At 31.7% G+C, this 72089-nt stretch overlaps 3 protein-coding genes across 19 annotated transcripts in view; 1 reads left to right on the forward strand and 2 right to left on the reverse strand.

Moving 5' to 3' along the window:
- Positions 1-2445, reverse strand: part of LOC100267538 (uncharacterized) — a 5262-nt gene extending 2817 nt beyond the window's left edge. Inside the window, exons 1-2 of one of the 2 annotated variants that reach the window (XM_019222853.2) lie at positions 2301-2415; positions 2146-2226 (exon numbers count right to left, since the gene is read on the reverse strand). The gene's annotated coding sequence lies outside the window, so the exon portion shown is untranslated. Of the gene's footprint in view, positions 1-2145; positions 2227-2300 lie in introns of both variants that reach the window. The other variant, XM_002269903.4, reaches the window with a different exon arrangement.
- A 3143-nt stretch (positions 2446-5588) lies between these two features.
- On the reverse strand, positions 5589-16486 carry LOC100245233 (subtilisin-like protease SBT2.5). 8 transcript variants are annotated; one of them, XM_019223084.2, is made up of 12 exons: positions 16319-16486; positions 16102-16166; positions 15025-15245; positions 14065-14209; positions 13513-13907; positions 12920-13015; positions 12755-12827; positions 11187-11472; positions 8118-8443; positions 7316-7583; positions 6636-6917; positions 5589-6363 (listed from the first exon to the last, which is right to left on the reverse strand). In XM_019223084.2, exons 2-12 carry the CDS (start codon positions 16126-16128, stop codon positions 5957-5959), a joined length of 2526 nt encoding a protein of 841 aa, XP_019078629.1. In that variant the 5' UTR covers positions 16129-16166; positions 16319-16486; the 3' UTR covers positions 5589-5956. The 8 variants fall into 8 exon arrangements, with proteins under 8 accessions (XP_019078629.1, XP_059596526.1, XP_059596527.1 ...); XM_059740543.1 differs by lacking the exon at positions 16102-16166 and adding an exon at positions 15485-15661 and having other exon boundaries at positions 16319-16472; XM_059740544.1 differs by lacking the exons at positions 16102-16166; positions 16319-16486 and adding exons at positions 15485-15661; positions 15800-16095.
- Positions 16487-53051: 36565 nt separating this feature from the next.
- On the forward strand, positions 53052-64755 carry LOC100246893 (pentatricopeptide repeat-containing protein At2g13600). Of its 9 annotated transcripts, none has more exons than XM_019223183.2 (6): positions 53064-53328; positions 53499-53700; positions 57860-59677; positions 59865-59970; positions 60824-61070; positions 61218-64755. In XM_019223183.2, exon 3 carries the CDS (start codon positions 57900-57902, stop codon positions 59661-59663), a length of 1764 nt encoding a protein of 587 aa, XP_019078728.1. In that variant the 5' UTR covers positions 53064-53328; positions 53499-53700; positions 57860-57899; the 3' UTR covers positions 59664-59677; positions 59865-59970; positions 60824-61070; positions 61218-64755. The 9 variants fall into 9 exon arrangements, with proteins under 9 accessions (XP_010656754.1, XP_019078728.1, XP_019078726.1 ...); XM_019223181.2 differs by having other exon boundaries at positions 59865-59955; XM_019223184.2 differs by having other exon boundaries at positions 57860-59640; positions 59865-59955.
- Positions 64756-72089: the final 7334 nt, after the last annotated feature.

Here is a 72089-nt window from a genome sequence, read left to right on the forward strand (position 1 = left end):
AGGCATAAAGTAAATACTCATTTTGTTCTTATTGAAGAACAACACCACACTCTTTCATGTTGTCCAAGCTAACAGTACCAAGGCTATATTGGTTTAATCAAGTTACATGACTAGCCTACATAAAAAGTCATAATACAATTTCAGAAAGTTAGGAATTTAATAAGGTGAACTAACTTCCCAGAAGTGACATTTTCCAAATTCAGATGATAACAATACTGTACTGACAAAAGGATCCCTGTGGATACAGAACCTGCACCCACCTTATTTTACCTCTCCAAAGAGGGGACACACTTGATGCCTTGCCCAATGCTTGAAAATGAAAATTTTCAGATTTACATAAAGAAATATGCAGCAACACACTTCAAAAGAACATACCGTGTAGAAGCATAAATAAATACCCTTAGCAATCAAGTAAATAACAGAGAGAACCCAGATAACAGGATGATTTAATATAAGATCATTTGAACCTTCATGCCTTCTGGGAAAAAATTTTAGGAACAGAAAAAGGAAATGTCCGAATAGCACAATTAAAGTTAGAATTCATCCAATCAAATTAAAATTATGTTGACCTAGCCAACCAAGTGAAGTCCACTATCACCCTTCTGCTATTCTCAGAGAATGTGTAAGACACAAGTGAAAGGAGCAGGCAAACAAAGAGGCCACATTCAGTTGAATGGTTTCCAGAATTCCCATCCTGCACTTGAATACTTTAACAGTTAGAGAGTGGGAAGGCCTTCCCATTCCCAATTTCCCATTTCAATCTCTTTGGAAAAGATAAGACCAAATAGAAAAAGAAAATAAAAAGAAAAAGCAAAAAAAAAAACCATTCCCTATAACAATTCTATTCACCATTTCCTCCAGTTTCTCAGCAACAAAATGCAAAATCTAGGCCAGTTTGGCAGTGGAAATAAAACCTGTTAAAACAGAAAAAATAACAACCTGAAAATATATGTTTGGAAACATGATTCTAACAACCGTTTTAAAAAACATTTCCTAGATACAGGTTAATTTAGAAAACACTAAAATATTGTTTTCCATGTTTTAAAAAATGGAGACACCTAGACAATTGAAAAAAATACAAGCACTACAGTCATCACTGTTTTCATTTTCCAAAATGAAAGAATTTTCTGAAAAAAATAAAAAATAAAAACCAATTTCTAATTTCCTCTACAAGAGGGGATGCTATTGGAAACAATACAGATCATTTCCACTTTATTGCCTCCACTTTCATGAAAAACAAACAAAATGTGTCTCTTCTCAATTACAAAACAGTAAAAAAAATTTTAAAAAATTATGAAATTTAGAAACTTTTAAATAAATAAATAATCTCTTCATTGTTTTTCACTTTGGCTCATTCAAATTTTAATTTTTTTAAAATAATAATAATAATAATAATACAAAGTTGTTATCTAATTTCCCTAGCCACCATTGTGTTAAAATCCACAAAACCATCCAAATTTTCCATTCCCATAATTGGGCTAAATATCCACAAAACGTCTGATTTCGATTTAAATCACATAATAACATTACTGTATCTTCTTCTAGTCAAGAAAATTTAATGCATATAACCACAATGATCTATCCATCAAGCAACACACTCACCAAATATAAAACCCCAAAAATTAAAACCCTAAATCAGAATACAGATGATTAATAAGAGTAAATAAGTAAAGGCTAAATGATTTCTTTGTTGACTTGGAATGCCAATGACCGACCCAGTGCCTCCATTACTCAATTATCCATCAAATGAGTAATAAAAGTAAAGGCTAAACAATTTCCTCGACCCAGTTCTCAATCACTCAATTATCTCAAGCTGTCTTAGGAGTTGCAGTGATTGTAAAATTGCGTTTGAGTTGATTATTGCGGAAATTAAATGTGATGGGAGAATTCTAGAGAGATAATGTGAAAGGTGATTAAGGTATGCTAGAGGAATAGAAGGATGTAGAAAATCTAGAAGGGGGTAAATCTTCAAAATTGAAATAGAGTTCCTCCAATTTCAACACAATCAAAGTTACCAAACAACCAAAAAAACCATGGAACAAATTAAAAAATAAAAATAAAACCCACAATTTCCTCCTCGATTTTCGGCATTATCTAAGAACCCAATGGAATAGTCTTTCAGTGTTTCATAATCCTGAATTATACCTGAAACTAAATAAAATTTCAGCTTTTTATTGTGTTCATAAAATTCATCCTCAACATCCAATCCCCAATTTACCCTGAATCCTGTAAGTACAATTATCAACCACAAAAAATGAAATGCATATAGATACATAAACGAGCAGTGCATTTAAACCTACCGGAAGAATAAGAAGATTCAGCTCCTAAATCGCCTACTTCAAAACCCTAATTCTCAAAACACCATCGGAGCGAGAGAAGAAGTTTCGCGCCCCTCCCTGTACCTTATACAAAACCTTTTAACTGTAATAGGTTCAAAAATAAAATAAAATAAAACAAAAAAAAATGATGAAGAAAATAATTTTTATGAAAATTTTGGGGGAAATAAATAAATATGATTAAAATTAATTAAAATTTTAAATATTTTAAAATTATTTAATTTTAATGTAAAAAGTCAAAAATGGAATGTATTTAAAATAACATATAAAACAATTAATTAACTTTAAATTAAATTTTTTATTACTTATTATTTATTTATTTTATCTTTTTTTCTTTGCATTTTTTTTTAATAATTTTTCTTCAAACTACACGTAGGCTTAACAATAGAAATGTGAAAATGTTTCAAAGTGGAAAAGGAAAAAAATACAGGTAATGTAAGGAAATGTAAATTATTAACATAAGCTTAAAATAAAAATTAGTAAACCTATTTTTTTCCAAAAAACAAAAAAAAAGTTTGAAATTACAAAAGATGAAAAGCTACATTACCCGAAACCTGTACTAAATGTATGAAATATTTGTACTAAATATACAAGACTTGTTGCATATTGTAAATATATTTAGATTTTTTTTTTTTATAGCACATAAATATTATTTACTCATACTTATAAATGTCAAATATATTTTTTTTTATATTTTTACATATATACAAGACATTTGTACTAAATATATAAAGTATTTGTATTAGTTATATCAGGTTGTACAAGTCTACTTATTATGGATATATTTACGTGTTTTTATGGATGTTAAAAAAAATATGAAAATGTTTTATATATTTAGTATAATTGTTTTGTATATGTGTAAATGTATAAAAAAGAATTATATTTGACATTTATATATATATATATATATATATATATATATATAATAATTGAATGTTAAATTAATGAAAAAATAAATTAAGGTAAACATGTGTTATATAGTTGTTATTTAATTAAATTTCAAAATTAAAAAATTATGAAATTTAAAATAAATAATAATAATAATACTAGAACGTTAAATTAATGAAAAATAACTTAAGATAGATAGTTGTTATTTAATTACATTTCAAAAATAAAAAATTCAAAATAAAATAATAATAATGGAAAGTTAAATTAATATAAACATGTCTTATACAAAATGAATTTCAATTCCAGCTAATTCTTCTATCGGATTTAAATTCTTAGCATGACAAGTTTAGATTGAAATGAAATTTCGATGTCAAAATAAAGTGAATTTCAATGTTGAAATGCAATACTCCATTTTGAAATGTTTTCAACTTACCCGTTCGAAATGCACCGCTCTAATTCAAGATTTGGTACTTTTTGGCACCCCTCCAACCCAAGATGGGATTCAAAAGTTGTATTTTTATTTATTTATAACTATTTTAAAGTGATTATTATGATATATGCAGTCAATAGGAGCTTGCCAATTGAAAGTGTACATGTGAGGTTAAAAGGCTCCTTTTTGGGGCAAAACATGAAAGTTAGGGTTAGGTCAAAGGGGAAATAATTAGTGAAATCAAATTTAATATTAGATTGAATGAAAGGTTAAGGAAATGATACTAGGATCCAAATACGTTTTAAGGTTAATTTGACTTAAGAGATGGTATAATCACATAATTCTTTATACTAAGGATTTTTTACGGTTCTTGATCTATAGTTATCTAAGGTATTGTCATTGTTATATACCTTAAGGAAAATCTACATATAGTAAGCTTAAAAAATTCTAGACCTAAATTTAGATTTTATATCAATCCGTTCATCTATTAGGTAAATCAAAATGTAATAAAATATTAAAAGTTAGGATATGATACAACTCTAAGATATGAAACTCAGGTTAAACTCGTCAAATCATGTGTTTTGATTACTTTGTGATTAAATAAATTTTAAACCCTTGTTTCGCCTAAAGCCCTAACCTTGGAGCTAGATTATGAAACCTCCAAATCCTGATTATTTGAATAAAAAAAATTATTTAATTCTTGCATTTTGATGTCAAGTTATTCATTAGATTCAATTCATTCTCACCATATTTTTCTTAGTTTAAAGAACTTGGTAAAAGCAAATCCTTTAACCTAGTTTGACAAAATATATAGGTCAATTCCTAAAGACAATTCCCAAAGCACGCTAAAAGTCGTAGTAACTCTTTCTTTCTTTTTTTTTTTTCTTTTTTTTAGTCAGAATTGGTACAAGTCTACAAAAGGAAGACAAGAGTAAACAGAAATGTTGAAAATTAGGTTATAGTTTGAAACATCGTTTCGACGATGGAAAACATTTTCACCAATAATCATACTCAAATCCATAGTATACTTCTCCATTGCAGTGTCTCTTAATTTGGGTTTAATATAGTTCGAACAAATTACAAGTTAATGTTTTATGTATACGATTACTTGTTTCCATGTACAAGTTAAATTTAGGTTGATTTATGGATTACAAGTTCAACATTGATTACTAGTGTATATAAGTTGATTGTTTTCGCATCAAGGTTAAATTTAAATTGATTTGAACAAATTAGAGGTTGAATGTTAATTGTTCGAGTATAAAGCATGTTATTTTATATATAGCGGATTGTGTTTTATGTTGAATAAAACTCATCCAATTTTTATACCAAACTCGTCTTTTGAAAAGATATTCTATTTTTACTTTGAACTCTTTGAACCAATAGTTTTATTTTTACACTAAACTCAGAATCCAGAAAGATGAGTTCTACCCAAATTTCAGAAGACCAATTCCATTCTTACACTGAACTACAGTAGTTTTTGAATAATTTTGGGTACAACAATATTTTTTTAAAAATTAAAATTGCTCAACTTATGCAGAAAGCCCTGTTTTGGAGGCAGCCGTGACCCTTTCTAGAGTGGCTGCAATGCTAACTTCTTTCCCATAGAACACAGAGATGTAGAAAGATCCGTTTGGAAGGGAGAAGCCCCTTTGAGGAGGAGACATCTCTTCATCAGTATAGAATTTCCAATGCAAAAACATAGAGACAAAAGTGCTGACTATTCTTGAATACGAAAGAGTAGCTAACCACTTCAATTGAGTTATAGTTAGACGAGAATCCATATACCTGGATTTCAGAATTCAATTTTCTCAGCATCCAAACAGAACCCAAAAGGAAAAATGTAAAGGAAAAGCACAAGATTATGCAATGTTTTACATCAAAGAGTTTTAAGTCATACAAATTCATGATTTTTTATTTGGAAGGGAAAGATTAGATAGATGGAAAGAGTCAGAAAAATCTGATTAGTTATTAAAAGAAGAGTCAAAAGTATACAAGATGCAGATGACGACATGCACCACCATCAACTACAACCCATGTAACAGAGATTACTTCATACAATGTAATAAAGAGGAATATGAAGCATTCCCTCTGAAATTATACAACAAATTAGGAAAACTTACAACTGGAAGAAACTAACACTTCTCCCTTATATCACTTCTTTATCTTTACACCTCTTCCATATATAATTATACTTAATATAGAGCTCAAGACAAATATATCTATCTTCATATCTCTTATTACCACGTATTACAAAGAATATGAAAACCATAACATTTAATTTTAGGGGCTAGACCAAACCAAACTATCGATCATAAGCCATAGCTACCACAGGGATTCGTACCTTGTGTCCTCTGCTTCCTTTCAACAAAACTTCTCCAAAACTGTAGGTTCCAGTCACTGATCGAGCGGTCAGTGTCACTGAGAACTTCCTTGATGCACCGGGTTTCAGAGTCATTGCTGGGGGGTTGGCTTCAACGGCAATTGCAGGTGCCATTCTGGTTGAGATCACATAGGTTTCTAGACCAGCAACATTTGTGACTGTGCGAGTGACAGTTTGAGTTCCCACAAGGTGGGAGATTGTGATTGATGGGGTGTTGAGATTTGATGGGCGGCCCATGGTGTAATTGCATGGTAAGCTTGTGTAGTTCTTTATCTCATGAGCATCAATTCCTGGTGTTGTGCACAAGAACCCTATGTAGTCCTCATAAGCTACAAAAAAGAGGGAATGAGTGTCAATGATTTGAGATTGTGCTCAATGATGCTCCAGTATAATCCAAAAATGTCTTAAAATATATATTTCCAATATATCTTCTCCGCACTTCATATCTGTTCTAAAAATGTTCTCGATTAGGTTGGTTCCTCATTAAGTTACTTCAATAATTCTTTTTGTCCATGTTTACATTTTCATTTCCTATGTCTTAGCTTTTGAAAACAGAAAGAGAAAGGACAAATACCATAAAATAAGAAGGAATAAGACAAACCTGCATCAAAGATAAGTCCAGGATCCAGAGCCGCTCTAGGAGTAACATGGCCACTCCCATAATCAAAAGGTGTAGCAGTGACAAGTGTGACAGTTTCTGATCCAGAATACTGCTGTGCTCGAAGAGGGTTTTCAGCTCTGTCGAGCGTTGTTGATGTCGTCATTAAAGCTGATTTGATGGCAGCAGGGCTCCAATGAGGGTGTTTCTGCTTTACAAGGGCAGCTATTCCAGCTATATGTGGTGCAGCCATGCTAGTTCCAGAGATCATTGCAAACCCTTCTCCTGCTCGAAGAAAAAACAAAGATGTTTAAAAGGCATTCATTAGCATGTTAAAAGTACAGTAACTATAGCATGTTATCCTGCTGGCATGGTTTTCAAATTCTTAATGCTCTGTGGTGTCCGAGAAGATGGACAAAAAAAGTGTAAAATGTATTTAACAACATTTCTCCCAGCATCAAATTGAGCATAAAATTGCATAACATTAGTTCTCCTTTCCAAAGTTTAAGATGCAGTAGTGGTAGTTCAAAACCCCTGAATATCTATAACTGACAGACTTTTTTTTCATAAAGATTAATTCCACTCTGGATTGACTGACTTAATGCGCATATAAAGATTAAGCCTTGGCTAAGACATCTAAAGAAGTAGGGAGAAATAGATGAATTGAAACTACTGATATTTACCAACATAATTGGCCTCATCTGTTCCATTTGGAGACCAGGCAGCCCAAATGAGAGAACCTGGAGCTAGAATATCTGGTTTGAGAAGATCCGCATCTTGGAAGTTGAAATCTCTTATATTGGGTCCCCGAGCAGAAAATAATGCCACCTGAGGTGCTGATTTGTGGAGTATAGGCATCAATCCATCCCCAATGCTACCTGTAGCTTTAAAGCTCTTCACTCGTCCAGTCCAATCTCTTGAAGTGGATGTATTATAGTACTCTATAAGATCCTGAAGTAAAAGCAATGCCCAAGCACACAGAACAGAGATGATAGAATCAGGTACCATACAGAAAAACAAATTATAAGCAGGGAGGGGGAAAAAAATAACAATGAGGAGACCAAAAAGCAGGTTACACCAGTACCAAAACTAATCAACAACCTAAAATGCTTGTGGGTGGTAGTAGTTAAAGAGTAAATCCCCCTATAAAACCCAAGGTATACCAAAAGTGAGTTTTAGACAAGGAAGCATAAATGCACTTTTCAGTTTCTTTTAAATTTCCTGTTCCAATCCAATCCACTTTGACACCTAATAAATTCATGGGCCTGCATCACACAAGTCATGTTCAATTATATGCAGCCCCAGGTCCACTACATCGTGAAGACCACTGAAATAACAGCTTAAACAAAGTCCCAACATATACTGATATCCAGGTCAGAATTCAGCAACTGATAGCGGGATGTTCCAGATGGTGCCAGTCACACTGGACCACTATCTACCTACTGGAAATATATATCATTAAAGAAGAAGAATTAAGATATTTACCATTGATTTGCTGACTTCTGTGATGAGAATCCCAGGAATACTGACAGGAACAGGATCAAACTTTGTTCCTGGAGAAACATTTTCCACAGCAAGAACAAACCCAATTGCACCAAGACTCTTGGCCGTTTCTGACACCTTCTTGATTGATGCTGTACCAACAACAAAATTGAAGGAATAGCCACAAAGAAGAATGTTCCCTTCAACCAAGTTTTTGTTTAGAACTTCTGGTCTTTGGCAGTCTGAAGGACTGTACTTCACAACCGAAGAATCCAGCAGCACATCATTTGCAGCAACCAGGGTGAATGTTCGATTGAAATGTGTAGAAGCTGCAGTAAGCCATGAGAGATACCTCAGCTCCAGGAAGGCAGACATATCACTTGAGAACTAGCAGGTATTCTATGAGACAACTAATTGGAAGGTCCATGAGAACTAAAGGCACAGTGGTTGAGCATGAAAAGACTCAGCAAAAGGTCCATAAGAACTAAGAGTTTTGTAAGCCTATTAAACACAAGGCTCAGTGGTTGAGCTTGAAAGTCATGAAGTAAAAAAGTCATATACATGATAGCCTCAGAATTACTGCAAAGTGAATTAATCTCACATCACAAGAGCCTTATATGGCTTCCTCGAGGACCCATGAGGCATCACCATCTACACAATATATTAGATTATTTGACTTTGGGACTAGTGAGCTGTGAATCCGAAGGATGTGCAGAGAGGGCATTATCCATTACTACTTAGATCATATGATTTAAATTTCGATCTTCTTATTAATTTTTCAACACTCTTTTAGAACTTCATAGTACTATGATCATCAAGTGACACATTTGTATCAAGCTTTAGAGTAAAAATCATCAATGTTCAGGACCAAGATTTTGTAGATTGTTGAGGTAAGTTGAAGTAGTATTTGATCTTTAAGGAGACATCGCTTCCATGTCTTTGCCAATGACCTCACACTATGACTTTTTTGGCTCAGTCAAATCGAACTATCCCTAATAGACTACTCAGACAAAGTTCAGCCTTTACTCTCTTTTAGTGCTCAAAGATTGACTTCAAGGAATTTATTTAATAGATAAATCCCAAGTCCAATTGTTTGAACATTCTAAGCAGGCCCCCCTAACAATCAGGTTGACCAGCAAATCATTAGGTTTGATGTCCCTTCACACAAGAAGGTACACAGATATGCAAGAATGTAGACTGCCATCAATCACAGGTGAGCATGCTTTGAGAGAGACTCGAATCAGGATTTTAAAGATAAAGAGAATCACTGATCAGGAAAAAGAATAGCTAAGACTTTAAGCTCCACATGGCGGCAGCAAAAGGTTAGCTCTAGGAGACTCCAACTACAAGGCACCAGGCACACCACCTGAGTGCCCCAACATTTCACAGGGCCTGCTTTGAATCACTCCAAGGAAAAGGAAAGGTTAACATAGCAATTCATTCACAATCACTATTTCAATTAAAATGACTAAAGCACCACTTACTACACAACATTGCACATTGTCATCAGTCTGTCAAAGTAAACCTAATGATTTAAAAACTGGACCGGACAGGCCGATTCAACCGTCGAATCGGACGAACCATTCGGTTTCCTATGAACCAGTCAACATGTGAGTTGACCAAAACACTATTGGGCCTTGCCACATTGGGCCTAAAATCTTCCCACTCTCCCACCCACCAGGCAACCCATTGAGCAGCTTACCTGTTCCTTCAGCTCATTAAATTTGTGAGTTTCCGATGTGGGATGTGGGATTTGGTTATAAAGAAAAATCTTCCCACTCTCCCACCCACCAGGCAGCCCATTAAGCAGCTTACATGTACCTTCAACTCATTAAATTTGTGAGTTTCTGATGTGGGATGTGGGATTTGGTTATGGATTTGTATTTGGTTCAACCGCCGAACCAGATGAAACATTCGGTTTTTTGTGAACCAGTCAACATGTGGGTAGACCAAAACGCTATTGGGCCTTGCCACTTTGGGCCTAAAATCTTCCCACTCTCCCACCCACCAAGCAGCCCATTGAGCAGCTTACCTGTTCCTTCAACTCATTAAATTTGTGAGTTTCCGATGTGGGATGTTATAAAGAAAAATAAATGCTATTCCATTGCATTGTGAGGATTTGAACCTCAAATCTAAGGTTTAGAAAAGAAAGAGCCAATCATTATGCTGCACAATTCCTTTCACAAATATAGGTAACAATATGTTATATTAATGCTCTTTGCAAATTTTTATTATATAAAACATTTAAACAAATATAAATATTTATATTCATATTTTTTTTTATAATAATTATTAACAATAAATATGAAATTAATATAATATTTTTAAAATTTTAAAATTATAAAATGCATAGACATGTAGATATAATTAAATGTTATAATTTTCTTCTCATATGTAAATATTATACATATTCAATTTAATAAAATTTGATATATTAATACATTTATATTTATGTTTATCATTTAATAGACATATCAAATACAAAAATAAAATGAAATGCTATAATTTTAATATTATGTATATATACATATATAAATTTCTTAAAATTATTTTAAATTTTAATAAAATTTAAATTATATATTTATGAAATCACCGATTCGACCACCGGTCCGACAACCGATAACTTTTTCGATTTAATGACCGGTCTGTTTCTGAAAACATTGAGTAAACCTTTAGGGCAACAACCCTTTGGCTTTGTTAAACAAAAATGTCATATCACTACTAAATGGAGCAACAAAAGATTTTGAAAGTACAATCAGGAAAATATCACAAGAAAAATAAATAAACAGATGAAGGGAATTACAAGACAACCTAAAATTAGCGTTGGAACACTGAAGCAAAAACTGAAAATTAGTCAATATATCATTATTTATTTGTCTTTTAGAAGTTATTTAACCTCTTTCAATCCCTTGGTTAGTGAATAGAAGTATATCTCATCCCACCTATGTTTCCCAGATAAAACTTTAATTTCATGTGATTGAACTCCAGTATTCAGCAGATTGAATCATATTGTTTCCCAAGGCCAACCTAAACAGTAGAATTCCAACATAATTCAGGTTATATAGAACTTACGTGACAAACCAATTCCAGGTAAGATTTTCCCATTTCCCAAAGTAAGATGGTTTTTGTATCTACGATCATCGATTGCTGCAGCTACAGATGCAATCCACGGACTATAAGACAACAAGGACTTGGGAAAAGGACCCCCATTTCCAGCCGCCTGTGCAACAAATACACCTGCTTTCACAGCTGAAAGAAGTGCAGCATCAAAAGGGTTTAAAAACGTGGTCTTGGTGGTTGCTGGAGGACTATTTGGCCCCACAGAGAGATTGAGAATGTCCACACCATCATGAACAGCCTGTTCACAGAAGAAGTCTTCAATTAATAAACGAAAAAACAAAAAACAAAGAATACCCCAACAGATATCACCTAAAAAGATGCTTAATTCATGGGCAAAAGGTTATCATCTTGTGTCAATTGCAGCAAGTGCAGTACTTCTCAAGCAAGAAACTGGGAATCTTTTTCACTATTATGAATTTTCCATAAGATGGCTAATTTGAGACAAGTTTGCCAATTATCGAAGAATTAATCATAATCAATTCAGGTAATGATAAAGCCATGAGATGAATCTGAAACAAACATGAGACAAGTTTGTCAATTGTAGTGGAATGAATTGTAATTAATTGGGAAATGATAAAGCCCTGAGATGAATCTGAAACAAACATTTCAGTTGGAGCTAGAATTATAACACCTAGTTCTGTTCCCTAGCCAAACAAGGAGCTTTCATATATATCACATGTGAAATTAGGTCAGTTAGAGCAATTAAGAGGAAAAACAAAAATACCTCAAATTCCTGCAAGAGTCAGGTGAATTGAGTTAGGTTTAGGCCTGAGAAGCTTATTCTCATGATGCAACAAAAAGTAATCAAACACCAAAAAGGCAGGTCAAACTTTCTTCTTGTTCCATGACAAAGGAAAACATGTGAAACAAATTCTGATTTTTGAACAAAAATTGTTTGGCTCCTGTAGACTACATGCCAACAGCAGAACCATCAACATTCCTTCTCCAGAAAATTTAATTCACAATGTAAAAAAAGATCCTTTATCATGTAATACAAATCTTATATCACATCTAAGACAGATCCCAAAAAAAAAACAAAAACAAAAAAGAAAAGGAAAAAACAAACCAACCTCCACTGCTACTCGGTTTTCAGCAAGCAAATCAAAACAAAAAAGTAAAAAAGGTACAAAAACGTCTCAATCCAACGAAATTGGTAATAACCCGGAACTGATTACTCATTCCCCGATAAGGAAAAATGGAAACTTTAAATGCAACCCAGTTTCATAATTCCAGATCTCTACCCAATATTGAGCTTCAAATTCCAATTCATGGCCCATCAACATAAAACAGAAATAACTTTCTGAGAATGCCGATTGTATTAAAACAGAAAAAAAAAAAAAAAAAAACAGGATTCTGGGGATGCTGATTGTATAAAACAAGTGCTGAATGTGGTTGAGACACATACCACCAACCAAACTGGAAAAAAAAAACCCAGGCAATCACAATAATAGCAGTAACAACAGAAGGAGCTTGTTAGCAATTTCCCCAATTTATAGTGCAGGCATTATATAATAGCATACCTGATCAATTGCAGCTACCACATCTGCAACAAAACCTCCAAAAAGCCGGTAGAGTGCCTTGTATACAGCAACCCTGAATACATCCAAACAGGAAGATAGTTTTTAAATAGAGGAAAGGATGATACTGAGTAATTTGAATAAGATACAAAGATTGTTAACCCTCACCTGGCACGGGGAGCCATCCCACTTGCTTTCCCAAATTCATACCCATGCATTCTCACTGGAATTCCATTATTTCCAGCTGCAATAGCTGCTGTGTGACTGTTGTCCAGTATTCCCAAGAAACAACAAATGAACCAGACCCAATCAAATAAAACAGAGTAAATGGGAACAAAATATTAAAAGAAAATCAAACTATCATGAAGAGCCTTGGATGGAATCAGAAGATCTATCCATGTTACAACTACATTCCAAACGTGTTGCATCAAAACTTTGTTATGGCATATGATCTATATGCATTCAAGTGTTCAGCCACTAAAACAGAACCACAAAGTAAATACATGTTATCAGTTATAACAATTTAACTTGTCCATATTTTCCTTTGTTTCCAACAATTAACCAATTATATAAAGAAACATAGGTATGTTTTTATATTCCGTATCACAAGTGCCCTAGTTCATTTGTTCTTAGCTAGCTGATATAGTTCTCCAACATTAAATTCCAAACTTCATATTTGTCCATACATAACTGAACAAATACAAAACCATTTTCACTGTTTTCCCAATGGAATGGATACAAAAAAGTGTATGGGATCTAACCTTCCATGCCCATCACCATCCAAAGGAGAAGCAAAATCAACTGAAGGATTAAATGAACCAGCTGCTATTGCAGCTTCTGCAAAATGTTGGGCTCCAACAATCTTCCCATTACAGAAGTTCCTTTTAGTGTCAGGATCAACTTCACATTTTCCTCTGTACTTAGGGATGGGCCCGTATGGTTCAACGTTGTGGGTGGCAAAGCTCGGATGGTGAGGAAAAATACCTGAGTCCACAAATCCTATCACAATGTCCTCTCCAGCCCTGTCAAAGCCACCTCCTGTCGGCCATACACCAGTTGGAAGCCCCAGAAACTGTGGAGTATGTGTTGTAAGTCTTCTCACCTTCCAATCTCTCTCCACAGATTTCACACCTGGGGCCTGTCTAAGGACTTCTGCCTACTAATATAGTGGGATTCATTAGAAAATGAGAATGCAAAGATAGTAATGTCATCAATACAGAAAATTGCTGTAAACATTAAAATATATATATATATATATATATATATATATATATATATATGAATAAGAACAAAAGAATTGCCCAAGGTTTCACCTGTTCTGGGGATATATGAACTGCAAAGCCATTAATAAGATGCCGATAGCTGTAGAGCTTCTTGTAAGTCCCATGCTCAAACAGCAACGATAGGAGCATGTCGTGCTTCATTTCAAGGTGACGAGAGTAAGATGTAACCAATTCACTGGAAGAATTTCCAAAGGAAGAGGGAGAAAAGAAAAGGCATTGCCAATATGTTAAAAGCCATTTTCTGATGAAATGATAGAGAAGGGAAGAAAAAATCAGCATGATCAAAGGGGTAAAATATCTAGGTTTTGTTTCTACATCTTATCTTAGAGAAGAATTTAGATTAAGCACAATGAGGACTCAGTTCCAAAAACCGAGTAGTTGGATCCTATTTGGAACATTTTGCCTAGATAGGGGAAAAATGGATTTGGCTGTCAGTTGTCTAAGTGGTGCAAATGCAGAGCCGGATTCGAATAGTTCTCTCACTGATTAGTTCGAAACAGGAGTGAAAATTGGAATGCATTCATAAAAGTCAAGCATAGAGTGATGAAAATCAAGAAGCAAATCATTATGTCTAACCTATAACCGTAAATGACTAAAATCAATTGAGCACCAGCAACAACTTGTACTATTAAGCAAAATTAATTTGAGTCTATGCAACCAATGGGGAGAGAAATGAGCTTAGAGATGCACCCAAACACTAAAGGATTGCTACTAATTCAAAGTACAGTCAATTTTCTCGACATTGAAGCAAAGTTTACACACATCCAACCTCAAAAAGTAGTTTGCATATCCATAGACTTGCCAAGGCATGGATTTGAAAACCAAATTGGCAGTACAAAACCAACCAAAGAATCTATATAATCAAATAATCTCTGCATTTCTATTTAAACCACCTGCAGCAGTCCAACAAGGTAGATACTAGACAGTAGTCTCATCCAAGATTTGAAGACCGAAGCTATAGCAAAATTCAAGGTGAAAACAAGACGATACCTAGTAACATCAATTGTCTCATCAGATTCCACAGCAGTGGCTTCAAAACCAGGTACACCACCCTTGTAACTTATAACTGGCTCTCCTATAACTGTCACGATGTAAATCTCTGCATTTCCAGCAATCAAAAGGCTAAATAAAACTACAACTGCACACCCAAGCTCCATGGCCCTCATGTTCACTGATCTAGTGCCCAGTGTTCTACGAGTATCCCACAAGATCTGTTCCATTGGCACCACAAAAAGTCAGTATAAATTGAAAGCAAAGCAGTAATAAAAATAAAAAAGAAACCAGAAAAAAGGAAAAAATAAAAGCTTATTTTCCACCATTGTTGGCAGAAGAGCAGTATTAGGCGTGTTTGGGTCCTTAGTAAAAACAGGAAAATAAAAGAAATTAAAAATTGCAAGTCTTAACTAAGAAGGCAAAAAAAAAAAAAGTTTGAGGGTAACTATTAATAAACCTTCATCCAGACAGCTACTTCAACTGGTCAAAGGTTGGTCTTTTTTTTTTCTTTTGGGTGACCAAAACAACATAAAACAGAAATTTCAAAATTTTATGTTGACCCCTTTCCTCAATTTTCTCAGCAACCAAACAGAGGGCATTTGAAAAACCAACCTACTCTTTTCCATTGGAGTAACTGAAGATTCAAAAAATAAACAAATAACATTAACATATGTAAAACATGCAACGAAAACAAAACCAATCCCCACACCCAAAAAAGAGATCAAATCTATCATATTCCACCCAATCATTCAAGAAACTTTTGGCAATACACCTAGTTTGGATGCTGAGAAACATTTCCCCGACTGAGCCAAACAGACCATCACCCAACTCCCATTCCCACGATCCCCACAAATCAAAAGAGATCAAATGCCACAAAAACTCAAAACCATAAAACAAAAGGAAAAAATTAAAAATAAAAATCACCAACTCGCTCAAGTGGGTTTCTTGCTGGGCTCAGCTGAATGGGTATTTTGCACTTTTCAGTTACACAAGATCAACAACCAACAAAAAGGCTTTCTTTCACTTTCTCACATTTTCTCACCAACCAAACAGAGGAGCACCACTCTCACTCACCTCCCACTTCTCAATCAAGAAAGGCATCACTATATCTTCACTCACATTGTCCTTTTTTTCTTCACCTTTCACCCACAGTGAAAAAGAAGAAAAAAATGATGATCGAGTTAAAACAAATAAATTAAACTAAATTAAATAAAGAAAAGAAAAAAGAAAAGCAAAAGATTGGAGTGATTTTTACACTCAAGAAAGGAATCAAAGATTTTACTTTACATACATGACAACACAGCACATCAAAATGGAGGTGATTAAATAATTGCCATCTACAGAAAAGCAAAAGAAAAAACAAATGGTGGGTTGTAGAGAGAGAAAGTCAGAGATCTAAGTTGGATTTTTAGAGAGAGAGAGAGAGAGAGTGTGTGTTGTGAGTTGCAGAGAGTGGAGTGAAGTAGGGTGATGGTTAGGGTTTTTTCTTTTTTTGAATTTTTGAATTTTTGAATTTTTTATTTTACTTTTTGGTTATTCAAAGGAGGTGGAGACAAGAAGCCTTAGATGATGGGACTAGTCATGTGGAAATTGCTTGAGTAATTAATGTCACATTTTTTCAAAAGGTAAATTTGTGATTAATTTATTGTGGAGTTGATTTTGGTTTTGGGGGTATTGTAATTTATGGGAGGTTTGAGGTCAACAGAGAGAGAGAGAGAGGGGGAGAGAGAGAGAGAGAGAGAGAGAGAGAGAGTGTGGAGAGATTGTGTGGGAAAAAGTGAAAAATATGAGATCTTTTGGTGTGGGGGAGGGAGGTGGGTGATTTCCATTTACTAAATTGCTTTTGACCTTCTCAGTGATTATCGATTCAACAGTCTGTCCGTTTGTGCTTTTGTCTGCAATCTATCTTTTTGTCCATTAAAATTTTTTTTAGAAAATATTGCTTCATATAAATTTATTAAAAAATGTATTATATAACTAAAAAAAATGTTATTTTTAAATATTATTCAAGGTTATTTTTAGATTTTTAAAAATAAATTTTAAAGACTTACAAAATATTTAATTTTTTTTAAAAATATATTTTTTAATCCTTTTTAAATTCATTATCAATTGAGCTCTAAGAATTTATCATATCATAAAAAACTTTTTAACTCTATATAAATATAAATTTTTCTTAATTATGTAAACCCATCTTAAAGTCTTAACTCATAATTTTTAAAATATACTTATAAAATTCTTAAAAGTGTTTCCTTACCAAAAATAATAATAATTTGATAAATTTTTTAAATTAAAAATTACTTTAAAAACTATAGGGATTCACTTGAAGTAATTTTTAGCACCTTATAAATGTTTTTTTAGAAAATTAATTTTTACAAATTTGAGGAAAAACATCAAATAAAAAGACAAAAATAGAAAGGTTAAAAAAGATTTAAAGTTTAAAAATTATTTTTATATATTACTTAAAACTCGTTTATCTTATTTGAAAACTATTTTCAAAAACAATTTATTTGTTCTTTAAAACAAAAATAGTTTTCTAACTAAGAAAACATTTTTGATAAAAAAAAATATTATTTTTTATGAAAGCAAGTTTTTGCTTCCTGAAATAAATTTGATATTTTTTAATTACTTCTTTGAACATAAAACTAATGTTTTCAAAACTTTACTAATGCATAAAAATATATATATAACCCTCATAAAATATAAATTAAAAAACTATTTTTCCATATTTGAGTTTTTGAACATAATTTTATTTCTAAAAACAATCAAAGGCGATGATAATGGTTCTGGAAAACTATTTTCAAACACCGTAAAACATATTTTCAGAACTTTTAGATGATAGGACGAACCAACCACGTGCATCATTAATTTGACTATTACTCGAGAGAAAATGCCACTATTTTTCTATCAAATAAACACCAATTTACCCTAAATGATTTGTGGCACAAACAATTGATAAGAATAATTAAATTACTTTTAGAAAATTAAAGGTGATTTTATAAAGTGGGCTTGTTAAAAAGTTTATTCCAAGAGTCACATGGAAGAGAATAAGATTGTTCTTGGAAATAAAATAGAGTTGAAAGGAACGTGAAAAGGAAAGACAATGGGCAATCAAGTTAGAGAAGAACAAACGTGGCCCATCATCCAACTCCTCCCTTCACAACTTTATTGAACACAACAACCATTAAGTAACGCTACTCGTTGCCTATTTGGTATCTTACCAATTTTACTTGTGTCCTATTCAATGTTTTCCTATGTATAAATTCGTGGGGCCCTAATTTATAACCACCCTTCTCACCTTTTTTTTTTTTTTTTTTTTGGAGAGAGTGTTTTCATAAATCATTCGAGCGTGAAAAAAAACGTTTTTGAAAAACATAATATTTGACAAAATTTAGAAATCTTTTAAAAATTTTAAAAATTACTTATAATACTTTTTAAAAAAGTAATTGATAAATGATTTTCTCGAAAATGTTTTTAATAAAAAAATATTTTCATTAAAAGCACTTCGAATATAAATATTATCAAATACACTTTTTAAATTTGTTTAACAATGTTTTTATAAAACACTTTTAATAATAAAAGCATTTTTAAAGAAAAATAGAGGTTTAACAAATGAACAATACATTTAAAAAGTTTGAAATACTTAATAGTGTTTGATAATATTTCCATTCAAAGCATTTCTAGTATAAGTGTTTTAATTTAAAATGTTTTTAGAAAAATCATCTATCAAATGTTTTTATTAAAGGCACTATAAGTGATTTTTCAGATTTTTTAAAGTGTTTCCTAAAATTTGCTAAAATACCTAAAAAATTTTCAAAAAAAAAATTTGAAACTAAAAACATTTCCTAAAATCATTGTTAAACTAATTTTTAGAATGCGTTTGGTAATGATTTTACTAAGTATTTATAATATTTTTAACATTTTAATGATAAAAAATTTTAAGTATTAAAAATATTAAAAACACTTCCTAAAATCACTATCAAACGAACTCTTAAAACGTAAGTCTTAAAAAAAAACACTTTTATTAAAAGTTTTTCAAATAAAAACATTATCAAATGCACTCATTAATCCCAAATAAAATTTATATATATATATAATAAATCTTACTATTAAATGCTAATCAACTAAGCATATATTTTCACTCCATTATCTAATAAACAGAAAAAAAACACAAAATAAAACAAAAGGAGAACAAACCTTCCTTGTTCCACAAGTGGTGGTCCTTCTATACATGTTCAAGTCCGGCAGCCAAAAACCGACAAAGCTAGTTGTTGGTGGTCTTCAACTCTAAGGCTATGTTTGGTTCCCGAAAAATTTGAGGGAAAATGTAAGGAAAAGAAAATACAAAGGAAAAGTAGAAGGAAAGAAAAAGTGAAAGAAAATAAAAAAATAGATTAAAAATTGATAAATTATTTTTTTTGTTACTTCAAACTCATTTTATTTATTTTAACTCATCAATATAAAGATTAAATAATTTATAAATACATAAGTTTTTAATTAGTTTTAATTATATTTGATTTTCTTTGATATTTTTCATAGGACAACCAAACATGAGAAAATCATTTTCCTTAACATTTTTTTTCTTTCCTTTATACTTTCTGGGAACCAAACATAGCCAAAGCTATTTTAAGATTGAAAAGCTCCTCTTTCATTGCCTTTTTTTAGGTTGATATTTGGGTGGGGCTATAAATTTTAAGATTATTCGGTTAATTTTGTTCCCTTCTTATAAGGTTTTAGTTAAATATATCTAATTTTCATAAATTTGAAACATAAAAAACCTTTCTTATTTTAAGTGAGAGGGAAGGTAAACGAAATTTCAAACTTATGAAAATTAGCAATATTTATCCAAAACTTTAAAGGAGGTGAACGAAATTATGAGATAATTTCAAAGTTTGGCCTAATTTATTACTAGATCGGTTCCTATCAACTTTGAATTTAACTCTTAACCTAGGTATCAAAAAATTAATTTTAAAATTAATTATTTTAAAAATATCTTTCTAAATAATAGTACTTTGCTAATTCAAAGTACTTCATCCCATTCCCGCATTTCCTAGGAATATTTTCCCTTATTTTCATCTATCAAACCTTGGATTTGAATTTGATGAGAACATCTAATTAGTGTTTAATTTCTTGAATAATGAAGTTTCATTGATATTTACTGCAAATCTGCAATACCCACCAAACGACCCACCCACCCTATCTGCACAATAAACCACTGCCATCTGCACATGTCCTAAAACTTCTGAGTTCTGACACACTGCCTCCTCTCCCCCACATTGCCTCAACCTCTCTACAAATCTCTCCACATCCACTTCGAGTTTCCAACTCATTTTCAAATTTGGCAACTCTTCAGAGGGACCCTCATGTTGGAAAATTATGTGCTATTTTTGGTCCGAAAGGTTTTTTTGGAAAAATGAGAGGGAAAGAATTTTTTGGGGGAAAAAAAATGGAAGAAAAGAAAAAAATAATTTAAAGTATCCCCTAATACTTGGAAGTTATTTAAAAATAAATAAAAATTAAGCCTTTGAAAAGTTTTAAAATTTATTTTTAAAAATTATAGTATAAGTCGAAGTGATTTTTGAATTAATATTAGTATTTTTTTGTGTACTTTATTATCAATAATAATATAAAAAAACATTTTTTTATTTACACTCTAAATATTGATAAAAGTTTTGCAAGCTAAAGACTCATTTTATTTTAAAGAGGCTATTTAGCAATGATTTTAAAAAACATTTTTAATTTTAAAAATGTTTTTAGAAAAAAAAAAAAGTATATGATAAAATTTGGAAAACACTTTTAAAAATATAAAAAAACTCACCTATAATATTGAAAAATTACTTGTAGTGTTTTTTTTTATACGCGATTTTCTTAAAACTACTTTCAAATAAAATACTTTCATTAATAACACTTCGAATATAAATATCGCTAAACGCACTTTTAGATCGTTTGACAGTAATTTTAAAAAGTGGATTTAGCCTAAAAAATGTTTTTGAAAAAAAATAAAATCAAGGTTCTATTTGGTAATTGTTTTAAAAAACAATTTTGAAAATAAATTTTGAGAATAGTTTTTAGTTTTGAAAAACAGTTTTTGTAATTAGTTTTTAAAAATTGTTCTTTGATGTTTTATAGAATAAAAGTTTGTTTACGGGACTAAAATATTTTTAACGTATTTTTAATATTTTTAAATATATTTTAAAAATAATTTGTATATCTAGTTCTTTATTTTTAATTATTTTACATACTTATATAATTATTTTCTAATACAATACTTAAAAAACAAATGAAAACAACATAAAATAATGAAAATATATTATCTAAAAACATCGTATTTTCTATTTTTAAAATAAGAAACAAAAAACAATTTTTAATCATCAACTATATTTTTTTTATTTTTTGTTTTAAAGAACAAAAAACTATTTTCAAAAATAGTTGTCAAACAAACTTTAGGTGTTTGATAAAACATAGGAAATATTTTTAAAATTTTGAAAAATTATTTATAATATTGAAAAAACAATTATAATTTTTTAAAAAAATAATAAAAATACTTTTAGATAAAACACTTCTATTAAAATTACTTTAAGATAAAATACTTATACTAAAATTATTTTCATTAAAAACATGGTAGTTGTAGTGTAAATATATTTCTTTATAAAAATATTTTCAGTAAAAGTGCTACTAGTAAAGGTGTTTTTAAATTAAAAAGTAAAAACACCCATTTCATAATTTTGAAAATGCAAAAAAGCAGTATTATCTATTATCTCTATGCTTTATTTTATTTTTAATTTTTAAAAAACAATTATTTTCCTAGAAAAGATCCTCATGGAGCCTCTAGATGGCTCTAGCCACTTATAAATGGATAAGGTTTTTCGCATACCAATTGAGTAAATGTTAAAATCCAAATGTATCTTCCATTTTCAACTTTTTGTTCATCATTAATGAAAAGAAAAAAAAATTACCCATCAACATATTTCTATAAAAAGAGAGAGAAAAAAAGGTGGTACCACTTTATAGTTTGGACTTTTGAATTGTCTGCCCAAAGATATAATATAATATAATATAATAAAATAAATTAAAATAACTTATAGTACACTGATGATTGATAAATGGGACATGCCCAAGTGGTGGGTGATGTAAGATTTTTTGTATTTTTTTTTTCAATAATTTATTTATTATTTGGAAATTTATGAAAATACAAAGAGTGTAGTTGGAAATTGTTGGTTGGTGAGTTGTTGAGAGGGGCTCTCTGAAGTAAACTGTCTTAAAAGCTCTGACAGATTGGGGAAATGCTAAGGTATAACAAAAGCAAACTTCTATGTTCCCATGGAGGTAATTATTTGAGTTTTTTTTTTAATTATTTAATTATTATTATTATTATTTTAAAATTTGATAGATACTGTTATATATCCAAATAAAATATTTTTTTTTTCATATCTCTCACCATGGGAGATCTCTTATCTTCACATTTCTAATTTGAAAAAAATTTGTTATTTATTTATTTTTCCATAAAAATTGTATCATTTCTATAATTGATAATTCAATTAATTAAGGAATAAAAATTAAACATCAGAATAACAAGAAATACTTTTTTTTATTAGAAATTGAATAAGAATTAATAAGCACGATTATTTTTCTATATTTTATGTCTTTTTCATTAAGAAAAACCTTACAAATTAATCAATAATAAAGATATTAATATGATGTAAACTTTTTTTTTTCCAAAGTTTACTTTGAAAATTTTTAATTTAAAATATTGAATATTAATGGTTACATTTTTATTAAAAATAAAAATAAACTAATAACTATTACATTTTTAATTTTAAATAATGAAAAATAATGTAATTTTCTAAAAGAATCCTTTTAAATCTGTTTAATAATTATTTTCAAGAATAATTTTCTATTTTTTTTAAAAAATAAAATAGGAAAACATTTCTTATAAACTATTTTCTAATTTTTTATTTTAAAAATTTTTAAAAAGTATTTTTAAATAACATCTTTTAATTGTTTTCACTTATTTTTAAAAAATAATATTTAAAATATTAAAAATAGATTCAAAATATTTTAGATTTCTAAACTGACTTTTGTTTTACAAAACATTAAAAATAACAGTTTTTAAAAACTGTTTTTAGAAACTGTTTTTAAAAACTATTTTTAGAAATAGTTATTAAACATGATCTTTGTTTTCTTTTTATTTTTTGCGGAGCTAGTGGAGTGAAATTATTCATTGATAAGAATCGTTTTTAAAAACAGTTTTTCCAAAACAGTTATTAAATAGGTTCTTTGTTTTGTTTTGATTTTTTTTTAAGTTAGTGGAGTGAAATTATTCATTGATATTATTAAAGAAACATGAATGCATATGTGACTTGCTACCAAACATTTGTTAAAAGTAAAACTATATAATTAAGCCACCCCTTTTTTAATTTCAATAAGTCAATAATTTAAAGATGAGGAATCCATATGTGCATGCTCTCTAGTCTCAACCAATTTTGAGTGCATGTCTACCACTAGTTTTTACGTAAAATTGAATCCTCCATGCATGTCCCTTAATTCAATATGCCTCATCATTTATAAAACATTTTAAAAAGTGGTGATTCATTTATACAACATGATACATAATATGTAAAAATCTACTTTATTGTATCATCTTTATGGTAAATAAGAATATTGTTTTTAAAAAGTGATGATTATAAAAAAAAAATAGTTCTTAACAATATTGTTATAGACCCAAATTATATTTGAAATAAAAAATAATTGCCTTGATTTATTCTTATGGTTTTTAGACGTATTGTGTATTTATCTTCAATGTAAAAGTCTTTAAAATATTTTTCATATTTTAATTATTTTTTAGAATATTTACAAATAATATCTAACAACACGCCAAATTTGTAATGAAAATAATCTATTTTAAAATAGATTTCACGAGAAAAAAAAAACCACATGTAGATTTTAAATTAAAAAACATTATATTTTAAGGAACAAAAAGTTAGGGTCTATTTTTCAATTGTTTATTGTTTTCGAGAGCAAAAAATAGGAAAGGGCATTTGATAATTAAAAAATTATTTTATATTTTTACTTATTTTTTAGGATTATTTTAAAAAATAATTATAGAAACATATAGAATAATTAAAAATAAAATATTACATATAAATTTTATTTTAAAAATATATTTAAAATTATAAAATTTAGGTTAAAAACATGTTAAGTTCTCAAACAAACTTTTGTTATACAAAATAATAGAAACACAACTTTCAAAATTTATTCTCAAAAACTATTTTTTAGAACTATTTTTAAACAAAATTTATCAAACAACATCTCAATTTTTGAAATAGTTTTATACGAGTCAATGACATACCTATATGGGAGTTGTATCCACCATTCAAAATTGTATTTGACATTTTTAATATTACTTTTCACGTGTAAGATGCTCACCCAAACAAAAATTAAAGCACTTTAACCCATTTATAATTTTTTTTTAAATGTTTCCCAAAAAATTACAATTATATTAAAACAAAACAAAAAAAAAAAACTTCCGAATTGTTTGAACATCACATGCCACACCATGTTGAGAATATAGAGGGCAAAAGCAAAATGTGGTTGCATGTAGAGCAGCTCATGGCTCCTTTAAGTGAGATGTTGTTAGGGCCATGTGATTGGCACCCAAGAAAAAATGCCAAAAGGGCATTAGTCTATTGTGTCATTTTCAATTACATCGTCATGTTCCTTTCCGGAAATCAAATCCACAACATTTGCTGGGTTTTCCCAGAAAATTAATATAAATTTTTTTTACTGACAATGAAATGAACTTGACTTGTATTTTTCCCATCTCCCCTTTTTTCCTTTTTGATTCTGGTACTTCGTTTCTGGATCAGAGAATAGAGTTTTCCAACGGTCACTCTCACAACACATGTGAGGGTTGCCCCCACCACTCTTGTCCTCATGCCCGAACATCACATGTGACCTCAGTAAGACCGTCCCATGGCCCCCCACAAAAGGTCTTTACTAGTCATACAAGATTCCAAACATGAGAAATCATACAAAGAAAAACCAACATTCTATCACTATGCCACTTCCCAAACACCCCCTCAAGCAAATCCCGAGCTCGTTGTTCAATACTCGATCATTATCATCATTTTTATCATCATCATGTTTAACTGTTTAAGTGATAAAAAAAAAATTGAAATATTGAAATATGTTAAGCAATTCTTGAAAATGAAAGTTGTGAGATCATATTAAGTAATTAATTTCTTCAAGGACTTAGACATGCGAAATGGACCGACATTAAAGTCCTATCGACTTAAAAAAAATGCTCATATGAGTGATTAGCTTAAATTCAATGCATTCAACCATTAAATATGACCAAAAAGTTATAAATATTATGATATTAAAGTAAGAGACGAAGTGTGCAATGGGACACCCCTCATGTATAGATAGAGAGATGACAAGGACTTGTACCCTTTAATATGTTATAAAAGGGGACAAAGTTGTTGTCGATGTAATAAAGGTTATAGACTTTTGGGTGCTTAATAAAAATCGAATCAACCTCAATAATCTCATTTTTTTTTTGTTTGTTTTATCCTCTTTTCCAATATGATGAATTGTAATCATGATTCAGTAGTTGAATTTATTGGAGTTATATTATCGGTCATTCAATGGCGTGCCCCATGATTTGTGCTTAGTGTTTTCTTGATTTGATTTGCATTATAGCTTGAATAGCATTTTACTAGAAAGCTCAGGGGAAAAAAAAAGTCTTTCTTTCTTTTTAATCATAGAAAGGTCTGCCAAATTAATCAACATTTTTTATTAGGTCTTTGGGTTGGAATATTTGAGTTGAAAACTTGGACAGCCTAGGCTCATATATGACATCGATCTAAAGTTAAATTATTTGTTATTATAAGGAACAAATTTTTTTTGGATGAAGCTATGAAGGCATCTCATCATATGCGTGACACACAATGTAAGCTAGTGAGACACACAAGAAGGGTGGTTGGCTTATTGTATCTTAGGAATCAATGCTAGACAAATCACATTGAGATCTTTGTTACCTTCTGCTAAAATTCTCAATAGAGGTTAAAGAATTAAAATAAAATAAAAAAATCCAACAATTTTAAGGATATTATCTAGGGATCTCAAATTATGGGAAAAAAAAGTTTGGAAATGTGAAATAATTTTTAAATTCAAAAAATAACAATTTTAAACTTTTAAGTAAAATGATTTTTTGAAATTTTGTTCTAAAACCATGTTTTTTTAGTTATTTTTTTTTTATATAGAATTTGAGTTACAATTGAAAATATGGGGATTACTTTAATAATTTTTTCATTGCATATGATATATAAAGTTATAATAATTTTATAAAGAATAAGTGAAGAAAATTGTAATTAATATTTAGATTTTCAAATAAAATTTTAATTTTGAAAATGATTAAAATATATTTTTAAGAATCATAATCAAAAATTATTTTTTGATAATTGTTTTAAGAAACATCGTGAAATAGGTCCTATCATTTCATATATAAAAACTGGAATCTTTACATATTAAATATTGAAAAAATTCCTAAGTGCAAAATGAATCCAAGTGAGATAGGCTCTATAATTTCATAAATTTTCTATGTTTTTATTTTTTATTTTTTATTTTTATTTTTATTTTATCAATTTATAGAAAATATTTGGCTTTTACTATATGAAAATAAGCATTAAAAATTAAGTATTGAGAATTTATAGATAAACAAGTTATCTATTACACTATAAAAATTTAAATATTGAATTTAATTATATTATTTAACAAATAAAAATATTAAAGTGTGAAAGTGGTTTGTTTATAAGTTTAACCTTTATACATTATTTTGACAAATGACATATAGCAGGAATGATAGCAATAGTGATGTTGGCCATAGATATTACACAAAGTAGAAATTTTATAGGGTATGTTTTGTGAACGAACCTCTTAATAGGATAACATGTTTTGGAAAATATCTCTTGCTTTTTATTGAGATGATACGTATGTAAATATACATTAGATTGTTGAGAAGATAATCAATAGATCCTATAAGAAATAACTTGAAGACTTCTATACACAAGAAGTAGTTAGAAAATAAAATATAAAGTCAAAAAAATTTAAAATATGGGTGTTGTTGGTGTCAAGCTGACTAAGAGACCAAACACAACTTATAACAAGACTAAGAACAAGTTGAACGGTGGTAGGTTTAACTATTAAACTAAACGTGTTATGATAATCAACTCCTGGTTGTTGGTGAAAACCTTTCACAACCAATCGAGCCTTAAACTTGTCAATGGAACCATAAGAGTTACACTTAATATGAAAAATATACTTATAACCTACAACATTATGACCAAGATCAGATCGTACTAACTCCCAAAGTCTTGTTTCAAACAAGAGCATTATATTCTTAAGACATGGCTTGACGCCATTTTGGATCTTTGAGAGCTTGGGTCAATATTATGGGCTCAAGAGGATTGGATAGTTGGCTATAAGTATTTAGTTTTTTAATAGGTTTATGAATATTAGCTTTAGCCTAGTTTGCATGAGATAAGTTGGTCTTGGTGTGTCTTAGTTGGGCTAAGTGATGATTGGTAAGGGATTTGTGGTGGAGGTCAATGAGACTAGTTGTGTTTGAGAATCATGTGTAGATTGGTTGGGATTGTTTGCTTGGTTGGTCAAGGTAGGTGATTGTGTTGGAGCTACACATTAGAGTTGATGTGGAGGACCAACTTCAGATGGTGGCAGGAAAGGTGTTAGAGAGTTATTGAGTTTTATTATGGTGGAATCCAAGTAGAAACAATGGTAGACTTTGGATGAGGAGCTTGAGTAAGTAAGATTGCAAAAGGAAAAATTGACTCAATGATGATGGATTTTTGTTGATGATGGATTATAACAAAAATAGTCACTTTGAGTTAGAGAGTACCTGAGAAAAATGCATAGTTTGGAACATGAGTCATGTTTGTGTGAAGTGTATGAGTGAAGCCAATGATAACATAGGTAACCAAATACTTTGAGTTTTGAATAATTGGAAGGAACACCAAAAATCTTTTCATAAGAAGAAAAAAGTTGTAATATCAAAGTTGACATACAGTTGATCAAATACCCTATAATAGCAAAAGTATTAAACCAATAAGTTAATGGAATAAAGGCATAAGAGAGTAAAGCAAGACCTGTTTTGACAGTGGAGATGACATCACTCAGAGAAATCATTGGAGGTGTGTGGGGTGGAGTAGTAAGATGAGATATACCATTAAGAGCAAGAAAATTAGCAAGTGCAACATATTCACCTCCATTATCTGAATATAATGTGTTGATATTTTGAATGAAATATTTTTCCACTATTGTTGTAAATCTAATGGAGACTTCTTTTATGTTTGATTTTTGTTTGAGAGGATAAAACCAAATATACCCGATAAAATGATAGAAAAATATATCATAATATGTAAGGTCATCATGAGAAATAATTGGTGAGATACATGCATCAAAGAAAATTATTTGAAGTGGTTGATTAGAAATGAGAGTAGAGGTGGAAAAAGAGAGTTTGTGACTCTTGTTACAATGACACACGATACAAGAAAAATCTGAGATCATGGAAGATGATAAATCTAAATTGTAATTGGAAACAATATGCTTTAAAATAGAAAAGGCTAGATGTCCCAATCTGTAACGCTACTCAGATGAAGTGGCCTTGACACTTGAAAAAGTAAATAATGGTTAGGGTTGTGTGGATATTGGCTACTTATATAAACCATTCTTAGTTTGGATCTTAAAAAACATTGTTCTTGTGCAAAGTTCATTCACAAGAAAAGAATACAATAAAAATTCAATGGAAATATTATTGGAAAAGCAAACTTTGGAAATTAAAATCAATTCTTTTTCATGCTAGGTACATAATGAATATTTTTAGTCTAAATTGAGCATTAGGGGTTTTGAGAGATGTGGAACCAATGTGTGCTATTTGAAGACCCATGCCATCTCCAACCATAATGTTGTTAGAGCCTATGTATGGTACATGAAGTGATGGATTGCACAGGTTGGAGGTGATGTGATGAGAAACACCGTTGTCCAAAAGCTATGTTGGTGAGTTGGAGGTGTTGGTAGTGAAATGAGGTTGTGGTTGCCATGAAGATGGTGGCATTTGTGCATTAGAGGTATTAGAAGACTCAACTGGTACTAGATGGATTGAAGGACAATGCTTGGAAAAATATCCTTGAATTTGATAGATTTAATAATGACTAAGATAAGATCGTGGAGAATTATAGGTTGTGCGAGATGTGTTGGCTTGACATTTGTTGAGGCGAGAAAACGGATGCTAGATGTGGGCGACAAGCTCTAACCCATATTGTTACTATAGTGGTTGAAGATGAACACCAACCATTGTTGGTGTGTCTTGAGTTACGACTAGAGGTGGATAAGTTATGCCACCATTATTGGTGCAACTCACCAAATTAGTAGAAGCAAGGAAATATGAAGGATCAATTTTGGTACCTTGGAGAAATGTTTCAAAGTTTAGAAGTTTTTCATGTAGTTCCTTAAAGAAGATGAGATTGTATTTTGCTTGAATCGTATGAACTAGCTCTTTATAGTCTTCTCTAAGAACATCTAGAATTTTTTATTTTTGTGAAATCCTTATTATCGTTAGGTGCACCAAGAATTGCAAGTTCATCAACTCTAGCTTTGATGGTCTAAAGGAATTCAGTGACATCCATAGGTCTATTGGTAAGACTCTTAAGTTGTGTTTTAACATGCTTGATTTGTCTATGGGATGGCTTAACATATGTAGTGGCTAAAATTGTCCATGCTTATTATGTAGTTCTTGCTTGTGCAATGAACAAAATTATCGTAGAAGACAATAAATCAATGATCGTATTCAAAAGCAATTGATCCTTCATAATCTAGATTGTATAAGTCGAATTTGCTATATTGGCTCCATTTTGAGTAAAAGATCTATGTGGGCAAGGCTTTGATTCATTTATATATCCTAAAAAATCATATTCGATGAACAAAGTTTGAAATTGTAGTTTGCAAGACACATAGTTGGTAAATGTGAGTTTTAATGGAGTTTGGGCTGCAACATTGATGTTAATTAAGGTATTGTGAGAGTCATTCGTATTGTGGATGGTAGTGTTATGGGGTTAAGGATAGAGAGTTGTTGATAGTCATGTTGAGGAATAAAGGAGAAAAACAAAAGCTAATAATATTTTGATACCATAGCAAGATATGATGTTTTGGAAACTATGGCTTGTTTTTCATTGAAATGACACATGTACAAATATACATCAAATTGTTGAGAAGATAACTAAAAAACCTAAACAAACTTCTATAAACAAGGAATAATCGAAAAACTCTTGTATATAGGAAATAACACATAAAATACAAAGTCAAAGAAATTTAAAATATAAGAGAAATGAATCTAATTAGATAATATCAAAACTAGAAATTTGAAATAGAAGTCCTGAAATAACTAAAAGAGAAGTCTTCCATTATCTCTCACATATGACCCTAATGGATATAAACAAAATAAAAGAATATTGGACTACCATTTTATCTAATAAAAAGTTAAGACAGAAATCTATATCTAGTCTTGAATCTAAATGTATATTCTTATGAATCCTTATTCTATTAAAGTTATTATTTAAGTTATTATTTTTTATAAATAAGTGGAGGAGTAACTAATTTAAGCATCAAAACTCTCATACTAAACACGTCTATTCCTTTTGGAGGTTTCATATATCTTGTTTCTTGGAGATCAATTAAAAGAAAATCACAACTAAAACATCGAAACATAATAGAATGGCAGAAAAAATGAATAGAATAATTAAAGAAAGAATTAGATGTATGCTATCTGATGTAAAGCCACATAAATTCTTTTAGAGAGAGGCTATAAGGACCTTAGTTGATCTAATAAATCTTTCTATTGTAGCTACTTTCAATGATAATGTGCCTAGTAGAGTCTAAGTAGGAAAAAAATGCTTTTATGATTACTTGAGACTCTTAAGTTGCAGAGTCTTTTTCACATTATTAAAGATGAGAGGTCCAAGCTTGATGATAAGCCAAAACAATGCATTTTCTTGGGATGTAATCATTTGGACTTTGGATACAAGTTATGAGATCTATTAAACAAGAAAATTATTAGAAGCAAAGATATTGTGTTTCTTGACGACAAACTTGTTAATCTGACAAAGCTATAAAGCCAAGTTCCTATGTTGAAATTCCTATTAGTTTGAATCCAATTTCTCCATCTTTAGTGCATGATTATCATAAGAGAGATGTAAAAGAAGATGGTGATACTATTAATGATGATTCCAATATAGTTGATGATGTGAAAACAATTACATGAGTTGAGCAAGCATCATCACCTTTCCTAGTTAAGCTTCCATTAAACAAATCTATTAGAGAACATCACCCTTCTATAACATATTCTTCTAATGAGTATGTGATGTTTAAAGATGTAGAAAAACTAAAAACTTATGAAGAAACTGTTTGGTAAAAAGAAATGAAATTCTTACAAAAGAAAGAAAGGAATGCAAGAAATGTATAAAATAAATTAAATTAAATTCTTATGAAAAAACTAAAAACAAAAGAAAGAGTTGTTTAAATCCATGCAAGAAAGAGATGAAATTCTCACATGAATTTACATATTAAAAATAGTAAACAATATTTTATAATCAAAATTCAAAGCATGGTTGGTTGTGAAAGGGTTTGGTTAAAAGAAACATGTTGACTTTGAAGAAATATATTCCCTTGTGATGAAAATGTCAACACTAGAGTTGTTCTTGGCCTATCAATGCACTTGAGCTTAGATGTAGAACAACTTGATGTGAAAATTGTATTTCTTCATGGTGACATAGAAGTATAAATTTATATGGAGTAGTTGGAGGGGTTTAAAGTCAAGGGAAAGGAGCATCTTGTGTGCAAGAATTTTGATTATTTCATGATGAGCCTTGGATACAATATAACTTCATCCAATCATTGTGTGTTGACAAAGAAATACTTTAGTAATGATTTTATTATTCATTTTTTATATGTAGATGATATATGTGTTGATTATTGGCCATGATGCTAGTAATTGGTAAATTAATAAGCTAGCTAAGCAAGTATTTTGCAATGAAAGATTTAAGAATAGAAAAACAAATACTTTTCATGAAGATATCTTGTGATAGGAGGAATGTGTAACTTTGGCTATCTTAAGAAAATTACAATGAAAAAGTTATTGAAAGATTCATCATGAGTAAAGAAAAAGTAGTTTATCATCCACTTGTAAGTCATTTTAAGCTCACTTTTAAATAATGTCCTACAAATAAAAAGATAAAGAAAGAACTATGGGAAGTTCTCCATGCATCTACTATTGGTAGTTTCATGTGTGCTATGGCTTGTATAAAAGTAGATATTGCTCATGTAGTTAGAGTTGTTAGTCATTTTCTCTTTAATCCTAGAAAAGAACATTGGACAATAGTAAAATGAATATTAGGATGCCTTAGAGGTTCTTCTAGAGTGTGTTTATGCTTTTAGTAGTGGTGAACCAATGCTAGATGGGTACACAAACAAACATGGTAGGCGATATTGATTCTAGGAAGTCCATTTTAAGGTTCTTGATGACTTTCATTTGCAAGGAAAATAATCTCTTAGTAGTTCAAATTAGAAATATGTGTTGCTTTATCCACTACAAAAATTGAATACTTTATAATCATTGAAGTTTGCAAGGAAATTTTGTTGATGACGAATTTTTAGAAGAATTAAGTTTGCTATAATAAAATCATATCATATACAATGATAGTTAAAGCGTTATCCACATCTTAGAAAATTCAACACTTCACTTAAGGTCCAAGCATATCAATGTTAAACATCACTAAGCTCATGATGTGTTTAAAGAAAACTACTACACTTAGAGAAAGTATATACTAGTTAGAATTGATTAAGTCAAGAAAGTCTTTGCCTAAGGAGAAGCTTTAAACTTGTAGGTAGAAGGTGGGCTTAGTAGAGCCCACTAGGTGAGGCAAAGGAGGAGAGTTGTTAGGTCTACCCCATTTATGGGCCTTAGATCACATAATGAGCATTAAATCTTAAATGTTTTTTTAAAAAAAAAAGATAACCGATTAAAAGGGATGAAATCTTCCTCACTTTGGAAAACTAACCTTTTACCATTTTTTAACCTAAAAAATACCAAATTTTGACCAAAATGTCCTTATTTTTTTCTTGCAAAAGTAACTATTTCTTTTAAAAGATACATGTAAATAATGAAAATATTGAAGGGTATTTCAGTAAAAAATGGGTTACTCTTCAAGTTAAAAAATGGTGGAGGTTAGTTTTACAATTTTGGTATGTTTTCATCATTTTTAATCAATTAATCCAAAAAAGATTGCTTGTTTTATGGCTTGTTTGAGAAGCCACACTTCTTAGAAAAGTAATTATAAGAGGAAGAAAAAGTGAGAAAATGAAAATGGTGGTTCTTTGAGAGGCTTTTGCAACAAAATAAAAAATAAAAAAATCATAAAACAAATGTTGTTCATTTTGACTCTAATTTTTATGTGGTGAATCCTTGTAACATGCTTTTCACTTATATCATGGTTGATTCTTAATTTGATCATTTAGGTGGCTCTTTCAAAATACCCACATAGTTATATCTACACTTTATTTAGTGCTTTATTGAGAAATATATCGTTGTAGAGGATGATTACTATTGTTAAAACGAAGAATGTTGTGTTTTTTATGAGGTCATATTATTGTGAACCTCTGATTTTTTTCTAAAGAGAATTTTGAAAACTGATTATTGTGATATAGTAGAAGTTTAAATCAAACTATGGTCCTCAGTGCTTTTTTCCTCTTTGCTTTGGAAGGTTTTTCAAGTAAAATTGGTGGCTCTCTCATGGAATTTGCTTGAAAATCCTATTTCAATTATTTTAAGTGCCTTTTCTCAACAAAGTATTATCAAAACAAGATTTTTTGATTGGGTAAAATTGATATCTTGTGTGCTAAGAATGAAGGAATAAAATTCATTTGGATGATAAAATTGACCTCATCAAATTATTCCATATGGAAGTATAACAAACACTCCAAATGTGTTATAATATCTTGAAGACACCAACACTTTTTTTTTTTTTTTTAAGATTTTTAATGTCGGATTTTCAATTTTTATTTTTACTAGTATCTTATTTTAACACTTAAATGGTTTCTAAGTAGACCCATTTTTTTAAAAAAAAAATCTTTTATCACTTATTTTATTTTATTAATTATTGCCTCAATTTTCTTACTTTTAATCTAAAATTGGTTATTAGTTGGGTCTCGAATTGAGTTTGACATGCATATGTCATGTTATTTTCAAATTTCCCTTTTCTATGAGTTGTCAGTTTCCATTCTTAAGCCCCTCCACCATCCCAACTTTCTTTATTTGTACTGTTAGGACCATTTAAATTTGCTAAGTCACCTTACTTGATAAGATAGAAATTTTAGTTTCTAACAACAACCAATCTTACTCCCACTCTTAACTCATATCCGGGACAATGAGTTTTGACTCACTAATTTGATAAAATATAGAAAAAGTAACTTCAACTTTTATAAATGAGTTTTATCTTTATTCATTTAAAAATATTTTAAAATATATGCACTTTTTCATAAGTCATAATTATTTCCTAAAATACCCTTTTACTTGATAATATTAAATAAAATTATTATTTTAATTTTAATAAAAATATCACAAATAAATATATTATAAATTTTTTATTATATAATATGACATACAACTTATTTTGGAATAATTCTTAGCATTCTCAAGTGATAAATAAAATATTTTTAATTCCCTAAATAATAATGATTTTATGTCATGTATTATATAAATCCACTCATCTTCTCATTTTTTTTTCTTTTTAATAAAAATTATATTAGTTGACATCAACAACAAAAGAAATTTTAAAAATTTAAAATTCAATTAAACAAAAAAAAAATTAAAAATTAAATACAATTAAGACCAAAAAATTTAAAATTTGAAATAAAATAAAATATTGATTCCCATTATATTTCGAACTCTTTCTTGAATCTATAATTTTTATTAGTTTGATTTAGCAAAATGAAAGTTAATATTTTATTTTTATATATCGTTAACTTTACAGTTTTTTTTAATAGTTTTAATTGTATTTTAAAATTTTAAAACTTTATATTTTATTGATCTAAAATCAGTTCTCATCGTTAAAAAAAACAAAAATTATCAATTAGTGTTATTAACCTAACAAGTAATAGATCATTTTAAGAAATAATTATTTGACTTGTAAAAGCGTGTGTTTTCTAAAACATTTTTAAATGGATGAAGATAAAATTGATTTATGAAAATTTGGTTTTTTTCTATATTTTTTCAAATTAATGAACAAAAACCCACTTTTCCCAATAAATGATAGAAAAAAGGTTTAAATTAATTTAATTAACAAATTTGGAAACATTTGTTTTGATACTATGATTTGAAAATAAATAAAAAATAGTAACTTAGGATAGGTTTAATTACACAATCATTTTTAAATTTTTATTTTTAAAATATTTAAAATAAAAATAAAAATTAAGAATTATGATTGTGAAGTTTTTCTAAATAAAATTGTCTACTTCTCACTCTCCCATATGACCTGAACTTGACTCTAATTAGTTGGTTCACTCACCTATATTTTTCAAACTTGAAGCCATGTAGTTGGTATTCTCATTTACTTTTCAGCCATGGCTCTAAAGCTGCCACATCCATGGTAGAAAAGAAACTATTGCAATTAAAATCTACATGTAAATAAATCTCATTTTTTCATAATACTCTTATATTTGGTTACTAAAATAAATTTAATATCCTTTCTAAGAAACTTATGTCATCACTTGCAAATTGTCTAACATGGAATAAGGCAACCATGACTGAATGTATATTTCCCTATATAGTATACAATGCCTCTACGTTTCAAAATAAAAAAATAAAAAAATGATATTAATTGAGGGAGAGAAAAAATTTATGTTAAATATAAATCAACAATTGTCATGTTAAACAAAAGTCTAATGTGCTATGTTCAAATTGACTTAATGTTAAATAAGTTAGAGTTCGGTATAGTTTAATGATCTTTCAAAAATCAAAATTGAAATATGTAAATTAGATAGTAAGTTGATACTTTTGATAATTAATGCTTTGAGTTTATTTTAATCCTACAATACTAGGTTCATTATTGAAATATTTTTTAGGCCGATTTAGTCATTAATGCTTTTCTCTAGACAAGGTTGATTCATTCTTGCATTTCTAGAAATTAATTGTATGACTCCATACTTGATTTATTTTTGTTCTTACTAAAATCTCAAGTTTCTATGGTTTTTTTTCGAACCTTAGGTTGTCATTGTTGGCCTCTAACATTTTTCCAGGTATTTCAGATGCTTAAATGAGCATTCAAATTGTTCTTATCACTTGATCTGGAGTATCGAGCGCTCAAGCATTTAGTATCTTTTTGCTTCATTGTCTTCTTTTTACCCTTTTTTTTTTACTATTTTATTTTACTCATCTTTGTTATTTTTAAGACAAAAGACGAAGATGGTTCTTTGATTTTATTGATTTTGTGGATATCCATTTCATGCATTACTCACATTCATTTCACTTTAACATGATTGAATAGAATTTATGAGTTATATTTATTTCTCGCACACTATTTTACTTGGGTATTTAGTTGGTTGGTGTGTGTAGATCATAGGTATGTTCAAGTTGATCATTCTTGGATGTGCCATGGTCAGTGCTTGCATGATTTACAATGATTTGGTTTAGATGAGTGGTATTGAGTAATAAATCCCATTTGAGAGTTTTATATAATTATTATTTTATCACAAAATTGCCAAAGAGGGGGATTATTGGTACATTAGGTAATTGGAGCCAAAATATGTGTTCTAATGGCACATATTCGATGTGATTTATACACTATAAGACAATCGAATCATCTGAATTGACCCAAATCGATGTTAAGGCCCTAACCACGGGTTTAACTTTTATTTTGAAGATATATCTTAGGTTTAAGGGAATAAAATGGCACAAGTTGAAACCATGCTTAGATTTTGAAAGATCAACAGATTAAATGAGAAATTGAGTGAGTTAAGACTCATGGACAATGAAACATGAAGCAAGATTAATCAAGTTTGCATGGAAATTTGGAACTTAAAATTTGATGGCAACATGCACTTTAAATTTAAGGAAATATTTGGAGTAATTACTGAAGTCCATTTTGGGCAATTTATATATCATTTCGAAGCTCTAGAAGTCAGAAACCCAATGTTTTAAATGGTGTGCAAATCAAAGTTGAAACAAAGAAGTTATGTGTGTTTGAAAAAAACTAGTCAGAGAAGAAAGCTAAGTTCGAAATTGACAACTTGAGTTTGAAATGGTTTTTGGCCATTTAAAACCCAAAGGAATGCAAGAAAATTTTGGTAGAGGCTAAGTTTGAATCCTTCTACCCGTTTCAAGAAAGAGGCATACATTTTGAACTTAAAAACATGGAGTTTTTGCATGGATAGTGGGTGAGTTTGAAATTCCCTATGAATTTCAAACTTATTATGCTAATTTTTAAACTGAGCTTTTCCCTTCCACTTATGAGTTTGAAATTGATTTTGAACTAACCTAAATTTCAAACTGAACCACTAGTAATCGAGTTTGAGCCCTAAGATGCTCGAAATGTGTTCCAAAGGCCTCCATCCAATTCAAAACACTTTGTATTCAATTAGAACTCATAATTTTTAAAACTCTTTTAGGTTGTTTATGACTTTTCCTTGTAATAAGTGGCCAATGAGAGGGTGCCACATGTAGGTCATTGATGATTCTATATAAACTCTCTTAGTTCTAGATTTTAGGGGGAGAAGAATATGGATCTTGAATCTTTTTTTGAAAGTTTGACACTTTGTGGGGAAGAAGACGAGAACCTTGGTTTGTTTTCTTTTCTTCTTTATTGAATAGGTTGTCTTTAATTTCTTTTAATTCAAGTTATCGATTTTTACCCTATTATGGATTGTGAATGTGACATCACCCCCATGAGAGGCTAAAAATCCAATTTGGAGCTTGAAGCATGAAAACCTAGGGTTAGATTTGTAGGGAATTAAACCTAACTCCCAACCCGTGAGAAACAAAAAATTAGAGAAAACACACGCCAAAGAAAAACAATCACACACACAAGACAGTATTTACGTGGTTCGGCAATTTGCCTACGTCCACGGAGTTGCAGGGATATCACTATTATCAGGGAAGAATACAGAGTACAACCTGGCGGCTACAATATTCTCTCTATATATATAGCACGGCAACCCTACCATACTAAAAAACCCTAATTACAAAAGGTGGTTTCACAATGGGTTAAACGGGCCCAACATGCCTCAATAAATCTCCCATTAAAAAGCCATGCAATATTATTCGGGTCGGGTCGTCAAATCGGATCAAACAAAACTAGGCTCCACAAAGCCCAACAAATCTCCCACTTGGAGACTAGTCCAATCACCAACATCAAACCGCTATCCTCCAAGAAACAATCCCTTATCCCTACAACTCATCCTCCTGTCCTCAAGCTAGAAGACCAATTGAAGCTGTACACAGCTTCAACTTCTCAATAGTGACACCCTTAGTCAACATGTCTGCCGGGTTCTTAGATCCACAAATCTTCTCAAGTATTACCAGTTTATCTTCAACAAGATAACGGATAAAGTGGTATTTTGTTTGTATATGCTTTGACTTTGAATGAAAAGCCGAATTTTTGGCAAGAAAAATTGCACTCTGACTGTCATTGTGTAGAATGTCCATTTCCTGCTTCTTACCCAATTCATCTAAGAAACCATGTAGCCAAATCATCTCCTTTCCAGCTTCAGTTGCTGCAACATACTCAGTTTCTGTGGTAGACAAAGTAACAATCTTCTGTAGATTTGAAGCCCATGATATAGCTGTACCACCTAGAGTAAAAACAAACCCAGTAGTACTCTTTCTACTATCAATATCACTAGAAAAATCAGCATCTACATAACCCTGCAATTTCAAACTTGCACCTGTGAAGCAAAGACATGTATCTAATGAACCCTTCAGATATCTTAAAATCCACTTGACTGCTTCCCAATGCTGCTTTCCAGGCCTACTCATGAATCTATTCACAACTCCCACTGCATGTGCAATGTCTGGCCTTGTACACACCATAACATACATCAAGCTGCCAATAGCTGAGGCATAGAGCACCTTGCTCATATGGTCCCTTTTTTCTGTCTTTGGTGACTGTTCTTTGCTTAGTTTGAAATGACTACCCAAGGGTGTGCTCACTGGTTTAGCTTCATTCATGTTGAACCTGCTGAGAACTTTCTTCACATACTCTGACTGTGAAAGCTTCAATGTACCATTAGCCTTGTCTCTAATGATTCTCATACCAAGGATTTGCTTTGCAGCTCCCAAATCCTTCATTGCAAACTGTTTGGACAATTGCTTTTTCAGATTATTGATCTTCTCAATGTAAGACCCTACAATAAGCATATCATCCACATACAACAGTAATATGATGTAAGAGTTGTCAAAGGACTTAACATAGCAACAATGATTAGCTTCACATCTCTTGAACCCAATTCTATGCATAAAATTGTCAAACTTCTTGTACCACTGTCTAGGAGCTTGTTTAAGGCCATACAAGCTCTTTCTCAGTTTGCAGACTAGATTCTCTTGTCCCTGAACAATGAACCCTTCTGGTTGAATCATGTAAAGGTCTTCCTCCAAGTCACCATGAAGGAATGCTGTCTTCACATCTAACTGCTCAAGATGTAAGTTTTCTGCAGCCACCATTCCAAGTACAAGTCTAATTGTTGACATCTTCACAACTGGAGAAAATATATCTGTGTAGTCAATGCCCTCCTTCTGCTGGAACCCTTGAACAACTAATCTAGCCTTGTAACGTTTGCTACCATCATGCTCATTTTTTATTCTGTATACCCACTTGTTGTGCAAAGCCTTCTTTCCTACTGGTAATTCAGTCAGTTCCCATGTCTGATTCCCCAATAGGGAATCCATCTCATCCTTCATGGCTAACTCCCACTTGCTTGAATTCTCATCTTGCAAGGCTTCATCATAACACTCTGGCTCACCACCATCAGTCAACAGGAGATAATTTAAAACAGGTGAATAACGTTGCGGAGGTCTAATGTTCCTGGAAGATCTACGAACTTCAGCTACAGGTGTACTCAAATCTACCTGTGAATTTACACTCTCCTTATCTTTTTCACCCCCTTTTTGGACAGTACTTTCAGTCAATTCATCTAAGTTGACAAACTCAGATTTCTTTTGATCTATCTCTGTAACATTTGACGTTACAGTTGACCTATCCTTGTACATAACCTGTTCATTAAATATCACATTTCTACTTCTGATGATTTTCCTGTTTTGTTCATCCCAAAACCTATAGCCAAATTTCTCATCACCATAGCCAATGAAAAAACATATTTTTGACTTTGCATCAAGTTTACTACGAGCATCAGAATCAATATGAACATAAGAAACACAACCAAAAACTTTTAAATGTGAAAACTTCACCTCTTTACCGCTCCAAACCTCCTTAGGAAGTCTGAACTCCATGGGAACTGATGGTCCTCGGTTTATCAGGTAAGCTGCAGTGCTAACAGCATCAGCCCAAAAAGTTTTTGGTAGTCCAGCATGCAACCTCATACTTCTAGCACGCTCATTGAGAGTTCTATTCATGCGCTCAACCACACCATTCTGCTGTGGTGTCCCAGGAATGGTCTTCTCCATCCTAATTCCCTGTGCAGCACAATACTCACTGAATCCTCCATCTATGTACTCTCCTCCATTATCTGACCTCAAACATTTTACTTTCAAACCTGTTTCTGTCTCAACCATGGCCTTCCACTTCTTAAAAGTTACAAATACATCAGATTTATTTTTCAGAAAATAAACCCATACCTTTCTACTTGAGTCATCAATAAAGGTGATGTAGTACCTTGAACCTCCTAAGGATGCAACCGGAGAAGGCCCCCACAAATCAGTGTGTACTAGTTCCAATTTTTCAGCCTTCGGTGTCCTGCCAGTTTTCAAGAAGCTCACCTTTTTTTGCTTTCCTAAAATGCAACTTTCACACATGTTAAAATCAATGGACTTCAATTCTGGTAGTTTTCCTTTTGACAGCAACATCTTCATCCCTTTCTCACTCATGTGACCAAGTCTGCGGTGCCATAGGCTTGTATCAGTACTTGCATCAGCAACTGCAATTGTGTCTCTTGGACATGAGGTCATATACAGAGTGCCAGTCTTCTTTCCACGAGCCAATACCCTAGCTCCCTTTGTAACCTTCCAAGTACCACCAACAAATAGTATTGCATGTCCTTCATCATCAAGTTGTCCAACAGAAATCAGATTCCTCCTCAGGTCAGGAATATGTCGAACCTTCTCCAGTAACCAAACAGACCCATTGGGCAACGATATCCAGACATCTCCCAGACCCACAACATCCAAGGCTGAACCATCAGCCAAATATACCTTACCAAAATCACCTGCAACATAATTCTGTATGATTTCTCGGTGTGGAGTGGTATGAAACGAAGCTCCTGAATCCAAAACCCAATCATCAAGTGGACTGTCTACTGCAAGAAGTAATGCATCCTGTACCTCTTTTGTTACAGCATTAGCAGAATCATCTTCATTCTTCTTCTTAGGTCTTTTGCATTGCCTTTTAAAGTGACCTGTTTTCCCACAATTCCAGCATTGTACTTGTTGGCCTGATCTAGATTTGCTTCTGTTCTGATTAGAATTTCTGGAATTTGATCTACCCTGATTTGAATTTCTATTATTACCTCTGCCTCTTGTCTCAAGGTTTAGGGCAGAACCAGATCCTGAGGTTTCACCTGCATCTCTTCGGCGAATCTCCTCAGCCAGAATTAAATCTTGTATATCATTGTACTTGAGCTTTTCCTTTCCCGTAGAATTGCTTACTGCCATCCTCATTGCCTCCCAACTGTTTGGTAAAGAAGCCAAGACGATCAGAGCACGAATCTCATCATCAAAATCAATTTCTACAGACGACAATTGATTTGTGATTGTATTAAATTCATTCAGATGTTGTGCTACTGATGCATTCTCTGCCATCTTCAAATTGAACAATTTCTTCATCAGATGCACCTTATTGTTTGCGGATGGCTTTTCATACATACCGGACAAAGCCTTCATCAGATCTGCTGTGGTCTTCTCCTTTACAATATTGTGTGCAACAGACCTAGACAGAGTTAACCTAATAACTCCTAGAACCTGTCTGTCAAGAAGCGCCCATTCCTCAGCCTTCATACTCTCAGGTTTTGTCCCCAAAAGAGGCAGATGCAATTTCCTCCCATAGAGATAATCTTCAATCTGCATCCTCCAATACGCAAAGTCTGTGCCATCAAACTTTTCTATTCCAGACGCCTTTCCTGCTTCCTCTGCCATTGCTCCCACTCAAACCTAACCCTAGGCTCTGATACCAGTTGTAGGGAATTAAACCTAATTCCCAACCCGTGAGAAACAAAAAATTAGAGAAAACACACGCCAAAGAAAAACAATCACACACACAAGACAGTATTTACGTGGTTCGGCAATATCTCCACCTTGGACCAAATTACATGAAGTTAATCTTCAATCTCTCCATGACACAAACCTTTTTGTATCATATCACCACGAAAGAGCAATCGACTCCACCTTCAGTGAAAATTCCTTCTGTTTTCATCTTGTGTGCTTTGTGATCTTTTATTCTTCCAGAAATCTTCAACCCAAGCTCTGATACCAATTGTAGTGCCAGCGAAAGCTTTGATGCCAACAATGTTAGTTCAAGAACACAAAAATAAAACAATCACGCATACGGTACACGAGGTTTTAACGTGGTTCGGCCAACCATGCCTACGTCCACGGATGAGAGAGAATAATTCCACTATACAATAGAGAATATTACAGAGGATAAAACCAGATACAACTATTGGGTTCCCGAAACATCCCATGTTTCCCCACTCCTTGTATCCATACCTTACTACGAGCCCTCTCGCTCCACCAGGTACCTCCCGTTCTTCCTCACATCTCCATCCACTTCGTATAGTCTCTATAGGCCCATCTCCATCTCATAACTTTTTCTCCTCATGACCTAGAATATTTATAAAGATATTTCCAACAACCTTCCTTATTCTATAAGGAAGTCTAATATTACAATAATATATCAACCTAGAAATATTCTATATAATATTCTTTACAAAAAAAGAATCTATACTAATTAGGAATTTGGGACACTTCCTAACAAGATTTAAAGGGAAACAATGGGTAAATTATTATAACAATGAGATTAATTATTGGTTGGGTGACAATTTATCAATTTTTATCCTATCCTTGTGAGTTAGTTTAGGGAATGATACGGTAGATAATTACCTGATACTAGTCATTCTTGGTAACTCTTGATCATTAGTTATCTTGGTTTTCTTTATTGTTATTTACCCCAAAATAAAGTTACAAATAGTATAAAGGGTTAAAAAGCCAAATCTTAAATCATAAATCAATCTCATTCATTTGATGGTTTTAAGAATCTACTTTAAAATGGAAAAATTAGGTTTTGGATGTAGGTTTGGGTTATAGAACTCAAGTTGATTGCAAACGGCCAAAGACCCTAAAACCCTAAGATCACTTTACTTAAGAAACCCTTGTTTTCTTAATTTTCATACCTAAAGTTAGATTGTGGAAAGTTCCAAACTTGAATTGATTGAATTAAAAATCAATATTCATTTTGTTATTAATTTAGCTTCATTCACTTAGTCTCATTTCATAAAAGATAATTCCCATATTGTTTTTCACTTTAGGATTCAAACAAAAACAATTTATTTATTCTAGTATTGACAATTTCCATAAGTCAATGCCTGAGGACGATACCCGGAGTACTACAAAAGCCGTAGTGACTCTTTTTGTAGTTTTTCTTAACCAGAGTTGCTATGTAAAAAGGCTCAGTATTTTAGACAACAGAGAAGAACGGTTATTAGGTTATGTAATTTAAGTTGATAATTTTGTTCCATTCATTTTGACATAGAACTTTCCTAGATTATTTGTCTTACTCTTCATTAAAGATCCAAGGTTGTTGCTTGATTAACCAGAATGACATAAGAAATTATGGGAAAGTTTGAGATAGGTTAATAAAACTTATATAAGGCCTTTAGTAGAAGGTTTTTTAAATTAAGCAAAAATATTTTTAAAATATTTTTTCTAAAAAGAACTTTTAAGGGCACTCAAGCTAGTTGTGACAATTTCAATTTTGCATAATTAGATTAATTTTACGATTATAATTGGATTTATTTTACAATTTTAATTAGATTTATATTAGAAATCCTAATTTAAGTCCACTAGTTATTTGTATCCTATAAATACCTTGCCTAAATAGGTTTTGTAGTTTGATGCAAATATTTTAAAAAATTTAGCCTTAAATAAGGTCTTTAGTTAGATTACAGAGTTGTCTTTAACCTCTTAATTGAGTTATCCCTTTGAAATTCCTATTTTACGTGGAAGTTACACTTGATTGATAATGGCTCCATACATGGTTTTTAGAGATTAAGGAGTTTGAAAAAAACTTCTTGATCTCCATGTTAGACAACCACACTGCACACACTGGTTAGTTCATAAGAAAATAAAAGAAGACTGGAAAAGAAAAAAAACAGAGAATTAAGGAAGAAGATTAGACCGAGTCTTGTGGAAAACACAATCTCCTTAAAACAGATTCGCCTTCTCCACAGGTGCTTTGAGAATCGCAAGGCGTCTGTCTCCCAGGATAAAACGATCTTCGAATGGCAGCAACAACACTCTGCAGCCACTCCGGCGAACTGGAAATTGTTCAACTCTATCACGGACACGGAAGGAAGGAACTCTTCAACACTCTGACAATACTCCAAAGTTTTTCTGTTGTTTTTTTTTTTTTTTTTTTGAAAGAAAGTCTACCACTATTTATAGACTTCAAGGAGGGAAGAACACAGACAGGTTCAGAAAGCCAAAATGAATTTGGCTTCTTGATACTCTTAGAATTCTGGAAAAATGAATGAATTTACTTAATTCAATGGATTTACTTAATTTCATTCATCCCCTTTTTCCAACAATTCCCCACATGAAAGAAATTAAGACACGATGAACTTTGTGATAGAGTACAACGGTTGAAACCTGCATAGGAGAGGTAGGTGTTACCCTTTGAACCTTCCCTTGTAGAAATATGTTTACTTTACTAGCTAAACAGTAGACACGATGTCCTTGAACTGTTCTGCCATTTATGTAGATGATGACATATCTCACACAGGAATCTTCCTAACATATTTCAGTTCTCACTTTTATGTTCATTTTGGCCATGAACATACGCCTGGTTCTGTAAGAGTTTAATAAGAATTGTGCCCTATTCAATTCCCTTAGAAGCGGCCCCACTTCACTCTTACATAGGTGATCTCTTAATCACGAGTAACCCGCATTACTCTGTTCGGATTTCCGAAGCATAAGGATCATTAAAAGCATAGCTTACCCTTTCCTCTTACGGGCATCACTATTTTATCATAGGAATGGACTAGGGAAGATCCCCACAGTGATTTAACAAAGTCTTTACAGTTTAGTTGTCCCTTTTGAACCTAGATCTCGGGATCTCCAGTCAACTAGGTTGGGTATCCACTGTATTGACTTATTCTTTTATGGGCTTTAGTCCCATTCCCCTTGATGACTTTTCAACTAACTCTCTATTTAACCCTTTGGTTAGTGGATCCACAATGTTATCTTTGGATTTCACATAGTCCACAGAGATAACCCCAGTTGAGAGTAGTTGTCTAATGGTATTGTGTCTACGACGAATGTGTCTAGACTTACCATTATACATATTACTCTGTGCTCTACCAATTGCAGATTGACTATCACAATGTATGCAAATTGGAGGCATAGGCTTTGACCACCTTGGAATATCCTCTAGGAAGTGGCGTAACCATTCAACCTCTTCCCCACATTTATCTAGTGCTATAAATTCAGATTCCATTGTGGATCTGGCAATAACCGTTTGTTTTGAGGATTTCCACGACACTGCTGCACCTCCTAGTGTAAACACATAACCACTATGGGATTTTGAGTCTTTAACATTAGATATCCAATTCGCATCACTATATCCTTCAATTACAGCGGGATATCTCGTATAGTGCAGCCCATAATCACGAGTAAACCGTAAGTACTTTAGTACTCTTATAATTCCTTGCCAATGCTTGGCTCCGGGATTACTCGTATATCTACTCAGTTTACTAACCGCATAGGCTATGTCTGGTCTTGTACAACTCATTAAGTACATTAGACTGCCTATTACTCTAGAGTATTCTACTTGAGAAACACTCTCACCTTTATTCTTGGACAAATGTAGAGTTACATCCACCGGTGTTCTAGCAACTCCAGAATTATCTTTATCAAACTTTCCAAGAATTTTGTCTACATAATGTGACTGACTTAATATGAGTTCATTTGATGTTCTTTTGATTTTTATTCCCAATATAACATCAGCAAGTCCCATGTCTTTCATGTCAAACCTTGAATTCAACATGTTCTTTGTAGATGTGATCATCTTATCATCACTACCAACAATAAGCATGTCATCTACATACAAACATACAATGACATATCCATGTTCTGTATCCTTGACATAAACACACTTGTCATATTCATTGATTTTGAAGCCATGTGACAGCATAACATTGTCAAATTTTTCATGCCATTGTTTCGGTGCTTGTTTTAAGCCATACAAAGATTTCACCAGTTTACAAACTTTCTTTTCTTGTCATGGAGCTGAAAAACCCTCAGGTTGCTCCATATAGATTTCTTCATCTAAATCTCCATTTAGAAAGGCTGTTTTTACATCCATTTGATGTATTTCAAGATTTCTCAATGCAGCAATTGCAAGTACCATCCTTATGGAATTTATTCTCGTCACAGGAGAATATGTGTCAAAATAATCTAGGCCTTCAGTTTGTCTGTAGCCTTTGATTACAAGTCTTGCTTTATACTTGTCAATTGATCCATCTACTTTCATATTTCTCTTGAAAATCCACTTGGAACTTAAAGGTTTACAACCTGGTGGAAGATCCACTAGTTCCCAAGTATGGTTTTGCAATATGGAATCAATTTCACTCTTAATGGCCTCTTTCCACATAAGACCTTCTGTAGAGTTCACTGCCTCTTTAAAAGTTTGAGGTTCGCCTTCAAGCATAAAAGTTAGAAAATCTGGACCAAAAGACTTTTCTGTCCTTACCCTTTTGCTACGTCTAGGTTCTACCTCAACTTCTTCATTTTGATCCTGACTCTCAAGCATTCTTTTTGATGAACTTGGCTCTTCTTTGGATTTACATGGAAATACATCTTCAAAGAATGATGCATTCCTTGATTCCATTATCGTGTTCTTATGAATATCTGGGATATTTGATTCATAAACAAGAAACCGATAAGCATTACTATTATGTGCATAGCCAATGAAAATGCAATCAATAGTCTTAGGTCCTATTTTCACCTTTTTAAGTGGAGGAACTGCCACTTTAGCAAGACATCCCCACATTCGTAAGTATGTGTAGGATGGCTTTCTTCCTTTCCATAACTCATATGGAGTCTTTTCTGCTTTCTTTTTGGGTACCTTATTCAAAAGGTAATTAGCAGTTAAAATGGCTTCTCCCCATATGTTTTGTGGCAAAATAGAACTTATTAACATTGTATTCATCATTTCCTTTAAGGTACGATTCTTTCGCTCAGCCACTCCATTGGATTGAGGCGAATAAGGTGTTGTTGTTTCGTGTATAATCCCATGTTGAGCACAAATGTCAACAAATGGCGATTCATACTCACCACCTCGATCACTTCTTAGTACCTTAATTTTCTTGTTGAGTTGATTCTCAACTTCGTTTTTATAGAGAACAAATTTCTCTATAGCTTCATCCTTGCTTTTTAGTAAATACACATAACAGTATTTGGTGCTATCGTCAACAAAAGTAATAAAATATTTATTACCACCTCTTGTTTGTACAAATTTCAAATCACAGATATCACTATGGATCAAATCAAGGGGTTCAGTGTTTCTTTCAACACTTTGAAAATATGACCTTGTTAGTTTTGCCTCAACACAAGTTTCACATTTATGGTTGGAATTAATTTGGAATGTTGGTATATGATTTAAGTTAATTAATCTACGTAATGTATCATAATTAACATGTCCTAATCTACCATGCCATAGATTAGAAGACTCAAGCATGTAAGTAGAAGTACTAGCTTTATTCATATTTGACTTAATAATAGTCATTACATTGAGTTTCCACATTCCATCACTCATATACCCTTTCCCAACATACATTCCACTCTTGGACAAAACAAATTTGTTTGACTCAAAGACCAACTGAAATCCATGATTATTCAGCAATGAACCAGACACCAAGTTCTTGCGAATTTCCGGTACATATAAAACATTGGTCAGAGTCAACTCTTTCCCAGAAGTCATCTTCAAGATTACTTTACCTTGACCCTTGATCTCAGAGGTGGCAGAGTTCCCCATGAACACTTTTTCCCCATTCTCAATTGGTTCAAAAGTGGAGAACATTTTCTTATCAGAGCATACATGGCGAGTAGCACCAGTATCAATCCACCATTCCTTTGGGTTAGAACCCACCAAGTTCACCTCAGAGACTACTGCTGTGAGGTCAATGTCAGAAACATTTTTAGTGATGTCGTCAATCACATTAGCTTCCTTAGGTTTATTCTTTTTGGGCAGTCTACAATCAACATACTTGTGACCTTGCTTACCACAATTGAAGCATTTCCCTTGAAATTTCGGCTTCTTTGAGATCCCTCCTTTAGGTCCCAACTTAGATCCTTTCCCTTTGTTGTTGTTCGTCTTTGCCTTGGAACTTTGACCATGTTCCACAAAGTTAGCCTTGGCCTCATTTAGAGTGTGTGCCCCTTTCTTTTCAGATCTTCTATTATCTTCTTCAATGCGAAGTCTAATAATTAGATCCTCGATGCTCATTTCCTTTCTTTTGTGCTTGAGGTAATTCTTAAAATCTTTCCAAGCAGGGGGTAGTTTCTCAATAATAGCTGCTACTTGGAAAGTTTCACTCAACATCATTCCCTCAGCATGTATCTCATGCAAGATTACTTGAAGTTCTTGGACTTGACTTACCACAGTCTTGGAATCTACCATCTTATAGTCGAGGAAGCGACCCACACCAAATTTCTTAGCCCCGGCATCCTCAGTTTTATATTTCAGGTCTAGAGATTCCCATAGCTCCTTAGCTGTTTTCTTGTCAGAATAAACATTGTACAACGAATCAGCTAAACCATGCATGACATAATTTCTACACAAGAAGTCAGAATGTTTCCAAGCATCTATAGCACTGATGACTTGGATATCGTGCTCGTCTTCTTTGAGCTTAGGAGCATCCTCAGTCAAGAATCTTGCAAGATTCAACGTGGTCAAATAGAATAACATCTTTTGTTGCCACCTTTTAAAATTTAGTCCACTGAACTTCTCTGGTTTTTCTCCTGGTGAGACAGAGATTGGTACAGCAGTAGGCATCGCTGACACTTGGGCCACAGTAGGGGTTGCCACTGGGGCTAATTCAGTTACAACAACGTTATCGGATTCAGTTGTCATTTTTCTGAAACATCCAAGAAAATGTGTCACTTTCTTTTTTCTTTTTTCTTTTTTTTACAAAAAAAAAACTTCAAAAAAAAAAACTGAAAATCACTTTACAGAGTATTCCCAGGAAAGACTAGTGGGGTATAATGACCCAGACCAGGACTAGCTTCTTTAGACAGAATATTCAGTTCCCAGGAAATTGGAGGGGTCACAAATGGTCCCGCTTAAATTCCAATTACCTTAGACAGAACTTCTTTGTATCATAATTTCCAAATTTTCAAAAGACTTGGTACAAACTTTATAAGAAGGTATTTTTCCCATAATAAAAAAAACATGAGTCACAGTCCAATGGTGTCTTACTGAGTTGAGCATGAGAAAAAGGGCTCAGGTTAAGAGTTCGAAACTTCTTTTTGTAACAAATGGTTGTTTTTTTTTTTTTTTCTTCTAAAAAAAAAACACAAATTTGAATTTTTTTTTTTCCAGATTTGTTTTTTTTTTTTCTTCTTCTTCTTCCTGATAACTTGTTTCCTTTTCACCAACCACTAGTTTTCCTTTGAAAAATTCTGTTTTAAGAATGTTAGACAACCACACTGCACACACTGGTTAGTTCATAAGAAAATAAAAGAAGACTGGAAAAAAAAAAAAACAGAGAATTAAGGAAGAAGATTAGACCGAGTCTTGTGGAAAACACAATCTCCTTAAAACAGATTCACCTTCTCCACAGGTGCTTTGAGAATCGCAAGGCGTCTGTCTCCCAGGATAAAACGATCTTCGAATGGCAGCAACAACACTCTACAGCCACTCCGGCGAACTGGAAATTGTTCAACTCTATCACGGACACGGAAGGAAGGAACTCTTCAACACTCTGACAATACTCCAAAGTTTTCTTTTGTTTTTTTTTTTTTTTTGAAAGAAAGTCTACCATTATTTATAGACTTCAAGGAGGGAAGAACACAGACAGGTTCAGAAAGCCAAAATGAATTTGGCTTCTTGAGACTCTTAGAATTCTGGAAAAATGAATGAATTTACTTAATTCAATGGATTTACTTAATTTCATTCATCCCCTTTTTCCAACACTCCATACAATAACCATAGTGGTGAATAGAAAGGAAAGGAAGCCATCATGATAACGATGGTATTGTACAAGTAATAAGGGGAGGGGGTTCTTAATACATAATATAGATATGAGGAATTTGCCTTCTTGTTCCAAAGCTTTCAAAGAAGATTCCCATATTTTTGTCGGGTTGTGAAGGATTTGTATCCTCTCAAATGTTGAGTTGAGATTTACTAGGAGCACACGAGATGTTACATTGTGGATATGAAATGCAATGTAGGTAATGGAAAGTAAGTCTAAGGGTAGTGTCTATTAGGTAAATCTATAGTAGATTCCCCTATAGTAGATTTAGATTTGAGGTCTTTTATCCTATGGTTTTTTATCTCCACATGTTGTGTGGAGGTTTTTCATGTAAAAAAAAAAATCTCTTGTCTTATGTATTGGATTGGTTTGATCTTTTTTAATTTATCAAAGAGTTTAATTGAATTAAAATTATTCAACTTTTAGGCTAATGAGAGAAAACAAATATTCACCTCCTTTAGGTATTCTCATACTAGATCAAATAATTTCGTAGGTATGACATGTAAAGTTGTAAAATTATACTAATTATTTTATCAAAAAAGATGAAATGGATCATATATATATATATATATATTGAATATTTTTGTAGATATTGAGAATGATGAAGAGGAGGCTCTAGAAGAAGTTGATTTAGAGAACTTTGGTGATCCATTTGCACATTTGGCATTTTTAGATTTTATTCTTAGAGATGAATGATGGTAATAGTGGACAATTGCTTCAAAGTGTAATGGTATCCGTAAAACTTCTTAAAAATTTTATTATTATTATTATTATTACTTATTTCATTTAAGAATGACATACATTAAAATTATGAAGAATATTATGTTGTTGATTTTAATAAGTGAGTACAAGACATTCTATATTGTATAAATAGGGATGGTAACAGGCTGGGTTCGGGATGGATCACCTTATCCCAATACCATCCGGTTTATTTATATCTATTTTCATTCCCGCCAATTTTTTTTTTAAACAAGGTGGGGCGAGGAAGGGTTGGATGAATGTAGGAAATTTTCATACCCATCCCACCCTGTTTTTATTTTTTCAACATTTGTTAATTTTTTTATTTTTTAAATTTTATTAAAAATAAATATAATTTACATATAAAAAATATTATAAATATTTATAATTTATTTTTATAAAAAGCAATATTTTATTTATATTTAAAAAGTTGAAAAATTTTAAAAAAAATTAACTAAAATAATTTTTTATTTAAAATTATATATATTCGGAGGAAGTCAAAATAAAGTCATACTTGAACTCACCTCAAACACATCCCAAACTTTTTAAAACTTTCCAAACGCATTTATCTTTATCTCAAATCCGTCCTAGTAGGGCCTGAAAAAACTCATTGCCATTCCTACCTATAAATAAATAAAGGAAATATAGCAAAAATCTCAATAAAATTTATCACTTTATATATTAAATTTAACTTTTATAATTTTTTAAATTTAATAACATATAAATTATATATTTATAATTTCATGCTAGCATCATGGTCCAATGATGGTTGAACCATTATATATTTGGTTCCACAATCATTCAGTTTTGAAAACATTGCCAATAGGTTATGACACTTTGACAAATTTTTGAATCATGGATTTACCAAAATTTCATTCAGTTTTTTTTTTCAAAAAAGAATTAAAAAATCATAAAATTTTTCGCCATTTACAATTCTATTAGCCAATAACAACTTAAATTTTAGTACATAAAGATGATTTTAATTTTAAATAAATAAGGGGTTGTTTGGAAATTGTTTTTTAAAACAATTTTATGTTATTTAAAACAAAAAAATACAGAAAATATGTTTGATAACTCAAAACTGTTTTTTTATTTTATATTGTTAAAAATAGGATATTTTCAAAAAATATATTTTTAATTGTTTTATGTTGTTTTCCCTTGTTTTCTAAGAATTGTTTAAAAAAATAATTATACAAACATGTAAAATGATTAAAAATAAAAATTATTTTTAAAACATATTTCAAAATATTAAAAACAAGTTAAAAACATTTTAGGTTTCCAAATTAACTTTTGTTTTACAAAAATTAGAGAACAATTCTAAAAAAGTGTGTTTTAGAATTGTTTTCGAAAACTATTTTCAAACAAAACTAATAAGTTTCTATTTTTCATTTTTTATCCACAACATAATTTTTCTCAAAAAATGTTGAAGTTATGCGCCATCATTCCACTAACAAAATTAAAAGGTTGCTTAAAAATATCAAATTAAATATAAAAATAAATAAACAATATAAGCCATAATTTAATAATTAATTAACACTACCCAAGAAGTTGAACCGGGCGGGTGGGCGATGCTGAATTGGAAATGGCCGGGCTAGGGTTTAGCGACCCCTGTCTTAGGGTTTTCTGCTGCGCTCTGTGTGAGATGAGAAACTTCTTGTGTTAATCTCATCGCTTCAGAGACTCCTCTCTGTCTCTGCTATCACACATTTAATTATTATTTATTTTTTTCTAATGACAATTGCAATGATTTGGTAATTGTAACGACATGAAGATCCTCTGTCAATTTCTGTAGTTGTTTTCAGACTTTCTAAGGTATGCATTTCAATTCGTGAAGAAATTACTCAAAATTATGATTTCAATAAACTCAGTTCACAACTCTGAATCATGAATTGTATCCGAGAAAATTGCAGAAAATAACAGAATTTGCTGTATATTGAAAGAATTCTAAGCGTTTCTTCTTTATTTGATTATGTGCCATTCAGATGCTAACTTGGTGTATGGGAGCTATGAGGGTATTATACAATGGATGTGAGGAACAGGAAAAGAAGAGTTGGAAAATGTGGTGTTTGAGGAAGATGGTAAATTTGGATGATGCTGAATTTCCTTATATTTTGAGAATGGCCTTGAGCTGTGACTGAGAGTATTTATTCATGAAGGACTGAATTTGACAGCAAACTCTCAAAGGTAAGTTCTTGCATTTCCACAATAACTATTCTTTTTTCATTCCTTGTAGAATTTTGAATCATAAAGTGACACGAATAATTTGATAAACAAAGAAGTGCTAGGTAGTTTTCAACAGCTCCACACAAAAATTGTGGTCTTTAGTTGTCCGGGAATGTGCATCGGGAATCTGCCTTAGAATACAAATTGAGTAACTCTATCATATCCATGCTTTTTCTTTAATCTGCTGGAAAAATGTTGTTGCTATTGCCTTCCACCAATTAATTAGATAGGTTTCTTAGTAGCTAGAATCTTCAAGAGGTTAACTTGACAATAACATCTTGACCATTGATCAATGACCACTAATAAGATATATATAGAATCATTCCAAGATGTTACTCACCTGATGATAGGTGTAGCATATTTAACAGAAAGAAATACTTCTTAACTAGTACGGGACTTGGTTTGCAAAATATAGTTTTTGTATTTGGTTGAATATGTCCCTCAAATCTTAAAGCTCCATTAATTGAAACTTAAAATTTCCCTCTCTTTTTCCAAAATTTGGGATGTCTCAAAAGAGAGTACTAGTTCTATGAGCAATGAAGAATTTATGAAGGAATGGTGCTTGTATGCCTGTCCTGCATGATACTTCTTGGTTTAGGTGTTGAACCAGGTCTTTGCTCAATCTTTAGATGTTAATGGAAATAGTTTCATCTGCATCAAGCTGATGTGAACATTGGCATCCTGAAATTTAGCACAGATATCCTCCAGGAAAACAGATCTCCTCAACTTCCTTAAGGTGTGTATAAGGATTTTCACCTTCTCCTCCTTTAAAATTGCTAGAAGAGGCACCAACTAAGGTCTAATCATGATAGGTGGTACAATGCATGAAGGAGTGACCATCCTTGGTGGATTGAGTTGATCTCATTGTTCTATTTTGAATGGTTCCTGCACGGGCACATAATGGGCATAACTTTGACTTGCTTGATATAGGCTTGCTTGATGTAGCTTAGACTTGCTTGATGTTGCCAAGTCAGTTTTCATCAATGCGTATGTGCAATTAGGCAACAAGGAAGTTAAACACTAGAGTGTGAAAGAGAGAATCCTTGAAAGTCTTTGATTTGAAAGGCTCATTACTTATAAATCTTAGTGCTTTGGCCAAAGTCTCCCTTATGGGCACCCAAAATATCTTTTAGAATGAAAGGGTTTCTGGAGTTCAGAACCCTCTACACTATCTACAATGTGCACAATATCATAATTCACTTGTTTTCTTCCTTGTGGGCCTCTTATACCATCTCTTTTAGACATGTTTCAAAATTGCGGTATCAGTCATTGACTTGGAGGGTTCCGAGGCACACCGGTGAACAAATGTTTTCTATGCAAAGGTGAAGAGGAATCTTGCGATCACATCCTTCTTCATTGTTCTAAGGCAAGTTTGTTATGGCAGTTGGTCTTGTCCTTGTTTGGTGTGGTTTGGGTGTTGCATACCTTAGTCCAAACCAAGGTTTAAAATATCGGTAAATATGGATATATCGGTACTTGGATTTTACAGATATATTGAAAATATTAGAGAAATATCGATGGATATTTTGACAAAAATATCGATGAGGTGAAAATTATTCAAAATTCACAAGAATGCTTGAAAAAACTAAAAAAAAAAAAAAATGATAAAATGAGTAAGAATATATATATATATATATATATATATATATTAAAGTTATTTTGTTAGTGTAATTAATATAAGTACGATTAAAGATAATATTTATCAATTTTTTTATAAAAAAATTAGCATAAATTCCTTTAATATATTTATATTAATTTATTTTAAAAATTAGAATACTTTTATTAAAACATATTTTATTACATTTTAAATAAAAAATTAAATTGATTTATATAAAATATTTTATTTGAGATTTGATTTCTAAAAATTTATTACAAGTGACAATTTTTCTATTAACATTAATTTATTTAAATAATTAAAATTATTAATAATTTATCTTATCAAATTAATTTTAATTTATAGAATATTAGGACTTCATTAATTTTTTTTATATTGTAGCAATTTTTGAGTAAAATTATACTTTAAATATTTAAAAAAAAAACATTTAAAATTAAATAAAATTAAATGGATAAAGAAAAAAGAATGAAGATAAATATAAAAAGTAGTTAAAAATAAAATGATAATATAGATTTAAAATATAAAAAATTAAAAATGAATAATAAAAAAAAAAAAAAGGATAAATATTTTTTAAAAAAAAGCTTTCAAAAAAATCTCCAATATTTTCCTGATATATTGGCGATATATCTCTGATATTTTGACAAACTTCCTCCACTGTTTTGCGCATTGTTCCACGCTTGATTTTTTCGTCCATTTTTTGCCCCCAAACCGATATATCGCCAATATTTCCCGATATTACTGATATTTTGCTGAAATTTCCACCGATCTATAATCGGTGCCCAATATCGTGTCGGACACCACCGATATACAATATATCGGCGACATTTCGCCGAAAAAATCCGAAATTTTAATCCTTGGCCCAAGCAACAATTCTTAGTTGGCATAACCACTGTGTTGGAAAGAGGAGAAAGAAAGCATGGAATGTTGCTCCTCTTTCTTTGTTTTGGATTATTTGGGAAGAGAGCAAGAGAGGGGCTTTTGAAAATGTTGAGCTTTCAGATGGAGAGCTAAAGTTCTCTTTTTTTGTGTAACTTTTTAGATTGGTCCAAAGGGGGCCTAGGGTAAGAGTCCTTCTCTATGATTGATTTTATTGATTGGTTAGGATGCCTTTAAGGGGAGGGATTTCTTGTTTTTTCTTTGGAGTGCACATGTATACCTTAGGTGTACTGGATGTACCCTTTTTTTGGCTCTTTAATCTATATTTCTCTTTTGCCTATCAAAAACAAACTTAGTTGGCTTTCGGTTTGTAATTCGAAGGGGGATGGATAATGTTGAGAGGTGTTTGTCTATGTGTATAGTTCTCCTTGTATAGGGGAGGTGTTTAGTCTTACGTTGATCAAGTTTTATATTTTGAGGGGAAGACCTCTCATCCTTCTCTTGTACGTTTTATCATAATCAATATATCTTTTGTTTTTTATTTTAAAAAAAAAAACAATATGCACAATATCTACAATATTTGAAGTATTCTGAAGTATTCTAGATAGTTCCCACACTATTTCAAATTGTTCTACAATGTTCTCTGGATAAATCCACAATCCTGGAGGACTCTGGATAATCATGGTTCCCACACTATCCTAGAAAATTCAGCCATGTTCAAGAGATTTTCACCCAACTCAGGATAAATTCATAGACCTGTGGACTCATCACTCTTCTGGAAGCTTCTAGATATGTCAACCTCTTTATCTAGCTCCAAAAAGGGTTCTATGCAGTCTTGCGTTTACTTCCCTTAGCAGCTTCTTATTATCTCTAAAACATTTTGGCCTTCTCTAAATACATGTGGGGTGTCATTTGTGCACGGTGTGACACTTAGCTTAGTTATAATTTGATTTTGGCAAAGATAAAAAGGTTGGCATGCTTGATACTTTATTAACAACATATAAGATTTAGTTACATGTATATGGGTAGATTGTGTGTGTTATAACTTAAAAACATTCAACAAACACCTAACTTTTATCCAAGTTTACTCAGTCATCCTGTTTGTGTTTAAAACAGGGCACAAAGCTACTGCAGGATCTGGAAAACCTTAAAGAAAATTTTATGCTATGGATGTGACATTGTCAACGTAATTTTATACATGATTCAGTTCCAAATGTCTTTACTGCAATGTTTAAAGTATTATGGTGTTTTTAATGACACAGCCTGTCTCTAGTCTGTTTGGTATTCTCAGCTTATTGTCTTGTATTAATTTGAACGACTAGTGAGATAGATTTATTGGTGGCTGAGGGATAGTGTAGGAAATATGCTTACATTTTTGCTATTCTTAATTCTTGTAACATTAATGACTTGAATATGCAATTTACATGCAATTGCATATACTATCCAATTGTGGATTGTCTATACTATCCAATTGTGGATTGTCATTTCCAATTGTTTTAGTTTTACTCATTTTTTCAAGATAATCCTTTAATCATGTTACAGATTCAAATTCTATATAATTCTGTTATCTTCTTGCTCTTCCCTTGTTAATGAGATATTTGTCTCTTAAATTCTATGCTATTGATGTAGGGTTAATGGTTTCAAAATCTGGTAGATAATTTTCTCTTTAATGATTACGGAAACTCTCAGTTCACTTTTGCATCACTGCTCCAAAACCAAGGCACTTCGTTGTGGTCTTTCCCTTCATGCTGCCGTTTTGAAGACAGGCACACAATCAGATGTTTTTATGTCCAACCATGTTCTCAACATGTATGCCAAGTGTGGACACACTACCTTTGCTCGTCAAGTGTTTGATGAAATGTTTGAAAAAAACCTTGTCTCTTGGTCAGCTATGATCTCTGGCTATGACCAGGCTGGGGAGCCTCAGATGGCAATTGACCTGTATTCCCAAATGTTCCTTGTTCCAAATGAATATGTCTTTGCAAGTGTTATTAGTGCCTGTGCCAGCCTCTCAGCTGTGACTCTAGGGCAAAAGATTCATTCTCGATCATTGAAGTTTGGCTATGAATCCATCTCTTTTGTCTCCAACTCGCTTATCTCTATGTATATGAAATGTAATCAATGTAGTGATGCCTTATCAGTCTTCACTAATACTCCTGAACCAAATTGTGTCTCCTACAATGCACTAATTACTGGATTTGTGGAAAACCAGCAACTGGAAAGAGGGCTTGAATTTTTCAAACTTATGCGCCAACAAGGTCTCATTCCAGACCGTTTTGCTTTCATGGGAGTTTTGGGGATTTGCACCACTACAGAGAATTTGAAGAGAGGAGCAGAATTGCATTGCCAGACAGTCAAACTTAATCTTGACTCCACCCCTTTTATTGGCAATGTGATAATAACAATGTATTCAGAGTTAAATCTAATACAAGAAGCAGAGAAGGCCTTTAGATTGATTGAAGAGAAAGATGTGATTTCATGGAACACCCTTATTGCTGCTTGTTCTCATTGTGATGATCATGCAAAGGGCTTGAGAGTTTTCAAGCACATGACAGAAGAAACTAATGTAAGGCCTGATGACTTCACTTTTACCAGTGCCCTTGCTGCCTGTGCAGGGCTTGCTTCAATGAGCCATGGTAAGCAGATACATGCTCATCTAATGAGAACGAGGCTGTATCAGGATCTGGGAGTTGGCAATGCACTTGTGAACATGTATGCTAAATGTGGTTGTATTGGCTATGCATATGATATATTCAGCAAAATGGTCCATCACAATCTTGTCTCATGGAACACCATAATTGCTGGATTTGGAAATCATGGGCTTGGGGAGAGAGCTGTAGAACTTTTTGAGCAGATGAATGCAAGTGGGATAAGGCCAGATTCAGTTACATTTATTGGACTTCTAACAGCTTGCAATCATGCAGGGCTAGTAGATAAGGGGCAATTATACTTCAATTCTATGGAAGAAACTTACGGAATTGCCCCTGACATAGAGCATTTCTCTTGTCTTATTGATATGCTGGGACGGGCTGGGAGATTAAATGAGGCAGAAGAGTACATGAGGAAATTCCCTTTCTGGAATGATCCAGTTGTTCTAGTGAGCTTGCTTTCTGCTAGCCGTCTGCATGGAGATGTTGTAATTGGGGAGCGTTTGGCTAAATGGCTTCTAAAACTTCAGCCTGTGACTACTTCTCCTTATGTATTATTATCAAACTTGTATGCTTCAGATGGGATGTGGGACAGTGTTGCAGAGGCAAGGAAGAGGTTGAAGGGTAGTGGTTTGAAGAAGGAGCCTGGCCATAGTCTGATTGAAGTGAATGGAAGTGTAGAAAAGTTTACAATAGGGGATTTTACTCACTTGAGGATTAAAGAGATAAAGGGCATACTCAAAACTTTGAGCTGGGCAGTAGGTGAAGTTACTTTATACAATTAATCTTTCAGAAAAAGGTGTGTTATATTTTAATTTCGTTTACTGGCATCTAAAACATATCATGGCAACAGGATAAGTCATAACATACAATTTTATCAAGAATTTGATACACGAAGTATGTTAATTTCCTGCATGTGTTGGTTTATTTTGTTTCTTTCCTAGTCCAGTTATAAAGTAATGCTTTCCATTCTTTCAAATGTCCAGTTCTATGATCAACTGCAGAGACACGGAGTTCACACTTTGATGTGGACAGGTGGTGTGAAGAAAGGAAGAGTCTCTGAAATATTGATACAAGGTCATAACTATATTGGTAAATGCTTATGAATTCTCTGGAAAGTTGTCTTCAAACAAAAACCAGACAACTTGTGGCCTTGAGCATCAATCTATCAGAAATCTGACAGGCTGGATATTATAGGCCACATAACAAAAAGGGCAAAAAACAGGGCGCTTTGCACATTATTTGAAGTAAATAACCAGCAATCATATTTGTTATAACTAGTGTCAACATGTCTTTACATGTTTTGTGGCATTAGTTATCCGACATGTTAATGATCGATCTGGATAAGAATCCTACATCTGTAGGCTTCAAACTCATCTGCTTAGAGTGTGTTTGCTTCATCTGAATGAAATATTTCCATTGATGTACCATTTTAGATGACTTCTCTCTGTCTTTTCATTGCTTTTGAAATGAGTGTATTTCATTTTATGCATAGGTTCAAATATCAGGGGATAAAGAATTTGTTTCAATACATCACTATCATAGTTTTTGTGTTTTCATTTTTATGATGAGTCCATTATGGAGGATGGAATTTTGGTTTGAAATCTTAAAAAAATTAAATGGAATGATTTGTGGCTCCATGGATGCCAAAGATCTCCTTAATTAATTGGGAGAAAATGTTAACTGTGGATGTGAGATGAAGTAATATATTTTTGCTTCTTTTGTCTGACATTGATGGGCCATACATTTATTCTATTTTTAGGTTGTTGATGTGAAAAGACCTGCTTATGTAATGAAATATTTGCTCCTAACACCAATAAATAAATAAATAACTACATAAAACTTGCTTCAATGACCAAATTTGTATTTTATTTGATCCGTTATTGCTTAACAAAAGCATAACTCAGATGCAAAAATTTGACAGGAACTTTTATTCTTTTGGCAGGATCCAACTTTTGGCTTACCAAGAGGCTGTGATTAATTGCTGTCTGATCTCCTGCCATTGGCCCGCATTTTCTTATGAGTGATTTCTTAGACTTCCATTTTCAATCTGTGACAGAAACTTAGAAATCCACTCATAAAAGGTGTATTCACTATTCAATGAGTCGGATGGCAATTTTATTTGGCAAATATATGCATTGCAGGGAATGGCCTGGAAGCATTGCAAAGCTTACTTGCTGGGTATGCAAAGCGTAACTGTTTGTTTTTTGTTCCGATAAATATTTAATTCCAATCCCTGGAAAAATGTGTCCTCTATTCAGAAACCTAAGGCCTGCTCTATTCAGAAACCTAATGGGTGTTTCTTTTTCTTTCTGTTTTTTTTTGTCCCCTTCTTTAAGGCCCTTAATGTTTCTGGGAAAGCAGAATTTGAAGAGATCTTGTCAAGAGGAGAGGTGTGTTGGAGACAAATATCCATCATGAAATTGACCAAGGGGAATGTAGTTTACAAGCTTTTCCAGAGGTTGGCTAATGGTTAAAGGAGGAAGTTTATTAAATCCATTCAAGCCACAGATGTATCTGGTTTGTTGACCGGGAAAATATTCTTAGAAGATTTTAGGTTTCTTCAGCTGTCACTACAACAGCAGGAAGGGAGAGAGCTGTTGGATTGAGGGTTTAGAGTGATCTCCTCTTCAGAGGTCTATGTGGTTAGGGTGCCCCTTCTTCTTCTGAGGAAATTTGGGAGGCTGCTCCTCCAGATGAGTGGGGGACATCCCAGTCTTAATGGTTTTTGTCTAGCATTTGACAGATATTGCCTAAGATAGAGAGAAGATCTTAATGAAAATACTTGGTCGATGCTATGGCAGTGGGTTCATCAACAAGCACTGATACAACTTTCATTGTCCTTGTTCTTAAGAAAGCCACTATTGATGGAGTGAAGAAGTTCAAGCTCACAAGCTTGGTTATTAGTCTTTTGTAAGTTCATTGTTAAGGTACTGTCCTTGTGCAGTCAAGAAGTGCTTCATGAGATCATTTCCTCTTCCTAGGAAGGTTTGCTCAAGGGTAGACAAATACTGGACATTGTGTTGCTAGCTAATGAGATGGTAATTGGAAAGTTACATTGTGTTGATAGCTAATGAGAGATGAGAATAAGATACCAAGAAAATCAGTGGTAATGTTAATTGGGACTATTTGGTTTTGCTACGTGAAATGATGGGTTTTGGGCAGAAATGCATTAATTGAATAGAGTGTGAAATGACTGGTTTTGGTAAAAAATAAATGGATTAGTTGGATATGTCTCTTGTTTGATTCTCTATTTTGGTTAATGACACACCAATTAGTTTGTTCCAGAATCTCCTAAGATAAGGACTTCACTGGAGTGTTGTTGAGTTTCTCACCTTGGGTATGGCTATGAATGTCACCTTTCCCTTCAGCACTTGATGTTTGCAGCTGTTACACAAACTGCAAGGTGGACAAAGAACAAGTTTTGTTTCTTAGTTGTGTCCTTTGGTTCTTTGGAGTTGTCTTGAATTAAAAGTTAATTTACACATAGTATGTACATCCAGTAGGGCTACTTAATTAAAAGTTAATTAAGGATGCAGCATATTGAACTTATTCATCTACTTGATGCCCACCTTTGTAATGCCAAGGGTAATTCAGAACAGGCTTGGTAAGCTCTAGAGAGACTTTTTGGGGTTGGGTTGGGAAGGAACAAATTTAAATCCCTTTTGGTTAATTGGTGGTCATTTGCTCTTTGAAGGATGAGGGTGGTGTTGGGATTAGAAGTCTTACTACTTTTAACAAGTTAGGCTAGTGGCTTGGGAGATTGCAGTTACAAATGATGAAGTTCTTCTTGGAAAGCATTTTGCAATGGAGGTGAAAGGGAGGATAAGTTGGTAAGACATCTATTTAAGAGGGGTTGGTTCTGTGTTAAATGTTATTGCAAGGCACATTCTACAGGGCACATCTCTTTCCTCATATTGGTGGTATTAACTTCTGGTGCTCCTTTTAAGGGTGTTTTTATTGTTGTTGTTTCAGCAGCAGTATGGGTGAGAATCCCTATTTATCCACTGGCTGATGAGAGGGGGAAAGTATCTTCTTCAAATGGTGCAGCAGGTTTAACCAAAGTGAGGGGATGATTTACCACCTTCTTACCCATTGCTCAGTTTCTCATACCTTATGGCCCTTTGTTTTCCATCTTTTGGGTTTGCATGGTCCACCCTTACTCAGTAAAGAATAGAGTTAGCTGGCCGACTGTTCCATAACAAAAAGCAGGAAAGTGTGAAGAACTGTCCCTTTGAGCTTATTTTAGTTGGTTTTGAGGCATGGAACTATTGGAGTTGAAACTGAAAAGTATCTTTCTTGAGTATTTGTTTGTTTGCTTGAGGGAATCTGTAGGGAAGGGGAGGCCTAAGGCCCTTTGTATTGCTTCTTTCCTTTTCTGCCTCTTTTGTGTACTGCTAGTAAACTTCTGTGTATTATTAGGATGATGTCCCCCTGCTTTAGGTGTTTTCTAGTATCTTTTCTATTTCTTCCTGTAAAAAAGGGGCCATGCTTAAGCTTCCATATGCTAATTATGTTTTTCACAAAGTGGGCTGAACATTGCTCTAATACCTTAGCGTTTGCATGTTTGCAAGGATTCTTCTCCCTCAGCTGTGGCTGAGAAACAAAAGTATGAACTTTTTGTGGAATTGCTAAACTTAGTTGCTACAAGATGAGCAATTAATCTACCTAAATATTGGTGAGATCCTATTAAATTCTATGGTTCTCTGTTCCCTCCTGGAATATGTAGTGATCCAACAATTAGACAGTAAAGATAATTAGTGTACTAGAGTTTCTTTTTAATGTTTACATCCTTAGGCCAAAATTTTCATCCCCTAGAATGCAAACTTCCATGGAATAGCATTTTTCATGCAATGTGCCTTCATTTGTTATACAGAGAAGCATTTCAATTCTCATTGGATTCTTTTACATAGTCTTTTGCTAAGTTGAAGATTTACTCAACAGACAAACTCCCCTTCAAAGTGTTTACCGTAGGATGTACATCAAGAACTGGCTCAACTATTGGCTTTTAGGCTTTGCAAATGTCTATTCTATGTGCTCCTCTGCTCTCCATCTATATTCTATGGGATGGAGTTGAGAACTTGGATAATGACACTTTTAAGTTGGGAGGATTGAGCCTTCACTCTTCTAGAGAGTAGGGGCTTTATGTATGTGGTTTAAGCACCCAACCCTTGACTAGAGGGTGTTGATATGATTTCTTGGTGACAAGTCCATCTGCATACTTCCATTCTTATAATTTAGATGCTATATCGCTATCTCATCTATCGACTACTTTTTTGCCATGTAGCATGTTTCAATGAAGGGGCCACCTACAAAGCTGCACAAGGGAACACCATGTCGGTTCTTTATAGTATGATATGAAGCAGATGGTGATGGAACTTGCAGAGCAGTGGGCAAAGGATTCCTTTTACTAAAGCTGAAACCAAAGGCAAGTATATATGGTGATGAAGCAGTAGTTCCCTTGAGCCTCCATTTACTGAGAGCAGAGATTTTTTGGCTGTTGGTTTTGCTTTTCGGTCAATCTTGTTTGTTAAATTCAACTATGGCCAGGATTACTATCTCGGTGTTTGAACGTGTCTGGTGAAGGAATTCAACAAGATGCAGTTGACAAGATTGATAGAGCTTCCTTCTTTGTTAACATGATCTAGTGCAACCTCCCTTTCTGTTGCTTTTGCTCTTTGTGATGAATCAAAGTCTTCTACTATTTTGCACTATATGGATTGCATGAGTTGTTCATTTTCATAGATTTTAGCTGGCTTTCCAAGCCAGGGCTGTGTTCTTGGAGCTTGGAAGTTAAAGATGAGGGTGTGTTTTTGGTTGTGAAATCATAATTTTTGTTCTTCTATGGTATAGAAATGTACGGTGGTTGACTTTTAATATGCATGACTTCAATTAACTTATTTTTACTTAAATTTAAAACTATGTTTACAAAAAAGATTTGAGATGAATATAAATTAAATCGGTAAGTCATTAAGAAGTCGTTAAGTCACATGAAGTTATTAAGTTGATTTATCAAACACTCTCTTCTCTTTTAGTACTGTTTAAAATTTTTCAGATTGGTCTTATGTGGTTGCTACTATGATTGGGCCTTCAATCAGGCCCACTTATACAGCCTGGCCCAATTAACAAATGTGTGAGCCAAATTTAGCCCATGGACAGGCCATTTGATCTACTTGCTAAGGATTGTAATCGTCATTGTCCAATAAGCTTTTTATTTTGAATTTTGAGCTAATATGGCCTTTTTTGTCCACGTGAATATCATGTTTGTTTGATTTTTCTTTTTTTTTTTTTTTTTTTTTTGTGAATATAAAAATGATAGTTTTAGTTAAAAGATCTTACCAATTAAAAAGATAGGACATTTAAAGTTCAATAAAATAAAGACAAGCCAACTCAAGATATAATTTTGGAGATTCGATATTAATTTCAAAAGGTTTAATAAAATTAAAAATAACTTAAAGGCATCATTTACTTTACCTTGGAGTTTACTTTCTCACTATTAAACACAATCCATTAAAATAATTGAAATTTATGTGTATAACTTCTTTGTAGAACAATACTCTTGACTTTATAAAAGAAATTATATGAATTCATTGCTGATTAAATAATTTTAAGAAAATAATAAAAACTTAGGCGTCGTTTGACAACTGTTCTTTAAAATAGTTTTTTTTTTCAAAAAAATATAAAAATATATTTGATAATTAAAAAACTATTTTCTATTTTCTATTATTAAAAATAGAAAATAAGGTGTTTTTAGACAATATTATTTTGGTTATTTTTCATGTTTTTTGAAAGTTGTTTTAAAAAACAATCCTAAAAACAAGCAAAAATAATTGAAAACAACCAAAGATATGCTCAAAAAATTGTTTTTGATTTTAAAAATAAAAAATTGTTTTTTTGTTTTCTGATTATTTAACATTTTTTTGTTATGGAGAATAGAAAGTTATTATTATTATTATCATTATTATTATTGTTTTTAAAAAAGTTACCAAAGGCTTACTTTTCTTTTTTGTTTGTTTGCTGCTTTTTTTTCTTTCTTGGAAGCCCATGGCATTATTGGAAAAAAAAAAATGCAAAAACAATGCTTTCTAATAATATAAAAAATGATGGTGATGCTCATCAAGACATCAAGTTATAATTAAATAAGAGCATATTATATGAAATTATTTAGAACAATATAATTTATACCGTGTACAACATTTATTCTACCCAAATCCTAGTCAAATGGAGGCTATTGGATATGCATGCACCAACCATATCCCAAAAATAATATTTTAGGAACCTTTTAGCTTTTCTCCTCTATGCTGCCATATATAATTATTTTTATATAAACATTATTTAAGAGTATCAATTGATAGCTAGGTGAATTAATTGATTGGACATTAAGAGTTTTATGTATAAAAGATTAAAATTATAAATAGGGATTTAAAAAATTACATTTATATAAATATGGTGTTACAACTTTTGTAACTCTATCATTATGGAATTTAATTTGTATATAATGGTTATAAATAATAAGTATAACTCTTATGCAGTCTTTAATGGGAAGACTAAGGCCTTGTTTGGTAATTATTTTTGAAAACAGTTCTGAAAAATAGTTTTTGAAAACTATTCTATAATATTTTGTAGAACAAAAGTCTGTTTGAGAGCCTTAAATATTTTAAATATTTTTTTTAACATGTTTTAAAAATAATTTTTATATCTAATACTTTATTTTTAATCATTCTACATGTTCGATAATTATTTTTTAAAATAACCTTTAGAAAATAAAAGAAAACAACATAAAACAACTAAAATATATTTTTTAAAAATATTTTATTTTATGTTCTTAAAAACAGAAAATAAAAAATAGTTTCTAGTCGTTAAATACGTTTTCTTGTTTTTTGTTCTAAAAAGCAAAAAACTGTTCTCGAAAACAGTTGTCAAATAGGCCTTAAGAGATATAAATCTTCTATATAATGTTAAGGTCCCAAGTCACATTCTTATTCTTATGTTTTTTTATTTTTTATTGTTTTATTTACAACAACATGCATTACACAAGTGACTCATCCATTATATGAGAGTAGTGAGTTGAAGACCTTGACCAAAACAATTCAAAAGGTGACTCTAACTTACTTAAGAAGTGTTGTTGGTATCATAAATCAATGTAAGAATATGATTATTATTTTTGTCATTAATTTAATATTTATATCTATTATATTTTATGCATTCAAAATTGATTTTCCAACATAATTATTTCTGCATAAAGTTTAGTCAACAAACCTAACACCAAGTCGATATGTCATCTTTTTGCTAGGGATTTTGGTTTTATATCTAACCTAATATCTTTAAAGGGGTAAATGAAAATATAATCAAAATCAAACAAATTAGTTCAAATTGAAACTAAATTGAAATTAACTAAGTTTAGTTCATTCAGTTCATTTGTCAAAATTTGGATTGGCTTTTGATCCAAATATAAGTCAACTATGACAATTCAATTACTTTTTCCTCTAACAATTGACCAAGTCAAAAATTTTTGTGCCCTAATTGTGATTGGTTCATGTAACTCAAGCAACTAAGAGCCCAGCATGGTTGGCGCTGCATCTCTTATATTTTTGTGTCACTTTTAAGTTAGATGGAACCCATTATCCTCAAATTTCTTGCTTTATTTTTAGAAAGTGCTTGAAAATGCTAAATGGGTTATTTTTTCAATTCAATATTAATCTAATCAATGTTTTTAGATTTGTTTTAAGCATTTTTAATTTTTTTAAGTGAAAAATTGTTGAACCATTATCTTGTGTTTGGTTTCAGTAAAATACTAGGTGGGTGTTTTGTGAGTCAATTTAATAACTTAAAGTAACTTAATAACTTAATTTAAGTTATTAAGTAGATTAAATATGTTTGGTAAAATAATTTAACAATATGACTTAAAATAAAAAACGACTAAATAATGAATAAAAACAATTAAGTTATTCTTAAGTTCATATCTCCATTTTACATTTTTATCTTTATTTGCCTCAATTACATTTATAATCTCTTTTGGCTACTCTACGAGCTTTATTGTTACTCAACATACTTTATTCTAATTATAATTTATGAGAATAAATATGTTAATTTGATGATTTAAAATAAATTTTAAGTTAATTTTATCAAATAACTTTAATATTTAAAATAAGAATTGAATAATAAGTTTTAGATAAATAATTTAAATATAATTTAACTTAAATTAACTTAATTCATTAAGTGATAAGTATTAAGTTTTACCAAACACTTCATCTGATGTTTGTTTTTTAACTTAATTCTAAATAATACTTAATAGTGTAAAGTATTACGTTGTTTTTTTATAGTATTTTATTTATATTAAATATTAAAAAAAATATATTACTTTTTTCATTTAAACAAAAAAGTCAAATATTTTGACATTTTTCATTCAACAAAAAATTTATAATAAGTCATAAAAAATAGAAAAATAAATAACGTAAAATTTAAAAGCAAATTATTTTTAGCAAAAAAAAAAAAAAAAACACAGTCTAAAAAAATGAATTTTTGATATTTGGTTTAGAATGATTAAAAACAAATTATTTGTCTCTTCCTTTTTTACATTTCTATTTTACATATACGTAAAGAAATTTAAATTTATAATTTGTTTTCTTATTTTGGTTGGTAGCATAGGATTTTCCTTTCCAAGAGGAGTAGATTTTGATTTTCCCTTTTGAACAAAGCTTGGAGATAATGAAGTGGATGACTAATCATTTTCCCAACATTGTCAGTTTCCAGGAAACTGAGAGTGAGAAACTTCCACATCCTTTCTTTCACGTGGTTCATTCACTTTCTGAATTTCTAGATTTTGGCTTGTTCACTCTAAACATAAACTTACATCCTCCCGTGACCATGCATGACAAAAATATGTACATAATGCTTTACAAAACATACCCCACTCATAGGGAGAAAATAAAAAAGAGATGGAAAAACTCAAACTTTATAGAGGAAAAGATTGTTGGACTCAGACGTATCATCTATATATAATTTTATTGGTAAAAGATAAGGATTCGGAACTGAATGGATATATATTTTTTTTTGGTGGGTTTGGTTTGGGAAGGAGGCACCGACCTTCAAAATGCAATCAAAGACAAGCATAAGAGTGGGAGGCCAACTATAACTGCAAGTGTTGTCTCCATGAAATTTGAGGCTTTGACCGCAATGGAACCCACCAATGATAAAAGAAATATTTGTGGAGGTTAATGAAGGGACCTTTCTTTGTCTCTTTAGCATCTTACATGGAGGAAACTTCCTGGCATTTCTTGCCTCTCGGATCTGGTCTTGCAACATTGTTGATTCAATCTTAGTTGTCTTTTTGTCAATTATTTGATTATTTGTTTCATTTATAGTCAATTCTTTTAACAAATGAACTTTTTATTTGATTATTTTAGAACAAATAGAAATTGAAATACAAAATAAAAAAAGTACAAAACATTAAACCTTATATATAATTTAATAATCATGTCTAAGAAAATCTCAAAAGCCAGGCATAAGAATTGTGTGATAGACAACAACTGCTCATGATGCTTGGGACTATCTTGCAAGAAGGTTTGCCAATTGCTCTTGCCTCAAAATCATGTATTTGAAAGACGTATTTCCCTTGATAACCTGGGGCACAAAACCTATTTCTGAAAATCTCCATACATTCAAAGGTATTTGTGATGAACTTGCTCTTATTGTAGTGCCACAAGATGAAAATGATATTGTTATTCAATGTCTTCAAAGATTGGGTAGAGAGTTCAAGGAAGTTGTGGCTATATTATGTCAAAGGCAGCAATCTTGTTACTCCATCACCTTTGAAAACCTCTATTTTCAATCACCTTTTCCATAGTGGTCACATTCTAATCTCCTCCAAACTTCCACAAAATTTCTTTTGTGATTCTTATTGATGTAATAAAAGTCATCGTTTACTGTTTGGTGTTTCCTCTCTTCAAAGTTGAGATCTCCTAAATCTTATATATATTGAAAATTTAAATTATATGAATGCAAGAGATAATTATATGTAAATATAAAATATATATATATATATATATATATATATATATATATATATATATATATATATATATATATATAAACAAATGTATACAAAGTAAAAAAGTAGGAAAGAGAGAATGCAAATACAAGATTTTTATAATGGTTCGATGCAACCCGACCTACATCCACTCTCCTCTAACTTCAATCCCAAGCTTGAGGTTCCATTAATTTAAGTCTTCTAAATCAAACCTTCAAGTAATATAATTGAATTATGGTTCAAATCCACCTTCTTGGACTTTTGGCTCCAAACACCTTTTATAAACCTCAAAAGACACCTCACCCTTGAATAACTCCTCAAATGATACCCCACACTTGAGAATCCCTAAGTGATACCTCACACTTAGATCCTTCCTCTTAAAGATTTATAAATAATTCACAAAATCTTAGTACAAAACTTTAGACTCAAATGATATAAGAAAAACTAGGATTGAAAGGTGCACTAATGATATGCATGCAAGTTTTAGAACAATGGTGCACTAAAAAAATACTCTCACAAGGCTTAAATATATTCAATAAAGGTTTAGGAAGATTAAACTCTTGAACCAATGAAGATTATAGCTTTTTTATAGAGGAAAAAAAGTCAAACTAGTCATTGGGCGTTCAACCGGTCAAGCTAGGGGTTGGCCGGTTGACTAGCCGTTAGTATTTAATGTTTGGCAAGTAACTATCGAACCTTGACCGCCCCTTGATTGGACTTAGACTGGTTGAACAATCATTCTAGAAGAGAGATAAGGTTTTTACACCCTTTGACCGATTGAGCTAAATAGGTCGATCGATTCCTCATTTGGTTCAATCGATTGAGCTGTTTTTGGCTCAATAACCATCCTTTTCAACTTAAAACCTTTTAAACAAAATTGGAAATCATTTGATACAAGGTTTTAATTGAAAACATGAAATCATCCGATTTTAAAAGATTTAAAACAAAATAACTATTGGATAAATTTGGTGTATAAATAAAGAATGTAATGCATAAAAAACTTAGTACACCAACAACCTTACAAAGAGATCCTATGAAGCTTAGGTCTTGAAAAACACTTCTCTTTGAGGTCTTTTTCTTCTTATTGATTTCTTTTTGGCTTGATTTTGTCTTTGTGATTGCCACTTTGAAAATCTTCTTGCCTAATCACACTTGAAATATAATCATTAGTTTCAAACCTTATTTTGTTATCATCAAAACTGAGATTAACCAAACCTTGGTTTCATAGTCTCCCCATTTTTTATGATAACAAAACGAAGGTTGCTAAAAAGCTCCCCCTTAATATATGCTCCTTTGAATTTAGAAGAAAATTCAAGTTTAGAAATTTCAAGGAGTATATTAAGGGTGCTCAAAATGATATAATCAAACATAAATAACATAAAGAGCAATTTAGTAATTGGTAAGATATTATTATTGAACATGATGCATACAAATATGACAAATTAAACACATTGCATCACTATGGATAGGATTGCTAAAATCAAATATTAATATTTCTTCCCAAGTTAGCAACCTACCATTACTTCTCCCCATTTTTGTCATCAACAAAAAGCTTCAATAAAGTATATAAGGGGAATCACATAATAGCCAAAGTTAAAAATAAACAATAAATATAATATAATTTCTCATGAAAATGAATCTCCCCCTTTTTCATTTAAGAACATTTTCCAAATAAAAAATTGCTCAACCTTAGAGCATTCCTAATTTAAAGCATGATTTGGAAAGATATATGAGAGAACATATGCATTTAAAAAGATATATAGCATGCATTGAACAACACTATTAGAGCATACAAGCATATGATCATTCAATTTTACGTAGATATATAAAAAAAAATCTTCTTTTTAATCCTAACCTTGGTTTAAAATTATATCAATTTTATCATTGTGAAACCAAAAGTTATATTATTAACAAAAATCATACCAAGTGTTAGCAAAATGATAAAATGATATTGCAAATTAAGCTTTAGAAGGGATACCATTACCAATATTATCAATGCATTCTTTCCAAGGTAAGTATATCCTTCTTCTTCGTGCATGGATTTCTACAAAACAAATTAAGTAACCTTTGGTACCCATATCTTTTTAGGTATTAGAGGGTTAATCTTTCTTCTCTTTAAAATCCAAAATAATTTAAAGTTTTGAAGAACATGAGGGGATTTTCTTAAGGGAAAAATATCATT

This window comes from Vitis vinifera, chromosome 11 (assembly GCF_030704535.1).
Source record: "Vitis vinifera cultivar Pinot Noir 40024 chromosome 11, ASM3070453v1".
NCBI classification, from domain to species: Eukaryota; Viridiplantae; Streptophyta; class Magnoliopsida; order Vitales; family Vitaceae; genus Vitis; species Vitis vinifera.

What these genes read in the sequence shown, in the direction of transcription:
- LOC100246893 (XM_010658452.2), top strand. Translation starts at nt 57,900, where the DNA reads ATGATTACGGAAACTCTCAGTTCACTTTTGCATCACTGCTCCAAAACC. An exon ending in AACTTTGAGCTGGGCAGTAG is followed by an intron (nt 59,641 to 60,823) that starts GTGAAGTTACTT and finishes TTCTTTTGGCAG; the next exon opens with GATCCAACTTTTGGCTTACC.
- LOC100245233 (XM_019223084.2), bottom strand. Translation starts at nt 16,128, where the DNA reads ATGCCTTTCTTGATTGAGAAGTGGGAG. An exon ending in GATGGTGATGGGCATGGAAG is followed by an intron (nt 13,016 to 13,512) that starts GTTAGATCCCAT and finishes ACTGGACAACAG; the next exon opens with TCACACAGCAGCTATTGCAG. An exon ending in TGGTAGCTGCAATTGATCAG is followed by an intron (nt 11,473 to 12,754) that starts GTATGCTATTAT and finishes TTCTGTGAACAG; the next exon opens with GCTGTTCATGATGGTGTGGA.